This window comes from Equus quagga, chromosome 19 (genome assembly GCF_021613505.1).
Source record: "Equus quagga isolate Etosha38 chromosome 19, UCLA_HA_Equagga_1.0, whole genome shotgun sequence".
In the NCBI taxonomy this organism is placed as follows: Eukaryota; Metazoa; Chordata; class Mammalia; order Perissodactyla; family Equidae; genus Equus; species Equus quagga.
The window spans coordinates 13263122-13334722 of NC_060285.1; the positions used below are offsets into that span (position 1 = coordinate 13263122).

The window sequence follows — 71601 nt, forward strand, 5'->3', positions numbered from 1 at the left end:
CTCCTGCCACCTGCAGCCACGGGACCCCTGATGCCCCTTGTTGTGCAGCGAGTCACACCGCCCCGGCTTCCCCAGGGGACTGTGGTGCTGTGGGGCTGGAGCTACCCTGGGCTTCACTGGAGCACGGTGGGCAGGATGCTGGGGGAAGACCTGGCCCACGTGTTGTCCCCACTTCCTCCCCCCACCAGCGCAGGCCTCTGCCCGTGCCCCACCGGGCCCGCTTCAGGTTTCTGTGCTTGTGAGCACGCCGTCCTCCTTCCAGGAATGTGCTCCTCCCCGCTCCCCATGGTAATTCGTGCTCCTGAGCCCAGCTCAAGGTCAGATCTCCACGAAGCCTGCCCTGACCCCTGGGCACCTGCTCCTTCACTCCGTGGGCCAACAGCATTTTTGCACAGACCACAATTATAAGCATAACTACTAGTGGGGTCGTTAAAATAACTCTATAGAATTGATTTCTTTGTTTCTGTCTGTCTCTCCCACTAGGCTGTGAACTCAACGGTGGAGATTATATAGCTCATGAATCACCGAATTCTCTACACGAGACAGCACTGGGCCCAGGATAAATGTGCAGTACATGTTGATGAATGACTGAATGAAGTATGAGGCCAAATTCACCAGGACAATAAACCTTTATAACACTAATTTCAATGAAATACTCCCACACGTTGGCCCTCAGTGACACCTTAGTAGCTGTTTAGAAATCCTCATCTATCTTCCAGTCGGCATCTGATGAAGATTTTTAAAAGCCCACATCCCTCCTTAATGTGTCCTCCACACCAACACCCTCAGTCCCTGTGACCACTCCACGGTGGACATGACCTCCAGGGCCTTCACCATTCTGAACCATCCCCTCGGGACACCGGTCAGCTGTGAGGTCCTTCTGGAAACGTGGTGTGGGAGCTCACTCACCTGCCCACGTTGGATAAGCTATTTGTATAAATGCACCCTGTTTAATGTTTATTAATGCTCCTGCATGGAGCTGACTCCAACAGACTTTGTTGCTGTGACATACTTTCCACTGGCTCATGGTTTGTAGGTTTTCTAGTCTCCCTTGCAGCCAGAAGTGGCCCTGCGATCCAGTTCTCGCCACTGAGACAGAAGTGGAAATCTCTCGGGCGGTTCCTGGGGAAGGCTCTGCTTTCCTGATAACATAGGCAGCGGCAGTGGGTGCCTTCACCTGTGCCTCCTGCTATGTGAGGACAAGCATGAGGATGAAATGAATATGCTAAAGGTCGGGGGGGGGAAGGATATAGAAAGGAACAATGAGAACAAATTCATTCTAGACGCACCCAGACATTTTCACTCAAGAGGAAACCTGGCAGGTCCCTTGTAATCTAAGGGAAAGCAATGAGGGGGGAAAAGTTAGGAGCAGGGGATCTGGACACAGAGAAGTCCCAGTTCAAGTCCTGACTTGAGCACTCACTAGCTGTGTGACCCTGAGTGAATTCCTTAACCTCTCTGTGCCACAGGTCCTCCTCTGCAGAACAGGGATAACTAAAGCACTCCCCTTCCAGAGCCGCTTGAGGAGGAAATGAGAGGAAGCATCTCAAGCGCCTTGCATCCTACCGTGCACACAGCAAGCACCAAAACAAACGTTATCAACTACAAAAAAACAAGCAGAAAGTCACTGTCTGAAAATTTCAAGCACTCACACAAAATGGATTTTTAAATCACATACGTGCAGATGTCATTTTTTTTTCAGCTAGCAAACTATCTTGGAGCCTAATTTCCAAATGAACAACTCTCTCCAGACCCATCGTGGAAAGTTCCATTGGTTTCCTAAATTGTTGAGCCGTCCTTCCTCAAAACCCTGGCTGCCTCTCCCCTGCCACTCTGTAACCACAGGCCACAGAGGAACCCTAAAATACCTTACAGAAGGCATAACTTCTGCAACCCACACTTTTAAAGTAGAGGTAATTAGCTACAGTATCTAACTGAAGAAAATCTCAGAGACGCAGGAGGGTTTTTAAAAACCATCCGGTAAGAGGGAGCAAGGCTGTGAAAGCAGAGGCTTGAGGTGGTGGCCAAGGCATATATGACATTCTCTTCTCCTCCCCCCACTTGTGAACATGAAAGATGTTATTGACAACTCACACACTGTGTCGAGAGATTTATCTGATTGCCGAGACTTGGCAAGTCCAAAATCCACAGCGGAGGCCAGCAGGCTGGAGACCCAGAGGACAGACGCAGCTCGAGGGCAGAGGTCGTCTGCCAGCACAATTCCCGCTTCCGGGGAGGCCAGTCTTTCTTTGAGTCAGGCCTTCAACTGACTGGATGAAGCCTACCCACTTTACGGAGGGTAATCTCTACTCAAAGATGTTCATCTCATCTAAAAAATACCTTCACAGAAACATCTAGAATCATGTCTGACCAAATACCTGGGGCCATGGCCCAGCCAAGTTGACACATGAAGTTATCCACTCCCCAGCGTTTATACTGCCTCAGTGCAAACAAGTTCCAGTAGAACAGGGACCCCTCTGTCTGCCCCGAAATTCGGCTGGCTCAGCCTCCTGTGGTCTAGCCGGCTCCTGGTCCCTCCCTCTCCTGGACTCCTTCCTGCCCTTCTCCACCCTCCCATCAGGAGCAAAGCTTGTCCCTCCCCGAGGGTCTGGCACACAGTCTGGCGCTCCATGGCACTTTTCAGTGCTCCGTTAATTGCTACGTCTCCCTTGTCTGGCACGGCATGAGTCCCTTGGAGGTTTTCTCATCTGCCTGGGGGACACAGCTGAAAAGGGGCAGAGCTGGCCCTTGAACCCAGGTCTTCTGATGCAGGGTCCAAGCTCTGACCCTATTCAGACTGCTGACATGCGTGTGACCAAAATGCGCCACCTAGGATCACAGGAGGTGGGCTCATGGGCCAACTTTAAGACGTTTTTAGAGCTGCATGTTTCTTTAACGCAGACTAGAGAAACAGCCATGAACTAGCGCCTCGGAGTCATGGTTTCAGGGACATAATTACACAGGATGAGGTCAAATTAAAAAAGGTGAGCCCAGGGAAGGAAAACACCATGAAAATAACACTAAAGGTGGCACAGGGCAGATACAAATCATAAAGGCGGTGCATGAAGGACGGAAGTGGGGAGTGTAGCCTAGACGGGCACCTCCTCGGAAGGACGTAAAGAGTTAACTTGTCCTGAATCCCCCTGCTTCTCATGGGCTGAGGGCCCCAGGCTACTTAGAAGACACTGAGGGCTTTTTTCCTGAAACTAGAGGAGCGGAAATCCGGGACTTTACTCTTACTTCTTTGAGCTCAGTGAGGGAACAAAACCTATTCACCGGCTCCATCTGCAGGGTCAGGCAAAGGGTTTAATCCCCAAGTGAGAGTCGGCTCCACCCCACGGCCTACAACCCAACCTGTCTGTGAATGTGGCTGCCACCCAGCCAGTGCCTGCGCATTCCCAGGACAGCAAGGCCAACTAGACACTGCCCTGGAGCCAGAGCCCTGGGCGGGCACCTTGGCGCTGCCACTGACTTGGACTATGCCCCAGCAACAACAGTAACACCTGTGACAAACCACAGTGGCTCACAAGTATGGACACTTACTGTCTGACAGGCACCGGGCCAAGGTCTTCACAACATGAAAACATGCGACCCCAACTGACATGTGCTATCATTATCCTTATTTTACAGACAGGAAACTGAAGAACAGACAGGGTAAGTCACTTGCCCTGGGTAACAGAGCCAGTGAAGGCCGAACCAGGACTCAGACCATCTGGTCTGACTCAGGAGCTCATCCTGGATGCCTTACTATGTGCACCCTGAGGGCAGCTGACACAGCCCTCTCTGGACATCGTTCCGTTATCCTGAGGACAGAGACTTGGGCTCAACCTGGCTCCAGCACTTGCAGATCAGGGGGCTGGAGCTTCAAGACGTGAGGGCTCCCCCGGGCACATGTGGGAAGTGGCAGAGGTTCCGACTCAGGGGGCCCAGGGCTGGAGCATCCTCAAGCATCTCTGATGTGGGTGTTCTGGGATCCACTCTGAAGAGCACCGCCCTCCATCACTCTGCCTCTGGCCAGTGGCTCTGACCCAGAGGTCACAAACTATGAACCCACCTGCTCAACTCAGTCTGGTTTTGTTTATACAGCTTGAGAGCTAAGAATGGTCTTTACATTTTTAAATGGCTGGAAAAAAATCCAAAGAAGAATAATATTTCATGACATTTGAAAATCACATGAAATTCAAATTTCAGTGTCCATGAATAAAGTTTGATGGGAACACAGTTGCACGCATGCGTGTCTGCTTTTGTGCTAGAAGGGCAGAGCTGAGCAGCTGCAACAGGCACCGGCCCACAAAGCTGGAAATGTTCACTCTCTGCCCTTTACAGGAGGAACAGTCGGCAGAGCCTGATCTAGTCCACCCCAACAGCAGGACCCTTCTTTACAGCCTCTCCCTCCCGCCTCTGCCTCACACCTCCAGTGGTGGGGAGCTCACTACCAAACAAGGCAGCCCGGTCATCTTTGAAAGGGGCTGGGCACAGCTCTTTATGCTGGCACTGAGCTCCTTCCCCTGTAACATCATACTCCACCCTTGAGCCTTGTGGAATCGGCTCTATTATTCCTCCCCAGTGGCCAGCAGGCTCCTTCTTCCCTCTAGTATCAGTTCTTCCCTGTCCTTGTCTGTCCCCTCAGTTGTTCCTCATCAGTCCTCTGGGAAATGGAGGGAAAACGGTAGCACTTCTCCATTACAGATAAGGGGATGGGCGATGGAGAGGGAGGGTGACACAGTTAGGAGCTGAACTGGAGCTGGACCCAGGCCTCCTGCCTCCCAGCCTGCGGTCTCCTCGACAACAGTGCGTGAGTGTCCAGCCTCGTGTCCAGCTCATCACACCCAAAATGGCGCCCAGAAGGCCCGAGGTGTGCTCCCTGGCGTGGCCTTCATGGATCCAAGGACAGTTCTCCCCGACTTTTCCCTTTCTCCCGTCCACCTCAGGGCTCAGCCGTATGCTCTGAGCTCTTCTCCCATTAGACCCAGCTACCCCCACCCCACTACTGGGGGCTGGTCCCCAAGGACCGCCCATATTTACAGTGTGTGCTGTTTGCAGCTTGCTTTCGTGAGTCAGCTGGGTCTCTGGCTCAAAGTGCCTGAGCTGACAGCCAGAAAGGGAAAATGGGATTCTGAGGTTGCCTTTTGACGTCTGTCTACAAGCTGTAGCCAGGAAGATCTGTCCTCGGAGGGTACTGGAAAGGGTTTTGAAATCCTTGGAAGAAGAGAGCTGTGTCAACACCCCCTAGGACTAATTATCTGGGGTCCTTTCTGCCACAGGCTGCTGCACTTGGGAAGCTCTCCTACTAAAAGATAAGGGTGAGTGATCTGGAAGTGCGCACGGACCCATGTGTGCGTCATAACCAGAAAAGCTCGCCTGTGGCTAGAACAGGAACTGTGGATCTTGGAGGGTTGCACTAAGGCGAATTCCAAGTAAGAACCGATCAGCCAGAGGCAATGTGTCGAGGGTGCAGGGGGGACCTGGGCTCCGAACCAGAGAAACCTGGGTCTGGATTCCCACCCTGATTAGCTGTGAAAACCTGGGAAGTGACACCTTCTCACAGATTTACTTTTGGTAAAATGAGAAAAAATAGCGAATCCTTGCGGGGTCACCATGAAGATTAATGTCTAGGATGTTAGCATGGTGCCCGGCACATGGTATTTGCCCACGAACTATCACTTTCCTTGTCTCCTTTTCTCCCTCCTCTTATGTGCCAGGGGCCATCCCAGGTGCCAAGGGTCCTGATAAATAAGGTACAGTCCCTGCTCTCAAGGAGACACGCATGCACAACTACGGGAATGGGACAGTGCTCTCCTAGTGTGACGATGACAGCAAGAGCCGATGTTCCCGCACACTCTCAAGGTGCCGGGCACCCTGCAGGGAGTGTCTCACTTCATCCTCACAGCCACCCTGAGAGGGGGTGCTGTCATTCCACCATTCCATCAGGAGGAGGGGGAGGTCCAGAGCCCAAAGGCAGGCAGTGAGGAAGGCTGCACAGCTGGGCGGGCGCTGGAGAACACAGAATCGATGGTTGGATGGGCAGGGGTCAGGGGCCTCAGGGGGGAGGGGGAGGTGGTGACTGCTTGGAGCTTTGAAGGAAGCACACGGAGCAGCATTCCAGGCAGAGGGCGCAGCAAGCACAAAGGGGAGTGTGTGTGTACTTTGTGAGGGGAGTGACACTCACCCCCGATGAGCACCATTGGAACCCACTGTGCTCAGGGATGCCAACTCCACAGGGCTCACATCCCAACAACGGGATGGAGCCGGCAGGCCTGAGAAGAGATTATTTCACTCCTGCAGTTTACAGAAATACAAGCAGCTAATGCGGGGTCATCAGCAATCACAGCCAATCAGCAGGACTTCCGCCTCTTTATCCAAAAGAAAAACAGGGACTAATGAGGGCATTAACACAAATGGCAGCTACCCTTCATTTAATTCTACTTTTACAGCCTCTTCAACTTTGGGTCAAATTTCACTGGTTCTGCGGAGGTCATCTCGCTTCCCTATCAATTCACTGGGGTCTTGGGTGGGGCACAGGCTCCACCTTCCCCTCCCTGGGCCTCAGTCTTCTGCGTAAAAAGAAGGGGATGGGCTGGAACAGAGGTTTTCACTATGTGGTCTCCAATCCAGTAGCATTAGCATCACCTGGGAATTTGCTAGAAATGCAAATTCTAGGGCCCCACCCCAGACCTAAGAGAGCCAGAAACTCTGGGGGTGGGGTCCAGCCATCTGTGCTCTAACCAGGTTCGAAGGTCCCCAGGGGAAGGCCCCTTCCAGCAGTAACAGGTGGTTTGTGCTCTGAGGTGTTATAATTTAGTAGTATTCTCTCTGGACAGAGTGTTTCTTGCCCAAGACAGGGTAAGAGAAGCTGTCTTCTTTGATCAGCTTTTAAAGCCCAGAGTCCAAGTGAGCTGCTCTAGAAACCCTGAGGAATATGTGGCTGACTTTGAAGGCCAGATTTTTTCTTTTTAAAGTAGGGAGTCTCAACCTTGGCAGGTGATGAAAGCAGTGGTATCTGTTGTTAGAGAAATAAAGACGAGGGGCCAGCCCAGTGGCACAGTGGTTAAGCTCGCACATTCCGTTTCGGCGGCCTGGGGTTTACTGGTTCGGATCCCAGGTACAGACCCACGCACTGTCAAGTCATGCTGTGGCAGGCGTCCCACATATAAAGTAGAGGAAGATGGGCACAGATGTTAGCTCAGGGCCTGTCTTCCTCAGCAAAAAGAGGAGGAGTGGCGACAGATGTTAGCTCAGGGCTAATCTTCCTCAAAAAAAAAGAAAAAGAAAAAGAAATACAAGCAGAGAGCTGCTTTCTGTTTTCAGCTCCAAAACAATGACTCACTAGAATGTGTGTGTGTGCGTGTCTGTGTAGTGCCTTGTGGGGCAGGTCCCGCAACGGTGGTCCTGAGAGGGCAGCTTCCCTTCTCTGGTCCAGGCGCTTCCTGGTGTGTAAATCCTTGCCTGCCACCCCCTCTTGGACAGAGATGATTACCAAACCTCAGAAGAGCCACAAACAGCCACGGTGGTGATTACAACACAGAGCTGGGTCGGCCGACTTTAGCAAGGTTTGGCTTCTAAGACCGTCAGAATGGAAAGGATATCTTGTCTAAAAGATACAATTTTCCCAGTCTGGATTTAAGGCTAAAAAACCATCAAAAAGATGGAGAGAATTTCACAGCGCTGCCCGTGGTTTCCTCATGCGAGAAGGAGGCGGCACACCCAGCTGTCCCTGGAGAAGGGTTAGCTGTCTGGGCCACGGCCTGCGGGTCCTCCCCGTGTTGCTGGGCAGGAACGCGCACCCATGAGACCGACGGCCCGGCCATTTCCAGGCATTCCCGACCCTCGCTTGGTGGTGTCTCAGAAACAACGATAACAGATACCGCGACTTTCTTTTATGTTGCACTGGCCACGTGCCAGGCACTGTTCTAAGTACCTTACATCTATTAACGCGTTTAATCTTCACAACAACCCCACGGAGGCAGGGACCATTATCATCCCCCAATTACGAGTGAGGAAGCCGCCGCACAGAGAGGCAACATCACAGGACTAGTGCGTCTCCCGTCAGCAGGAGGAGAGCGAGTCAGGAGACGGCGGCTCTGAGTGAGCCGGGCTCTCCCGCCAGCGCGCCTGGCCGAGCCACGGACTGGGAGCGGAGGGAGGCCGCAGCAGGTGGCTCCTCCGATCGCCCAGTCTGCGACCCCAGGCGGAGGGTCTGATGCTGGGAGGCGAGGGCTGCCCGGGCAGGCACGTCCTGAGAGCCGGGTCTCGGAGGCTCGGCAGCCTGATCAACGGGCTCCCCAGCGTCCAGCGCGCGCCCGGAGGCAGGGCTGACCCGCCAGCTCCCCGCACGGCGGCCGCGCCGACGCCAAGCCCCGGTCTCCCGGTCCTGAGAGACGGACGTTCAGCCCCGCTCAGGTAGCCGTGTCCGGGGAGCCTGGCGAGCAGGAAGGAGACGGCAAGAGCCCAGGCGGCGCGCCCCGGGCCGGGAGAGCGAGGCGGGGAGCAGAGAAGGAGCACAGGGACTGCAGCACCCCGCAGACCCTTCAACCCCCCAACTTTCTCCCTGGATTCGGGACCCCAGCAGCCGCACATTGGCTGAGCCGCGGCCTCCCGGGCCCGCCCTTCCTCTTTACCTATTGGCTGACGTAAGCATCCATCACAAGCCGAGGCTTCCTAATGGACCGCAGCGTTTGTCAATCAAGGTGGGCGGGAGACTGGGCGGGTCCCGGCCCGGGGGAGACACGCCGGCCTCATTGCCCTCTCTGCCTCCCTCCGGTGTGGGACTGGGGACCTGGAGGCGCCCCCGGGGGGCCGGGGCCGGGCGCAGCGCCCCACGGCGGGGCTGGGCGGGACCCCGGAGACTCACCGATGCGCTGTCCCACGGGAGAGCTGAACGGGTTCCCCAGGAGAAAGTCCATCGCCACGGCTGCCGCTGCCACCAACCGGGGAATCAGCTGACAGCAACCGCCAGCGCCGCCGACCCGTCACGTGACGCGCCGGACGGCCCGCGAGGAGGCGCCCGAGGGGGCGGGGCAAGAGAGTCTGGAGCGTGGCCTCAGGCCCCGCCCCTAACGCGAGGGGTTGGGCTTCCTGAGGCGGAGGGCGATGACGTCACTGCGGCTTACTCGGCGTCGGGGGGGTCACGTACCATGTAGGGCGGTGGCGGGCCTGGGGGCGGGAACCTCCCTAAGCCACGCCCTCGACGTTTATTTAAGAATTTAGGGGCGTGGCCAAGCGATCTCCGTGTGCATCTGGAAAACTGGGTCTCAGCAGGGAAGTGACTTGGGTGAGGTTACACGGCAAGCTCAGAGGACAGCTCTCGCTCAGTGCCTTAGCCCTTCGGACCTCACTGTGACCACACACCCACCGCGGGGGTCGACAGCCTCCGTGGCCTGTTGTCTCCCTGCCCGTGATGTCGAGGTCTCCCTGAGGCAGGATGCGCCCTGCTTGCAGCCCAGATTCGCTTACCTCCAATTGGAGGCCAGGGCCGGGGGTTTGCGATCCCTTGCCACTGAGAGGCAACCCCGTGAATTATGGCTAGGGACGGACTAGAGCTCAGGGTGGCGGCCAGCACACCGCTGTAGTCACTGCTGGGGCCTGGGACCCATCTCTGCTGGAATTAGATCAAGGACTCAAAAGAACTTTCTTTTTTTAGGTAACAGTCTCCTCTGAGAATGTGAAGAAAGCCGTGAGCCTTTGTGAAGATAAAAGTCAGAGATACAAAAACTTCGGGGAGTTTCTGGGTCCCTGATGTACAGCAGTGGACCCTAAGTGAAGAATTGAGAATCTCAACGGCCTTTCCCAGCTTTGTAATTCTAATATCTTCTTCAGCCTTGCTGTGTACCATGTTTCAGATACGTCGCCTACACATTAGATATCTGATCTATTGGCTATGTTTTTTTCTTCTAATGACATGCATTCCAAAAGATGTGATAACCACTGCTTTGGTAGTTTGGGTTATTGCAGACTGCGTTAGTATTCACTGATCATGATGCTTGTGACTTTTAAATTTGGAAGGCTAGTAAATTGGCTCTGCACAAAATTAGGATGGAAAACGTACATTAGAACTTAATCACTTCTGTATGTTAACCTGTTTGAGCAGCCATAGGGGCTGACAACCTTACTGAACAATATAAAACTTTATGGAAATCATGTACTCCTGTGCTTTTGTTTTAGTAATGTTCATGAGACCTATTAATAAATGCCTTCTGGGGCAGCCCCCTGGCCTAGTGATTAAGTTCGGTGCGCTCTGCTTCAGCGGCCTGGGTTTGGTTCCCAGATGTGAACCTGCACCACTCATTGGTGGCCAGGCTGTGGTGGTGACCCACATACAAAATAGAAAAAGATTGGCACAGATGGTAGCTCAAGGCAAATCTTCCTCAAGCGGGGTGGGGGGGGGGCAACAGGAAGATTGGCAACAGATGTTAGCTCATGGTGAATCTTCCACGACCCCCTCCCCACCCCTTAAAAAAAAAGCCTTCCCTCACTAGTCTGGATGCTCCATGAGGGCTGGGATACCATGCCTGTTTTGCTCACCACTGTCGTCTAGCACAGTGGCTAACATAAAACTTTAAATCAATCTACCTTTCAGTAATGGTATTTGGACTATAAAGGGGGTCGTATATTTAAGATGACTTTCATGTGAGGTACCCTCCATGTTTTTCTTCATTTAAGCATCTTGCTTGGTTGTATGGAGTATATTTAGCATGAATTTCTTTTGGATTCTTCCACTGACAATCTTTAACCTCCTCATGCTGGGTGGTGATTTACCAGAAGTTCTTGCCTTCCTACATCACTGTGGTTTAAAGTGATTATGGGCAGAAGATCTTGGCTTTACTGCCAAGAATAAGACAGCCATAAGTTTTATCCTTCAGGGTAAAAAAAAAGAAACAACCCACATATCCCCAACCAGGGAGTGCAGCCATATTAACTCCATACAAACAATATTATATAACTATTCAATTAGAAATGGAAGAGTGGGGATTTTGTCAACATGATAGGAATGTAAATGGCAAATATTAAGTGTAGTACAAAACTGATTAAAACTATGTTTTAAAAGTGTTTGCAAACAAGGAACAAGCTCATTTAGTAAAAAGTCTGTCTTAATTTAATTTTTCCATTTAAGTGTTTTAGCAATATTAATATCAAATGTCTTCCCGAGGGTAAAAATGTTTAAGTCCCTTAAGATTGACATATTGCATAAATGCAATGTAATCTATTATATCCTTAAAGTAGTTTTAGACAAAAATTAAGATACTTTGCCTCCAAAGTTTAAAGACACTAGGATGAGAAGAAAAATGAGGCCTGTATCATAAAACCCAGCTAGGACAGGACAGTTTAACAAGGAAAAGGTCTCAGATTGTCTCCCTACAATCAGGTTTGCTCAGGACTGTAGTGAATGGAGGATTCTGATGAGCACACAAGATTTAACTTTACAATGGCTGAGGGTAGGAGAGGCCTAGGCTTTGGGGTCAGCTGTCCCAGTGTGCTTATTCTGGTTTTCCCATTGACTAGCTGTCTAAACTTCGGAAAAGTACTTCTCCGCCTCGGCCTCCTCATTTGTAAAGGGGGATAATACTCATAAGGTTTCTGGGGAGATAAAGTGAGATGAAATATGCACGTCACTCTATAATAGTCGTTCAGTAACATGGTGGTCTCTTTCTTGCTGCCTCTCCATAAGAAGTTCCCCTTTCAATCAATCATAAAGAGTCTCACTATTTATGAATATTAACATACTGTGTTTGCACTGAATTTTTTACCTTGAAAGGTCAAATCTCCCTATATGAAATGTTCACAATACTATTAAATACTCAGCCAGACTGGCGGGCTGCGGGCTTGAAGACAGGGAAGCGACATCAACACGATTTTACAAATGGGACTTTGGATGCCTACAAAGATTAAGTGACTTAACCAACGTCATTCACTGAGTCAGGACGGTACTGAAACAGCATGAAATATGTCACCTTTAAGCACATGATTCAGATGGAACCCTTGTATGAGACTGACAGACATTTTCTTGAGTTAGGCCAACACTGTAATGTACATACAATTTCATCTGCCAGAGAATAGAGCCATATTTATCAGAGCCACTGGGTTTACAATTTGCAGAAGAGAGAACATGAGAGACTCCACAACGCACAAGTTAATAGAAACAGAGTAAGATGTGTATTAGGAAAACGGCTAAGATCAGAAACTTGCTCTCTATTCCAGATGGATTTTTCTTTTTGAGAAAATTATGGTAGGATATAGTGTGAACAGACAGGTTTTATAATTTCACAGCATCTTTGGTTAGCAGCAGGGAAAAGATAGCTGAGACTGGACTACAAATATTAAAAATGTGATTTTTAATAATATAAGTACAAAATTTTATTTCTTTATACAACTGTAATGGGATTTGGATCAAACTGCTAGAATTTATTTAAAAAACAAAATAAAACAATGATATAAAAACTGCAAGAAGGTCTGAATCCAAAGTTTTTCCTCTAATAGTACCAAATACCACAAGATACAGATTATTATACAAATGTGTACAAACCTTAAATACAAATACAATAGGGTTTGATTTTAAAGGAAAACAAACAAAAAGCAGGTCCTCGTCGGGATTTCATTAATGTGTACAAATGACAATGGTAGGACTGACTTCCTTCTGTACTAATCCATGTCTTCAAGGCCCCTCCTTGATGCCTGTGTCAAACAGGAAACTTCCATGGGTACAGATGAGGGGTGGTACAGGTTCTAACACGAAATCAGACCAAGATTTCTGCTCTTCTTGGTTTTGGTTCCCAAACATTCCTGTTTCTTTCTGTTTCCCCAATTAAATCTCAAACTGCTCTGAGCTGAGAAAGGCATTCATTCAGCAGTCAGAATACATTTAAGAAACACAGCCCCGTGATCACACTGGTGGGAAGCGGGAAGGAATTAAACAGGAGGCAGGCTGGCCGCACTGTCCTCAGGGATCTACTTTGATGCACAGTGGTGTCTAGGCCAGGGGAAGAAGGCGGTTGGCCCAGGGCTTGGTTCAGGCAGGGCGTCTCACAGCAAATTTACAAACAAGCCTGAAGTCTTCTTCGGAACTGGGAAGCAAAAGTCTGGTTCTTTGGAAATAAGGGCGACTGGGAATGGTAGCATTCCTTTTTATTTTACTTTCTTGACATTATTGAATTATAAAGATTTAGAATCCTGACATAATGATTCCTTTTTGAGGCACGATACCTTAAAATGTAGATGATTTGGAGTTTTCAGAGGAGACCAGAGGAGGCAAGGAAAGAAGGAAGGAATGACAAATCTGTATCTTCCACACGCTGTTGCTGGTGGAGGCTTTTGTTATTAAATTATATATACAGAAATTTACAGGATAAATTAAAATCTAAGAGATTTTAAAGAGTTAAATACACATAATTAAAACACATTCACACGCGCACATAAATAAACTTACATGAGAATTGAGTACTTTTTTGCAATTCACTTATGTGTGGAATGCAGAACACTGTGTATTTGCCCACCAGGAGAGCCAAAAAGATGAACCCAAGAATCAACCGGGCAAAGTTCATCTTCCACAACACCAAGCAGCTAAGCAGCAGAAGCTGCAAGGGCTCGGTGGCTAACTAGCACTGCCCATGGAAGACACCAGCTCTCAGCTCTGCAGAGCCGATACTCTAGGTCAGCTCACCAGAGACGCAGTTCAGCTGGTGGCACTGACAGCTTTACCTCTCCAAGGTGTTTACGCTGCCAGGGCTCATGTAACTCCTTGGCCCCTACTGAGGCCGCCAATGGTACCAATGATTACAATAAATTTTGAGACATGGACACCTGTATAGCAGGAATTGGAATGAACCCCCTATTAAGTTCACCGAAGCCATTGCACTAACTGTAAGATGGGAACGATTCTGTCACTTCCCACCTAGGTCACTTCAAGTTCAAAGGCTTTGTACTTTCAGTCAACTGGCCATCTTCCCATAATCTTTCCTATTACATTTCAGACTGTAAGACAGGTAAGGCAAATGGTCAGTGATGGGTCTGGAGGTACAACTGAGTTTGGAAAAAAATTACATTTTAGCTGTCCTAAAGAGATGCCCTTGGCACCCAGAACAAGCCTCCAGCCCCCAAGTTACACTGATTTTTAAGGCAGATTTATCCACCACAGGAGAAAAGAGAATCCCAAGCCCATATTCATGCCAAGGTTTCCTCTTGGCTAAACCTTTGCCATTTCATAAAATTATTAAAAGCAAAGTAGTTACAGTCCTATGTATATATTATACATTATATATATATATATATGTATATATATATAAAAATTTAAAACCTACACCCAGAGGCCAGTGAAGGATCTGGAACAGTCATATATATATATACACGAACCAGCAATGGGTCAGTAAGTTTTCTATCCCACGATTCTTTGCTGTCACAGTCCAGGCATGATGTAAGCAATGTTGTCTAATGTGTTTGACTGCAAAACAAGGGAAAAAGGTTCAATTGAAGAGCACTTTACCTTAGTTCTTTGAGACATATTTCTTTACTCAGGGCAGAGAGATGAGAAAGAAAAAACCAGAGTTAGAGCAAAGGGGGCAGAATGTAGATGGCATCCTGCTGTCCGTTATGCCAGGAGCTTCTCTACTGACCTCCCCCATTAATCCTAGCAGCAAAGAGGTGAAGGCCCCTGCGCTCTCTCTCTGTATGGAGGAGCAGACAGGAACACAGGAGGCCTCGCAGCCCTCAAGGACAGCCACGCTCCTCTTCAAAGGACTGTTCTGGGACATGGCACGTTTTCTAGTTTCACCGAAAGCACGGCATGCATTCGACAATACAGTATCACGTTGCATGGGCCGATATATGCAGGGAGCACTACACGCCAGGAAGCCTTATGCGCTTGTGCCTGATAGAGTTCATTAAGGCAGAGTCTCTCTGGCTCCCAAGGGGTTTGGCCCAAAAAATCCAAGGAAAACTCACCAAGACTTGTTTGGGACAGCCATTCAATTCAGGTAGTTGTGTGGTCAGACACGCCAAGGGGCCAAGCGCACAGATAATGGAATCCAGAAGCACGGACAAACTGCCCGACACAGCCACCATGCCCTGAAAGGGAGGGTGGGAAAGGAGGGAACCTGTCAGTGGAATCATACTCTCGCGCTCTCTCTGCGGGCCGGCTGATTTCCTCACGGGGCTCTTTAAGTCTTAGGCAGCTCTACGAAACTCGCAGCAAAAATGGAAGGTATCTGCTTTGATAACCCTGTAAGCTGTTTAAAGAGAAAACTTCTTACAATACATTCCCAGGTCTCCTTTCTATCTTCCTAAGCCATCTTTCCCTCTATGAGACCTCGGGTTAGTCCCTTAGGACTAGTATGAAAAGGCCCAGGCTTAGGAACAGTAGAAAATGCCTTACTGACTCCAGGGAGCTGCTGGGAGGCTTTGTGGAGATCGCGTATGCAAAAGCAGTTTTCTTATGAAGTCCACAAACGCAGCTCAAATGTGCTAACTACGAGAACTCCACAGCCCTATACATTACCATTCAATGTAAACATACACATACTTCTGCATATATCTCCATATAGGTGGCTTTTGATAGCTGATATCACTTTTCTGGGTTCACTCTCAAAAAGAAGTGAATTTGGTTCATTTCAAATTTTAATATCTTGTACAATTCATATTGTCTCTATCTCTGTGACTCAAAGCCATAAGAAATGAGATTGCTTGCTGCAAATGCTGCTGCCCGGCTCTCGTATAATCTGCTTCCACCAGGAGCAGTGTGCGAATGCATCACCTAGGGAGGCAGCGGAGCGCGTGGTGCAGAGAACGAGCTCCGGGTTCTCTGCCGGGTCCAGAACCCGACTCTCCCACTCACTGTTTTTCTACTGGGCCAGCTGCTTACTATGCTGTGCCTGTCAAACAGAGCACTAATAGCATATGTGGCACGTAGGGGATTAAGTGAGATAATAGATATAAAGTGCAGTCATGCGTCACCTAACAGCGGGGATATGCTCTGAGAAATTCGTTGTTAGGCCCTTTCAGCGTTGTGCGAATATCAGGGTGTATTTACACGAATCTCGATGGTGTAGCCTACCACACACCTAGGCTAAATGGTACAAGCCTATGGGACCACAGTTGTACATGCAGTCTGCTGTTGACCAAAATGTCATTACACAGTGCATGACTGTACTCGGGATGGTGCCTGGTACATGGTAAGTGCTCACAAAGCATCAGTAATTGTTACCCTTATCGCCAGCATCTGCATCTCCGAAACTGCATTTCCGGCTGCCTGCTAGGTCTCTCCCTTTGGCCGTTTCTCAATCTCAACACGCTGGAATGAGAAATACCCTCCCCCTCCTCCTAGTGCTCCTTTCTCTGCTAAAGTCACCACCATTCCCACAACTGCCCAGTCTCCAGGCCTTGCCATGGTTGACTCCTCCTCCCCTCATCCTCCTCGTCCAATGTCTGCCCCTGTTCCCTTTCAAGGGAAGCAGTACGTCTAGGGCTTAAGAGCATGGACCTTGAGCTCACACCACCACATTCAAGCCTCTGTTTCGGCACTTAGGGGCTGAACCCCAGAGCAAATTACTTAACCTCTCTAAGTCTGTTTTTCCTTCTATAAAACAGAGGGAACAAAAACTCTGCCTTACAAAGGCTGCAGTGTGAATTAAATGAAATCCGTATGAAGCACTCTGAACCAAAGCTGCTTGAGTAAGCATTGAATGAAAGTTAGCAATTAGTGATGTCATTTCATTGCTTTTGCCCTACAGTTAATAATAGCTAATATTTTATGTCTCACTCTCCTAATGGATTACAAAAACTTGAAGGCAGGAACTATGTTCTATTCCTTGTGTGTCTGGTTTTTTTTTTTTTTTTTTGGTGAGGAAGATTGGCCGTGAGCTAACATCTGTTGTCAACCTTCCTCTTTTTGCTTGAGGAAGACTGTCACTGAGCTAACATCTGTGCCAATCTTCCTCTATTTTGTATGTGGGTCGCCACCAGAACGTGGCTTGAGGAGCAGTGTGTAGGTCTATGCCTGGGATCCAAACCCGCAAACCCCGGGCCACTGATGCAGAGTGTGCAGACTTAACCACTATGCCACTGGGCCAGCCCATCTGTTCCTTTTTATATCCTCCCAGTAACTACTGGTGGAGCCCTCAATAAACATCCGTTGAATTAATTCAAATCTTTGTCATATCTAGACTATTGTTATAACTTCTTCCCAATTCTGGTCTCTTTTCACTCCCAATCTAAAATAGAAGCTATTCTCAGAGAAAACCAAATGAGCCTTCTGATCACATCCCTCCCTACTCAAAAAACCCCTGCAGTTCCTGAGCAGCAAAGCACAGCAGGACACTTCAGAACGCCCAGGAAGGTGCCCTGTGACTTGGGCTACAGCTTTAACATTCAGCTTGCCTCTGCCTTATGCACTGGATGTGCCAGTGTTTCATCACATTAGCAGTAAAACCCCAGTTCAAATAAAACTGAACCCCAGAACCCCAATATATAAAAGAGGTAAAAGATCTGGTTCAAGTGGGCATGGGGTCTAGAGCCCCGCCAAGTCTCCTTCCCCCTCTCTGCAGCAGACCCCCGAGGAGAAAGAGATGTAGCTGGTTCCTTCGTTTGGAACGTCTCTCCAACATCTCCACGAGACAGTCCTCCCGACCCTTTCCGGTCCAGCTGGAATACCACCTTCCTTTCACACAGCTCCTCCCAACTCCCCCTGGCTCTCTGTTCTCTCATGCTATTCTACCTGCTTCACCTCGCACGGGACAGCAGCATGAGAACAGGGCGAGAAGTGAGGCAAGCTGGGCTCTGTCACAAACAGTTGTGTAAACCTCCAACAGTCAGTGAATTTCATGAGGCTTCAGGTATTCAATCTTTCAATGCGTGAATTGTATAAATCAAAGTTCCTTAAAGTAGAAAATGTGATTTCAGGTGGCATATAGGTGAACACCAATTATTTTGATATACATCCATTTTGATGTATATTAGAAAAAAGTTAGAATATCCCAAGTGATATCGAGGATATCATTGGATAGATTCATTGAAATAAAAATATTAAGTAAATAATAGTGTAAGTCGTAGGTGGAAGTTGCGAAAGTGTGAGGATACATGCAAATGACTTAAGGCTGGGGAAAAGCGGAGAGGAGGGGGAATGAGGAATGACTGCTAATGAGTATGGGGTTTCTTTCGGGGGAGATGAAGGTGTTCTGGAATTAGCAGTAATGGGTCCACAAGTCTGCGAATATACTAAACCCCACTAAATTCCACATTTTAAAAGGGTGAGCTTTATGGCATGTGTATAACATCTCAAAAAGACTGTTACATAAACAAAAAACTGGACTAGAGATCCTGCAAAATTCTTCCCCTTTTCTGGTCACTACATCTGTGTAACTCTCTCACAGCAACTGCTCAAAGGAACTGGCTTGTTTTAATTTGCTAATTATGTATTTATTCTATCTTTCCAATTAGACTGTAAGTTTCTTGATGTCAGGAAATCATCAGGGAGCTCCTCAGATTTTCTGCTCCCCCAAGTTTTTGGAATAATGCCTAGATACTCAACAATATTTGCTAAAGGAAATGGAAATAGGGAAAATCTGGAATATGCAAGATGAGAACATTTTTAATTCTTTCTAGGAAATATAAGAATGTCTAAATATGAAAAATAAATAAAGATTCCAGAATATTTTATTCTGGAAATATCTATATCCATTCAAATAGCTGAGCCTACATAAAAGTACTCTAGCTGTTTTGACACCTGCTAAATTTTTAGAAACTAGCCAAACTAGCCAAAGAACTCAGATATAGCTTCAGCTCTTGTGGCCTTTGGCATTTTACTTGTTGAATAATAATTCAACTCCCACATAGAAGCAAGTGGATAGTTCTATATTTCTACAGTGATTTCTTAGCTTAAAAATGGCTTTAGTAGCTCAGACTGACTTTTTTGCTGAAATGTCCTATCAGGACCCAGTGGAAAACTAAAATACTATACCACTGAGTTAGCCAAGGGGATAATATGATTAGAAATTGAATATGGTAACAGAAATGGAACATGACAGCCTTGCAGGTTAAGTGGTTTTGAAATTGAAGCTTAAAAGGACAAAGATCTCCCCAGGGCACAGAGCACTGTGAAATTCAAGTGCTGAATAATGAGGGGCTGGAGAACCTCCATTTCCCTTTTTTGCTACCTATTTTCAAAAAAGTAGGAGGACCCCACACAGTGTAATCTGTCTATTCAAAACCTTACTGGAAATGCACAAAAAAATTCAAACTCTCTTACAAGCATGAGTGATCAAAACTTTCATGGGATCTGTACTCATTTTTTCCATTGCATTTTCTCTCTCTCTTTTTCTTTTTGGGTGAGAAAGATTAACCCTGAGCTAACATCTGTTGCCAATCCTCCCCTTTTTCCTGAGGAAGATTGGCCGTGAACTAACATCCGTGCCCATCTTCCTCTATTTTATACGTGGGACGCCTGCCACAGCGTGGCTTGATGAGCAGTGCGTGCATCTGCGCCTGGGATCCGAACCTGCAAGCCCAGAGCCACTGAAGTGGAGCGTGTGAACTTAACTGCTATGCCACCAGGCTGGCCCCTCCATTGCATTTTTAAAAAAATAAAAATAAGTAACAGGGTCATATGTCAATTATATCTCAATAAAACTGGGGGAAAAAAGTTATAAGGTATTCTAATTTCTTTTTGTGCAGTTGTTTCAACAGGATGGTATTAATGTAAACTTTGAGAGCTAGTAGACAGATTCCAAATTTCTGAATGCTTCTATTACCACATGTGTCCTTTATCACTGCGTCCTGAACACCTGGCATAATCTAGCATACAGTAGCTGCTCAATGAATATATGTGGGATGAGTGAACAGAGTCAAACGCTATCAGCAACTGGAGTCATGGTGCTGACAGTTGTGTTCACCTCAGTTTCCTGCAGGCGGTGTCCAATGAGGCTTAGCGACTCTCCCAACAGCTGCAGATGAGCAGCAACATCAATGGGCTCTGTCTCAGGCGATTTGGCTGGCGAGGCTGGTAACAGCATGGTGGTGGGCGGGGACTTCTTTTGGGGTGACAGTACTCCTGCAGAGGAAGCTGTGAACAGAGACAAAATAGAGAGATAAAGCTTGCTTATGGCCTTGAACACCACAAAACTGTCCTTCCTGAGTTTCCTTTAATGAGCTATACCAGGGATTAGCAAATCTATGGACTGTGGGCCAAATGTGACCTGTTTTTATATGGCCTGCGAGCTAAGAATAGTTTTACATCTTTAAATGGTTGTAGAAGAAACAAGGAAGAATATATGACAGAAAATGCACATGGCCTGCAAGGCCTAGGTATTTACTCTCCGGCCATTTACAGAAAAATTTTGCTAACTTCTGATTTATGTTTTCCAGATTTTTTTTGCAACCTATAATATTCAGTAGTAATAGTTGGATATCGATCTGCTCCTAACATAGGCTGCTCTCCCAGTTTCCTAGCAAGGAAGCAAAAATGAACAGTGCTCTAGGGGAAAGAATCCAAAGCAGGAGAGGGATGTGCTCATCACCTTTCACTTTCACGGCCCCTTCTGAGCTGGAGGCTTTTCTCTTCACTGTGGTAGCTTCTGCTTTGTTCTGTTTGTGTTGCAGATACTGAGCTTTCTGCTTCCAAATCTGCAATCAGATCAGAGCAAAATAAAATAAAATAAAAAGGCCACAAAAGGGAAAGCAGTCACGAAGAGGAGAATGAAGAAAGGGCACCGTGGAGGGGCAGGCAGAGGGCTAATGTAACTTTCAAGCTGAGGGTCAGTGAACAGGCCTCAGACGGGGGTTACAGCCGGATCTCAGTGAGGCCCACAAACATTCCGCAGTGCTAATGGTCAGACCTCAGCACTGATTTGTAGATCACTCTACGGTTGAAATGTAAAATCATGGAGTAAACACCTGGCTCAGTATAATGTCCATGCGGTTTAAATATTTATTCTAATGTGCTGGTGGGCAATACCAATAGCAGGATAACACTGACACAGAAAACAGAAACTAAAGATAATCTACCTGAGTGGAAAATATTTTAGTTATTTCACCCAGAAGAGCTGTGCCTTAAAGCAAGATGGTAATTCTAATTCCTAGACCACATTCACACCACCCAACTGGAAAGCGACTATAAGTGATTCAGACATGACTATTTATCATTGTCTTCTTAGCTTCCTGACAGTAGGGTACACTCCTTGGTAGTGGTTGATGAGGATGCTGACCTGGAACCTGGTTACCTAGTACACGTAGTCTCATGTTTTTATTATTTGCAGTAACTACGAAGTGGATGACTTCCATCAGTTCACAGACCAAGGCTGATGAGGAGGTGTTTGCAGCAAAGGGCTCTGACTTCAGATTCTCCGTTAACACTTTAATCACCGCCCAAGTTAGGTCATCTTGGCTCAAATGTAATGTTGTTGCAAAAAAACTAGATGAGGTTAGAAACACAGCCTCTTGCAGCTAAATCCTCATCTAGAGTAAACTGACACCAACCAGTGTTAACGCCCTCTGTTAAACCACTTCCCACTGATTTGTAATTTTTTTCCACTGTTTTCAGTGTTTGCCTGGGTGGTCTATAGGAAAACTGCACATTTTATAAGCAATGAAAAATGTGTTTGTAAGAAAGTATACTTACTAGTTTGTCCTTTTCTGGCAATTGCTTCCACACCTCAGCCAGTTTTTTACTAAGTTCCCCAAAATCTGGCATAAAAAGAGTAAAAAATCCAATACAGTAAAGGTTTAACTATCAACAAAACAGAAGATTGATGAGAGCAAAAACTGGAAAAACGGTTTTGAAAATCAGATTTAGATAGCACAAGGTTCTTCCAGAAAACCAAGCCCCATCACTCTTCCGGGTTCTTCTGTAGGGGAGGGGCTGTTCTGGTGGTCAGGGGACAGGCGCCAATTCTCACACATCTACTCGCCAGGGATTTCTTGCTTCAGCATCATTCTGCTGTCTTTGAATTTGGTCCCACGATAGGGCTCATCAACTCAGGTTAAAGACAATACGTTACGGAAAGTTTGATGAAAGTTGTTAGATTTTTACCGAATTTCTGAGACCTCAGAACCAAAGACAGATTTCTCTAGTGCAACTCAGAAGCTGCTCCCCAGAGTGTAACGCTGCCCTCCCATTTGTAAAGCAAGGACAGGCTTTACAGAGCACGCCCATGTCTTCTGTGGTACTTCCCGTGTGCCTCACACCTGCCGCGAGGAGAAGTTCAGGAAGCTGTTCTCCACCTCAGGAAAGGCGGTCTGCAGAGTTCAGTGCTTGTCCAAGGTCTGTGGACCCTCACTGACGTCTCAGATAGAGACAAATATGAACACAAGTCATCTCACTATAGCTCCACACCCAGGCGCAGTTTAAGGAAAAGGTCCACTATAGGATCTTGAAAATAAACAGCCGCATATTTATGTACTGTGCTTTGTAATATGTACTTTTACTGTTTCCCACTTTACCAATTTAAGAGATATAAATAAAAAGCATATCTCTTTTATGGATGGGGTGAACTAAGACAAAATCTAAAGTGATTTGAAAAAGCAAGGAAAGAAATTAGGTTTGTGTTCCTTTAATACTACGGGAAGAAGTTGCCTGCTGACTGGATTAACTGCACTGCTTCAGAGATACAAGCAGAAAGTAAAAACACTAAAGATCAGAAATGTTCTTACCGATACCCGGATGGTCAGCCACAATGGTCACACGATACTCTTTACAGAACACCTGGTAGGCCGACATGTTCTTCTTTTTTGGCTAGTGCCACATAAAAATAGAACAGGGTAAGACTTAATTAGAACACAAGTTGAGTAACCCTGAACCTATGGTAAGAAAATAGAAAAGGCTTCTATACTTTTTCATCAAGGAGAGAGTTCTAAACTACTAACCAGTTTCCCTAAACAGGATAATTAATTTTTAATCCATTGTACTTATCACTCAGAGATGTATATTTTATCAGTTTTACTTTTAGAACGTAAAATCCACATGCTCAATTATGTTTATATGTTTCAGGGTGTTCCAGCTACATGATAATTATTTGTAAAACTCTTCATTTTTCCTACATACAATCCCATGTTATATATTCTTTCAGAACAAGGTGATAAGAAAATCTTAACCTCTCCTGGGATGTCATTTTCCTCATCTTTGAAGAGAACCACATAACTTCCCTTTAAACTTGGGGCAGAAAGCCAGAGTCAAATCTATGTTCTTTTTGTTCCTCTGGTTTTGATTTCTAATCTTCTAATTTCCCTGATCCTGCTTTTACTGTCACTTGTAGCTTATCATTATTTTATTATTCCCAATCTCGTGGTCCAAGGTGAGAAGTAAATAAATAACTGAAGACAATTCTTTGGTAGTCAGCGTGAGGTGAACCTCTTCCACTCCAACAAACTGCTGTGTACTACTTGAAGCACGTTATTCTTCACTGTGTTATAACAATTCTAAAAGCAATGCACGATTTTTGAGAAGCAAAATCAAATATGCTTTTAAAGCCAGTTCAATGAGGGATATAAAAACCAAAAGACTATTACTATGCATTCCACATTGCAACTATCCATAGACTGGGGAAAAATTTAAGTATGTCTACCTGAAAAGATGCATTAGCTATAGCATCCGTCCAAACTTCTCATTTTGAGGATGGGGAAAAGGAAACTCAGAACAGTGACTTGCTTGGGTCCGACAACTAAGCGAGTTCTAACACCAGAATGACTACAACCCAGGCCTGACTTCCAGGGGCATGTGTTATGGGCCAAAGAAGTAAAATATGTTGCTTCCTTACAGAAAAAGTTACTATTTAAAAAGAAAAGATTATCCCTTTATAATCTTTTTCCAATAAACTGAGAAGTTTTCAGTATGGCTTTCCTTTAAAACATCCTCTGTAAGTGTCACAATATGAATGATCAGCTCTCCATCCCCTCCAAGACAGTCCTTTCTGCCCCACGGTAATTTAATGACAGAAATGTCTGGGGCTCCAAAAGCTACTGGGAACTTCTGTTTGCTTCAAGAGTCAGATTTTATGACCAAAAACAACCCAACAAACAACACAGTTGTGTCTCAAGACGTCAGAGCTGCATCTCATTTTAAACTAAGCCTGATCAAACACTTCGTTCACCTGACAGTTCTTAATATAGCTTTCATAAAATAACTACTCTCACAGGCCAAAGACTGGCTGAGACTCATGGCAATAACAAAGCTTGTTTAGAATTCCTTTTGCAATTTTGAGGAATGGAAACATTCCTGGAACACCTTCCAAAGGAACTGCTTTGAATGAGAGAGCTCTTCTTCAGATATAAAAATTGCAGTATGTTTGTTATAAATTTAGCTTCAAAATTTTAAACTAATCTTTTAAAACAGCTTATCCATAGGCCTGACATTTACTAGAGTATATGGTGAAAGAACAATTTGTGGAAGTCTGTGCAGAGCCAAATCTTTCTCAAGTATAGAATCAATCTCACCGCTAAATATCGAGAACATTAGAAAGACTGTGTGCTTGAGGGATTTCCCAGCTCCTTTGGCCATATTATAAAACGTACAAGGAGTCTGAACAACGTTTTCTCAAACATGAGATAATACTGTAAAAGGTTAATGCACCCTATTCCACGAGGCTATCTATAGCTGTCACACCAAATCAAAACTGCCTTTATGAAATGAATCACAGCTCTTGGCCAATATACCAGATCCAAATCCACACACTGAAGCAAGGGGTTCCTCTTATAAAGGACTTTATTCATGCTTGTAGAAAATAAACTAGCAATCATGGAGTACATGGAGCAGGCATAGCGAGTAGCTAAGAGAATGCGCTCAAAGCCCAGATCTTATGCTAAGGTAATTATGCAGCACAAAATAGTGGAAAGCATACAAAATTTAAAGCTTAAAGACCCATCATCTTTTCCCAGCTTCATCTTATACTAATTATTTGATCCTGAATAAAACATGTGAGAAGTGGATAGCTCTTCTGATATGTGATATTAAAAGTATTTCAATGGCAAAGAAGGAGAAGCAGAGAATAAAAATGAAAGGTTTCAAAGGCAACACAAAAAAGTAACCTATCAAAGCACTCTGCCATTTATTTATTAATAAATATTTATTAGAGTGTCCACTTCAAGCCAGACATTGGGACACAGCCAAAATCAGTCAGTCTGACAGACAGGACAGAGTAATACGTCATCACAATGAAATGTGCTGATACTATAGGCAAAGTATTGGACGCCACAAGAAGCCGTAATAGGAGCACCTCACCTAATTAGAGTCAGAGAAAGGCTCTGGAGGAAGTGACATTCAATCCAGACCTGAAAGCTGGGCAGAATTAGCCAGATGAAGAGTGGTCAGGAGTGTTCTTGGCAGAGGAAACAACACGTGGTAACACTCATCAAAGAGAGGGGAGAGATCATGTTAGAGAAGCAGGCAGAGCTCAGACTGACGCTTCGTAACCTCTAATAACCAGCATGGACCCTACGGGAAAGAAGTGATTCAAGTACTCTAAGCAGGATGTTACACGGTCAGGTTCCCTTTGGGACTGTGGAGAAGGGACTGGTGAAGAAGACCAATCAGGGGCCACAGCAGTGCAGGCACGGATGAGGACGGCCAACAGCCATGACGGGGGGGGGCTGGAGAGAAGCAAATAAATGGGAAAGGAGGGGAAGTGACAGCATTTAACAGAGAAAGTGTGACAAAATGGAAAGAGCCTACCTGGGCTTAGGAGGCCAACAGATCTAGGTGAGAATCCTGACCATACCATTTACTAGTTACACGATTAATTCATTTCCGAGCTCTAGTTTCCCTGTAACACTTGGATAACACCATTTTACTCAAAGGTGGGAATTAATCCAACAGTGTTCAGCATTTCAGTAGGTACTCAATAATAATATTTCTGTGGTGGGCAGAATTCCAAGACAGCTTCCAAGATTTCTGGCCCCTGGTTTACAAGCCCTTTCTAATTCCCTCCCCTTGAGTGTGAATACGATGGGCTAGAACTCCCATGAGTAGGCTATGCTATGTGGCAAAACGGATTTTGCAGATGTAATTAAGGTCCCCAGTGAGTTGAATCTGAGTTAATCAAAAAGGAGACTACCCTGAATAGGCCTGGCCTTATCAGGTGAGCCCTTAAAAGAGACAAGATGCAACAGCAGACACTCTCCTCCTGACCTTGAACTTGAAGAAAACAAGTTGCCAGGAACTCTACAACGGCAAGGAACTGAATGCTGCCACCAACCTGGAAGAAGACCTCTGGCCTCAGACGAGAACCCGGGAGAGGACCTCTGGCCTCAGACGAGAACCCGGGAGAGGGCCTCTGGCCTCAGACGAGAACCCGGGAGAGGACCTCTGGCCTCAGAGGAGAACCCAGGAGAGGGCCTCTGGCCTCAGACGAGAACCCGGCAGAGGACCTCTGGCCTCAGATGAGAACCGGGCAGAGGACCTCTGGCCTCAGATGAGAACCCAGGAGAGGGCCTCTGGCGAAGGCCATGATTCAGTCGTGCGAGAGCCTGAGCAGAAACCCACTGAGCCTACCTGGACTTCTATCTCCAGAACTGCGAGATAAATGGGTGTTGCTTTAAACTGCTAAATTTGTGATAACTGGTTATGCTACAATAGAAAACTACTATGAGTTCTTTTCTATTCCCTCTGTTTTCTTCAAAATAGAAGTTGTGGTATCTGGGGCTGGCCCCATGGCTGATTGGTTGGGTTCGTGCACTCCGCTTTGGGGTCCCAGGGTTTGCCGGTTTGGATCCTGAATGTGGACATGGCACTGCTCATCAGGCCACGCTGTGACAGCGTCCCACATGCCACAACTAGAAGGACCCACAACTAAAATATACAACTATGTACTGGGGGGCTTTGGGGAGGAAACAAAAAAAAGAGGAAGATTGGCAACAGATGTTAGCTCAGGGCCAATCTTCTTCACCAAAAAATAAAACTTAAAAAAAAAAGAAGTTGTGGTACTCAAAAAGCCAATACAAGCTTTTTTTAGAATAGAAATTTTCGTGAAGGAGGAAAGGGTGAAATCATTTGACCTAAACCAGACAAGGAAAACAGCAGCATGGTCTGTACTTGAGCATTTCATTTAAATAGGAAAGGTCCTATACTATTCTTCCGGTGCAGCCAGTCCTGTGTAGAGGTGTCACAGGGAGCTCTGGGTGCAGCATCTCCTTTATCAATTTAGTAGCAGCCTCACATCCCACAATGCTTAGGTGTTCCAACCAAGCCGCCCTCCTTTCAAATCTCCTTTATTTGGCCAAGATGCAATGGAGTGGCACCACACACACACCAGTTTACTTAAGTTCTATGTTCGGCCATTTGAGTGACGGGGCGAGAGAGAAAATGAGTGCGTGCGCGAGAGCGAGCACACACGATGGATTGATTATTCTGGGTGATCCCACTTTAAGAATCTATTCCTCGGGGGGCTGGCCCTGTGGCCGAGTGGTTAGGTTCGCGAGCTCCGCTGCAGGCGACCCAGTGTTTCGTTGGTTTGAATCCTGGGCATGGACGTGGCACTGCTCATTAGACCACGCTGAGGCAGCGTCCCACATGCCACAACCAGAAGGACCCACAACGAAGAATATAGAACTATGTACCGGGGGGCTTTGGGGAGAAAAAGGAAAAATAAAATCTCAAAAAAAAAAAAAGAATCTATTCCTCGGAGCAAGTGCGACAGAGAGCATAAATCTGTTTTCTCCAGACAGTTCCTGTATGTCTCTCTCAGTGTGTGCAACTCACTACCCAAGTGTGAGGCCAATGTTTGTTGCTAACATAATTAAAAATAATAAAATCGTGGCTCATGAACATATTCCAATGACTTCATCTGGTGTCGAAGAGAGAAAAATCTAGCTGCATTGTGCTGATGTTCTGTTGGACTCAGAATCTGTCAGCCTTCACCATGGAGCCTTCCTAAGGAATTTTCAAGGGAAACTCTGACTACTTAGAGTTTTCACCCATGTGCTGACCTTAGAACCTAACCATTGTGCAAGATGCAACTCCAGTCTTGTGGACCTAAAGTTTGAAATTCAAAGTTAAGGGTTAAATTTTTTCCAGGGCTGGACAACTAATCTTTGACAAAGGAGCTGAGGGCCTACAATGGAGAAAAGAAAGTCTCTTCAACAAATGGTGCTGGGAAAACTGGAAAGCCACATGTAAAAGAATGAAAATTGACCATTCTTTTTCACCATTCACAAAAATAAACTCAAAATGGATCAAAGACCTAAAGATTAGACCTGAAATAATAAGTCTTCTAGAAGAGAATATAGGCAGTATGCTCTTTGACATCAGTATCAAAAGGATGTTTTCAGACACCATAACCCCTCAGATGAGGGAAACAATAGAAAGAATAAACAAATGGGACTTCATCAGACTAAAGAGCTTCTTCAAGGCAAGGGAAAACAGGATTGAAACAAAAAAACAACCCACTAGTTGGGAAAAAATATTTACAAGTTATTTATCCGACAAAGGGTTAATCTCCATAATATATAAAGAACTCACACAGCTCAACAACAAAAAATCAAACAACCTGATCAAAAAATGGGCAGGGGACATGAACAGACATTTCTCCAAAGAAGACATACGGATGGCCAATAGACACATGAAAAGATGCTCATCATCACTAATCACCAGGGAAATGCAAATCAAAACTACACTAAGATAGCACCTTACACCTGTTAGAATGGCAAAAATAACCAAAACAAAAAGTGACGAATGTTGGAGAGGTTGTGGAGAAAAAAGAACCCTCATACACTGTTGGTGGGAATGCAAACTGGTGCAGTCACTCTGGAAAACAGTATGGAGATTTCTCAAAAAATTAAAAATAGAAATATCTTACGACCCAGCCATCCCACTACTGGGTATCTATCCAAAGAACTTGAAATCAGCAATTCCAAAAGTCCCGTGCACCCCTATGTTCATCGCAGCATTATTTACAATAGCCAAGACGTGGAAGCAACCTAAATGCCCATCAACTGATGATTGGACAAAGAAGATATGGTGTATATATATACAATGGAATACTACTCAGCCATAAAAAAGATAAAATCGTCCCATTCACAACAACATGGATGGACCTTGAAGGTATTATGTTAAGTGAAATAAGCCAGATATTTCTCTGTATGACTCCACTCATAGGTGGAAATTAAACATAGAGACAAAGAGAACTGATTGGTGGTTACCAGGGGAAAGGAGGGGTGGAGGGAGGGCACAAAGGGTGAAGTGGTGCACCTACAACATGACTAACAATAATGTACAACTGAAATTTCACAAGGTTGTAAACTATCATAATCTTAATAAAAAATAAAAATAAATAAATAAATTTTTCCAGAGCACAGACACTTCTAAATTTGTAGTTAGAAATACACAAATAGGGGCCCGCCTGGTGGCCCAGAAGTTAAGTTCGCATGTTCCACTTCTCTGCAGCCCTGGGTTCACAGGTTTAGATACTGGGTGTGGACATGGCACTGCTTGGCAAAAAGCCATGCTGTGGTAGGTATCCCACATATAAAATAGAGGAAGATGGGCAGAGATGTTAGCTCAGGGCCAGCCTTCCTCAGCAAAAAGAGGAGGATTGGCAGTAGTTAGCTCAGAGCTAATCTTCCTCAAAAAAAAAAAAAAAGAAAAAGAAATACACAAATAATGGGTGATGTCTATACAGCCAAGAATTACTTAACAACAGGGATACATTCTGAGAAATGTGTCATTAGGCGATTCTGTTGTTGTGCGAACATCGTAGAGTGTACTACACAAACCTAAATGGTATATCCTCCTATACTCCTAGGCTACATGGGACCACCATCGTATACGCGGTCCATCCTTGATGGAGACATCGTTATGTAGCACATGACTGTGTATACAAACCATTTCCATGTGATTCTAAATGCAAGGCCAGTATTTCCACTCTAGACTCTTTCTTGAAAGAAAACATACAGTATTGCAAGTGAATCACAGTGGTTACATCTGGAATAACATGGACTTCCTTTTAATAAAATGTTGATATTTTGAAAACTTGGATACTTATTAGTAGCAAGAGACTTGCAACAAGTCCACTTACTAAGTGTAACTCATAACATTGTAATTTTACAGCCAGAACCTCCTTGTAAATGTTTGATCACATATGTTACAGTTTCAAGACCTTTCAAAGAACAACTTGTTGATGCTCTTTTTTTTTTTTTTTTGGAAGATCAGCCCTGAGCTAACTGCTGCCGATCCTCCTCTTTTTGCTGAGGAAGGCTGGCCCTGATGCTCTCTATAAAGCAGTCATGCTTAAGTCTTTTGGGTCATAGAACTCTTTGAGAATCTGATGAAAAGCCCTCTTCAAGTCCATCCCTGACTCCAGTTTAAGAACATTTTTAAAAAGGTAAAACATCTGGGGGTTAAGGCAAAACAACTTATGAAGCTTAAAAATAAAACATGGCTTTCTTTTGCTGATGACAGGAACCCAATGTCTCCATTGCTATTAATATTGTGTAGGAGACAGCGTTATAAAAGCTTCACCTGCAGAAACCACTTAAACCTCCGAACAACCCTAGGAGGTAAGCTCCCTCCTTACTGCCATTTGAAAGATGAGGAAACTGAGGTCAACTCATGTACCTAGGGAGTGGCAGGGCCAGCTTCTGAACTCGGTCTGCCTTTGGAGTCCGTACTCGTGAGCACTATACCATCTGATGCTCTTCTGAGCGAACTTAACTGAGATCCCTAAATCTGCTGGCTAAAGGAAAGGGTGCCAGAGAAGTAAGGTTTTCACACCAGAGCTTTTATGTTCACTAATCTGAACGGAAATCTTTCTAAAATGTATTCTAAACTTCTGCTATCTCTTATAATACATCACTGACTATAATTTAAACATCTTCCGGTATCGTGGAAAGAGCGCGGATTCCGCAATCAGAAAAACCTGGGATCCAATTCCTGTTTTGCCACCAAGCAGGTGCATGTCCCAGGGCAGGCTACTTCACTTCTTTCAGCTTATTTCTGTGAAATGGAGATGAAAATACCTACACCTCATTGGGTTCTTCGAAAAATTCACTGATAAACTAGAGATAAAAAATTTACTGCAGTGCTTAGAACTTATTAAAAACTCTGTAAATATAGCTATTAATGACTGTAATTTGCCAGTTCCTACTCAGCTCTACTGCCCCTCCCTAGAAGGCGGGCCCTGCCTTCTCCATGGTTACTCTTAACCTCCTGGCTTCACGTCAGTCACACGGACTCCTGGTGGTTTCTGAAAATCCTAGACCCTCTCGGACCTGTGCCTTCACACGTGTTTTTCATTCCTGACTGAATGCCAACCCCTCATTTCCACTCGATAATTCCTATTTGGCCTTAAGATTTGGTTCAGATGACACCTCCCAGATGCTACACGCTCTCTGAGAGCTGACACTGTCTTATTCGTCTTTGTGTCCACAGCACCTGGCAAGTACCTGGCACAACATAAGTGCAGAATGTGCACTGAATGAATGACAGTCTCAGAACTGAGTGTGGAAAGGGCACAGTGTGCACCCATTTGCATCACCTCATCTGACTGTCACAGCACCCTTGCAGGGGAAGTAGGCTGGGTACTAGTTCGCTGTTCTAGGAAGAAAAGAAGAGGGTCACAGAGGTCACGTGCCTGTCTCCAGCCAATGTTCCTTCCCCCAGGGCCTGCGGAGTGCTCCAATGAGCTGTAGGAAACTTGCTTTAGAACATCTGCTTTTGCTCCCTAGCGACTCTGTCTTCTTTCCGGTTCTTAACTGTTTTCCAAATAAGTGCGAGAATTGCGAAGTTTGCTTCCTATAAAGGTGGTTGTTATACTAAAAACCAAAACAAAACCACAAAAACCTAGTCTCCTTGCCTAGTCTAATATGTGAAATGAGTGGTTGAAAAACCAGTTTTAAAAAGATGTTTTCAAGTCTATTTATACTTTTGAAGAACTCAGGATGAAAGCAACAGTAATTGTAACAGCAGCTGTTTCTTCAGCCATGCCCTGTGCTAAGTGTGTTACACGTATCACCCAATTTAGTCTAAATAACCCCACTTTACAAACGGGCAGAGAGGTGAGGACACAATCTCAAGAGAAGAAAGCTGGTAAGCAGCAGACGGGAACAAGAATCCAAGCCTGCTGAACTCGAGTCCAGGCTTTCAGCTACTTCATCACACTCTGCCCCTTCCACTTAAAAACAACATCTAGGGGCCGGCCCCACGGCCGAGTGGTTAAGTTTGTGTGCTCCGCTTCAGCAGCCCAGGGTTTGCTGGTTTGGATCCTGGGCGTGGAACTACACAGTGCTCATCAGGCCATGCTGGGGCAGTGTGCCACACAGAAGAACTAGAATGACCTACGACTAGGATATACAACTATGTGCTGGGGTTTTGGGGAGAAAAAGAGGAAAAAAAAGAGAAAGACTGGCAACAGATGTTAGCTCAGGGCCAATCTTCCTTACCAAAAAGCATACCTAAAAAAACAAACAAAACAAAACCCCAACAACATCTTTATGGCTCAATAGGACAAACCTCAGATACCCGCACACTATATTGGTTTCCTTTAGCCTAGAACCTTCTTTTAGCTTTGTCAAAGGTGTGTTATAACACTGGGTGATCATCTCTCAAGGTTTTAGAAAGGCATGTGGTATATGCTTGGGTTAAAGAAAGCTGTATTAAAATTTGGGCTTCATGTCTTTTCTTCTCAGCTTCTTCCTCTCTCAAAAGGGGCTCACGATACCTACCAATGAAGACCGGTATGTATGTAAAATGCCTAGGAGAGCCTGGCACGCAGTAGGCGTTCAATGGACGGTAGCTACTGTCACCACCTACTGCCATTGTCATTCAACTTCAATTTACCCGAGAGAGAATTTATGTAATCCCACCAGGAATCTATTTCTATCTCAGAATTCAGTTTATTAGAAGATCAACAACAATGCCTGAGTGTGCCCAGCACTAGGCTACCTGGCCCAGCCTTAGGTTGCTTAGAAGAGATGTGAATATTCTGGAAACATACAGATAATGGAAGGCATGCCTCTGAAGCGGCATCACAGATATTATTTTGAGTGGTAGCGAATGGGCTTTTATTGATTGAGTAAAACCAAAAGTAAGGCATGTTACCGTATCCCGCTCCTCTAATGTAAAGAGAGCTTCCACTCCAAGGGATGCTCTTTAGGGGCAGATCATCAAGATATCACCATACGATTCTCTATCCCCCCTTAGGAAGCAGGATTCAACAACAAACAAAAAAGCAAAGAAATTCAAAAAACCAAAAAAACCACTCCCAAAACAAAACTCAACACTGAAAATATTACATATTGGTCAAAATTCTCCAGGAAGAGTTCCACCCTGCTGCCTTTGCTTCTCACTCTTCCGTGACTCCACCCATGGGCTTCCATTCCTCTCCACCACACTTGAATCCTTGGCCTCTCCAGCAGGAGACCAGTCTGTTCTTGAAACTGTCCCCTCATCTCTGGGACACTGGCCCTCTCTGGTTTCTCCAACAACACAATTGCCCTCCCTCCTTCTTCAGTGCCCTGACGTCACTGTTCTACAAGATTCTGCTCTGGGCTCATTCCCTCTCATCCATTCACTTTTTTCATTTATTGCACATGAACGCCCGATTTGCAACCCGTTTCAACTATTCTACTGAATTCTAGTTCCTGCATTTCCACGACTCTCTGGAAATTCCCCCGAGATGATGATTATAAACTAACATTTACTGAATGCTCACTAATGTGCTGAGCATTGTGCAAAGCTCAAACTCCCAAACTTTCTTGGTTCATGGTGTCAACGTGGGTTTCATACAGTACTTGCTTTTTATCACAGCAATCACAGAAAAGTTAGCTTCAAAAAGATACGGCATTATTAAAAGGAACGTAACATGATTAAGATGTTGAAACTGTGAATTACTTTGAGCTAGCAGTTCATAAGGTATCTGACAGATGTCAAGTACTGCTGTTTCTCTTGAAAGTGTCGTCTATTTAGAATATCCAGTGGTGCCCGTGTGTTTGCTGTGGCACCCCAGAGGTCCCTGGCACATGGAGGCCCTGAGCACGTTTACGTTTATTACCTCATTTTACACTAACAATCCCATTGAATAGATCTATTAATGTCCCTAACTTACAGATGGAGAAGTTATGCAACTTGTCCAACATCACATAGCTTGTAAGCGGTAGAACCAGGATTTGAAGCCAAGTGGTCTGGCTCCATAGCCCACTCTTTTAACCACTTAGATATGCTGAATCTCTTGATGCTTACTTATACCTTAAAATCTTAACTTTTCTTCTTCTCCCAAACCAGCCATTCTTCTTGCTTCTCTATTTTCATTACCATCCCACAGCAGAGCACGCGAACTTAACCACTCGGCCCCGAGGCCAGCCCCTTCATTACCATCCTGGTCACAGACTCTAAAGTAGAAGGAGCGCACAGAGGCCTTCAGCACTCCACCAGCTGCCTCTCGAGTCTCTGCTTACCACTGGATGAGGGAACACCATTCCTGAAGCATTCCTTTCTTCCTCTAGGCACATGGTTAGAGAGTTCTTTTTTATACCGAAATAAAATCCAGGAAAGGCCATTTCTTACAGCTCACAGGTGAGGTTTAAAAAACAAGGTATAAAACTCAAAATGGATCAAAGACCTAAAGGTAAGACCTGAAACCATAAGGCTTCTAGAAGAAAATATAGGCAGTACACTCTTTGACATCAGTATTAAAAGGATCTTTTTGGACACCATGTCTTCTCAGACAAGGGAAACAACAGAAAGAATAAACAAATGGGACTTCATCAGACTAAAGAGCTTCTTCAAGGCAAGGGAAAACAGGATTGAAACAAAAAAACAACCCACTAATTGGGAAAAAATATTTGCAAGTCATATATCCAACCAAGGGTTAATCTCCGTAATATATAAAGAACTCACACAACTCAACAACAAAAACTCAAACCGCCCAATCAAAAAATGGGCAGGGGACATGAACAGACATTTCTCCAAAGAAAATATACGGATGGCCAATAGGCACATGAAAAGATGTTCATCATCACTGATCATCAGGGAAATGCAAATCAAAACTACACTAAGATATTACCTTACACCCATTAGAATGGCAAAAATAACCAAAACAAAAAGTAACAAATGTTGGAGAGGTTGTGGAGAAAAAGGATCCCTCATACACTGTTGGTGGGAATGCAAACTGGTGCAGCCGCTCTGGAAAATGGTATGGAGATTTCTCAAAAAATTAAAAATAGAACTACCATATGACCCAGCCATCCCACTACTGGGTATCTATCCAAAGAGCGTGAAGTCAGCAATTCCAAAAGTCCCATGTACCCCAATGTTCATTGCAGCATTATTTACAATAGCCAAGACGTGGAAGCAACCTAAGTGCCCATCAACTGATGACTGGATAAAGAAGATACGGTATATATACACAATGGAATACTACTCAGCCACAAAAAAGGATAAAATCATTCCATCCACAACAACATGGATGGACCTGGAGGGAATTATGTTAAGTGAAATAAGCCAGATAGAAAAGGACAATCTCTGTATGACTCCACTCATATGAGGAATTTAAACATGTAGACAAAGAGAACAGATTAGTGGCTACCAGGGGAAAGGGGGGGTAGGGGGTGGGCACAAAGGGTGAAGAGGTGCACCTACAACATGACTAACAAACAGTAATGTACAACTGAAATTTCACAAGATTGTAAACTATCATAAACTCAATAAAAATTAACTAAAACAAAAAAAACAAAAAACAAAAAACAAACAAACAAAAAACCCAAGGTATATGTCCCATAAATATTTGTTGGATAAATAAATGATTAAATTCAGAATATGACTACTTCAGGTTTTTTGGAAAATCACAATCAAATACTGATTCATAATAAGGTTTTTGCCATAAACTAAAACTCACTTTTCACTAGCAATTGCTAGCCACATGGGGGGATTATAAATAAGTCCCTACCCTTAAGGAGATTATAATTTTACTTTCCAAGGCACCCAGGTTCAACACCCTAAGGGACGTCTTCATACTCATTTATGTTTCTGGCTCCCCAGATCCAGCCCAGTTGCCAGATCTCGTCAGTTTTTCCTTCAGTCTCTCCTGAATCTGTCTCTTCAACTTTCTCTCTCTCAGGCATTACTGGCCTCGGACTACAATAACCTCCTGAGTGGTCTGTCACAACGCTCTCCTTAGTCTAATCCACCTGGGGATAGCTCTTATCATTTTTCCCTTAAATTATCATTTAGAGCACATCTAAACCCTGCTCATAACCCCAAAGTGCCTACTGCCAAATCCTTTATTTTGGCATTGAGAATTCTCTACAATTTGCTCCCAATCTACCTTTTCAAAACTGTTTTCATCCAGTCATTCATTCATTTGACATACAACATAAAATGCTTACCAAGGACACTGAGGAGTTGAAGGCAATATTAAGGTGACTAAAACAGTCCCTAAGGAGCTAAAACACCGAGAAGGAGCTTATACTCTTTACTAGGGGGAGAGAATATGTACAAAGAGAACTCCAACATAAGGAAGAAAATCAGTGCAGTCAGAGAGTGCGAGCAAGGTGTTGTGGGAGTTCAGAAGTGAGATCTGACTGGAGGGTCAGATGTCTCAGAAGAGGTGGCATTTGATCAGGTCTTGAAGGGAGGGCAGAGCTTCCGTCTGTGCGAAGGGAAAGCAGGTCGCTGCAAAGAATGAGCGGAGGAATGGAGGCGAGGATGTGCGGGAAACAAGTTTAGGTTCCTCACAGTGTGCGTAAAGCAGACTAAGAAGAGGCAGAGCTGAAAAGGGAGGTTTAGGGCTAAATCAGACAATTATGAAGCCTTGGCCAAGGGTTTGGACTTGTGACACTTATTCATTCAACAAGTATTACTGACCATCCACAGCAGGCCAGACTGTGGGATAGGTACCAGGGGTAGAGTGGAGAACGAGACAGACAGGATCCTGGGCCTCCAGAAGCGTACAGGCTAACACAGAGGCAGTGAGGACCCAGTGAAGATGCTGAACAGAGGACTGTCCTCATTGACGTGCAACTTCAGATCATTCTGGCATCAACCCGTAAGATTGATTGCATGGGGGAAGAAAGGGAGAGGAGGCCGTTTATTACAGTAAGCGCAGGAGGGATGCGGTCCAAGACAGCGGCAGCAACAATGGAGGGCACAAAGGGGTGGAAGCTATTGAGGAGGAGGACTATCAGCCTTAACACTTGAGTGGAAATAGTCAGAAGGGAGCAGGGAAGAGGCAAACGTGAGAGTGAACCATAAAAAAGCGAACCATGAGGTTGGAAGAAAATCAGAAGAGTGGTTGTCTCTGGAGATGGGGACTGGGAATGGCTGTGCGGGCTCTGTGGGATGATGGTAACGTCTCTATCTTGATAGACGTTTAGTCACACAGGGGTGAGCATTTATCAAATCTCATCAGACGGTAAGCTTAAAATTTGTGCATTTTATTATATGTAAATTTTACCTTAAAAAAGCCCTGAAAATGAATATTGAGCTTAAGTTAATGACATGCAAGCTGAAGAGTATAGGAGTGAAGTGTATAATATCCACAGCTTACTTTGAAATACATTAAAAAAGATAAGATGGATTGATGGATGGATAGATCTATGATAAAGCAAATAGCAAAATATTGACTGTAGAATCTCAGTGGGTGGCATATGGTGTTCACTGTACAATTCTTTGAACGCTTTTTGTTTGAAAAATTTCATAATAAAATGTAGAGAAAAACAATAAGCACACAGTCTTGAGCTTGGGTTGGTGGGACATGGGGAATACAGGAGACGCAGGAGGAGATGCAGGTCTGGGGTCTGGAGGATGAGCTCAGTGAGTGACACGTGGGTCTCAGGTGCCCAACGCATCAGGCAGAAATACTGATCAGGCAGTTGGAAATGCAGGACAGGATTTAGTTGTCTGGCTACGCTTCTTCCTAAACCTCTCTCTGCCTCCCTTCCTGCATCCCCTCCCACTGAAATCCTTTTTCTTTTTCAAGCTTTCTCTGACCACCCTGGCCTCCCACATTCAGCATGTAATATTAGTTTATGGCACTGTCATATATCACGAGAATGGAAATTCTTAGGATGAACAGAATCTTGCACAGAATATATGCTATTTCGCGAAGCAATTTTCAAATAAACAAACAAATAAAACCGGACCTAGTATTTGACTATACAGTTCTTTCTCCTCCCATTGATTCTTGACTCAGAAGGTAGTTTTATTTTTTCTTTCTGAGACACACATACTTTGTTAAAAGGTACTCTTTACACTGGGGAAAACAACTTGCACCTCAATTACTGACTGAAATGAAACTGCAATTTCCAAATTCTTAATATATTTGATTTTCTCTTTCTTAGTAGTTTTTCTTTCAGATTTTATCTGACATTTCATTTTGCAGAACTATAAACAAAGGAAGAAAACGGTTGTCCTTAGGTGGCAAAACTATGATTGATTTTTTCTTCCTACTATTTTGAATTTCTAAATTTCTAGAAAAATAATATATTACTGTGACAACGGGAAAAAATGTTTATTTTTTAAAGGAAACCTTTAATGATATCATCATCAACCTCTAAAGTACAACTGCTGGAAAATTTCTCGAGTTGTGAGAAGGAAAGCAAACCAAGGCAGCTGATTTCTCATTTCTATCTCAACAGTGAGCTCCCCGAGGTCAAGAGCTATGTCCTGCCCAGCTTTTCACCTCTTGGCATGTATTATAGCATTGGGCTCGGCAAACAGTAAGCTCTCAAATGGTGAAAGAATACACATTTGACATTAAAAAGAATACCAGAAAGCAGCCAACACCAGTTGGAGGAAAGCTATTAACTTCTTCCGTTAACTTGGTCATTATTCTCTATTCTCCCAATTTTAAAAATCTTTTTCAGCCAAAATGAATTCATAGAATACATTTTCCCAACTCTCAACTGCCCTGGGTAGACAGTGGGGCCGAGTGAATGAAGCTGGGGTTGGCTCCTTCTATGAAGTCTAAGTACCCGTCAGAAGGAGCCACGGTACTCCTACACCCAGGCTTGGCACAACGGAAGAACAACTCTATTAAGAGAACCCATGAATAATTAAGATCGCTCCTATTTGTAGACCAGACAGACTCAGCCACTGGTAGTAATACTTTCTACCACTCCAAAACTGCCCTCACCTTGCTCCACTCCCGGTGGTTGGCCTCAGCCGCTTCATTCCAAGCCCACTTACGACTACCAAGGGAAAACCTGCTTCACCCCTATCCCCGCCCCACTTATAAAGCGGTTTACCTTTTCTCCTCTCTCTCTCTCTCTGTCCTTCTCCTCCTTTTTCTTTTTTTTCTCACTGTGCCCATCTGCGTGGAGGCCAGGAAGTGGTGGAGGAGGGGCAGCTGCTCCAGCGTAGGGGATGCTGGGAGGAGGGCCAGGTGTCATTGTGAGCTCCCCCACTGCTGCAGCAGAAAGGCCCGAACTTCTCTTGGACTTGGAGTGCCGCCTCTCTTTATGCTTCTCCTTGTCCTTCTTCTTCTTGCTCTTCTTTGACTTCTTCTTCTTCTTGATTTCCCGGTAAGAATCATCGATCACTAACTCCCCAGCCTCCAGCTCCCCACCAGAGGATGAGTCTGACTCCACGAGAATAGGTTCAAGGCCTGCAAGGTCCAGGTTAGCACTGTGGGACTCTGGGAACTGGGAGGCGTCAGACCCACAGCCTTCAGGGCCAGGAGATGAGTGTGGGTCTGAGGACGACTTGTGCTTCTTCCGGGCTGTTTTCAGGAAGCTCTGGAGCTCGTGTCCTAGGAGTAAAGCACCTTGCTCGTCCCGAGCTGACTTCTTAGAGGATTTTTTCACAGCCGTTTGTTGAGAGGGGTACTGAAAAGGCTCCTCGTCAACGGAGCTGCTCCCCTTCTCCTTTGGTGAGAGAATGAGTTTCATCTTTAAACCGTCAGGCTCGCGGAGGGTCAGTGTCTCTGTGTTCACGTAGAGCGGTTTCATCTTTTTGGATTTGTGGGAACTACCATCCTCCAGAGACAGCTCCCCACTGCTTCCACTCACTTTCTTCCTGTGGTGTTCCTTTTTACTCTCTGAATGGCTTGAAGAACTGGAGGACTTTTCCCCTGTCTTTTTGGAGGGCTTGGAGCCTGTCGCCAGTGGGGAAGTGATAGCTTTCAACAGGTCCATAGCTGTATCAGCAGGTTGAGGGCTGGACTTTTTCTTTTTCTTCTGTGACGATTCCAAAGACGAAATATCTAGAAATAATCAAGAGAAGTAACGTCCTCATGACAAAGCAACGTCAATCAGTTTCCTCTCTCACCAAAATACCCAACTAACATGAGGAAAAGACTAACAGGAATGATTTGAGGGGAGGCCCTTCAACTGAGTCCTAACGCTCGGAGATGATGCTCATGAGCTTCTTGGCTTGGTAGATTTTGCCTCTGACCCTGGAGACAGTTCTTGCCACTAAGTTGTTTTTCTTCACTGAGTCTTCACAAGCAACCAAAGAGAGTATACCCAGAAGAATGGACTATAGCTGTGGGATTGCAAGTAGTTACAATTTAGATTACACTGCAGAGTATCATCTGTTTCTGTGTTCAGGACAAATCCATTCTAGTAAAGAGTTAGTCTCATCAGCTATGTGCAGAATATAGCTAAGAAAAACTGGTCTTGTGAGTGGATATGCATTGGACTGAGAAGTAACCCACAGGTGCAGGCCAGAGGGCCCAGGACGACACATGGCAAAAGGGATGCTAGATAACAATGGGCATAAGATAAGTGGATGATTGGGGGGAGAAGGAACCTGGTACCTGGTGTATCACAAATGAAGACTGTTCTTCTATGCTGAATCCTCCAAAATACCAGCCCTCCACCTCTCTCCTCCTTCACACTGGTTTACCGGCACTCAGAACAAGAACCACTGTCCTGTTAAATAGGCCACTGAGTCAGCAACATCTGGATCCCTTCCCCTACCCCGACTCCAAGAACCAGTGATGTGTTTATCCCACCTGCTGCCCTTTCCCATCCTTACCTCCATAGTAGTAATCATCAGAGGAGTGCTTCCTCTTCTTCTTGTGCGTGTCCGTCCCCAAGAAGTAAAATTCACTATCCTAGAATTAAAGAGAAAGAAGAATTGATCAAAGAGTAAGATGATGAGGCAAAAGCAGTTTGGAACCAATCTTGTTTTTTGATCATGTCTGACTCCAGAAAACAAAGTAAAACACAGAAAATAATGAAAACAGATGTGAATGATGTTCATTTTTCTACTGAGAAGTTTTTAAAAGAAACTTTTCTTTAAATATTAAGAAATATGATGTGAAATAGTTTAAAACTTTCCTAATCCAAACGTTTAGAATTTACCTTTAACTTCTTCTTGGAAGAATTCCTGACCTGAGCGGCAATTTCTTCCTCTTCCCTTAAAAAATCTTTGTAAGAACGTTTCTTTTCTCGTTGGCTGCGGCCAGCTGCTAGTCCTATGTCCTCAAAGCTGTGATCACCATCAAAGCAATCTGAGCAGCACAGGTCCATTTGGGAGAGGAAACGAGAAAGTCAAGTAAGTAACAACCAGATCACCACGCATGTAATGCAACAGTCCCTCCATTTCCAAATTAAAATAATGTTTCAGTAAGTCCACCGGAATACAGGGCTAGATCCAAGGGGACAAGAATATTTCTTGATGATTTGGCTGCAAATACAAGAATCAAACCTGAAGAACCAATGTTTCCACGCTACGCAAAGGCCCAATGTGCATCCTCAGCCATGGTTTCTTAGTTGTGATTTGGCAGGTGGACACAGACTTGCAGAGGTAAGGCTGAAAAGAATAAGGATTCACGTGTTGTGTTGCTCTGTGGGAGTCCAACATGTGACTCCTATCCCCAGACTCCTGCACACTGGAGCTGGCAAGGACCACGAGTGCTGCAGGGGATCACCCCAATAGACTACAAAGACTTATAGTTCACACTGTTGTGTTGGAACCCTGTCCTGGTTTTCGTTTCCACGGGCCCAGTCTGGGGATGACGTGGAGGCTTAACCGTGCTCTGGATCATCACTTGGGAGTCCAGGCTGTGACGGCCAGTCCTGGTCTCTATGTCCATGGGCTGCAAGGATTGAAGAGGACACCCCCTTTGGAATGCTTCTCAGATTAAGGGGTCATACCTTCTTTCTTCACGGAGTCATCATAAGCCATGGCGGTCCTGCAGGCCCTTTGAGAATGTGTCACTGTGTCCAGGCTCCTTCCCGTCTACAGGACCAGGTCTGAGAAACAAAGAAGGAAAACTCTCCTGTAATGCGAAATCATTGTGGAGAGGCAAGCTTCCCGGTGGAAGTGCGCAGGGATCCAAGGGCAGACTGGCAGGGCGGCAGGAATAAAGGAGTGTCTTGTCCCCTCCTCATCCTGTTTGTAAATACATTGGGGTTGAGACTGTAGGCACTGCACTAGGCTTAATTTGATTTGATTCATGAATTAAAGTTGTTGTTTGGGGAAGTATATAAATTAATACTTCCCATATAAAAAATACTTCAAAATGAATGTGAATTTCTGAAATGCTAACAGGACTGACAACATCGAGACAGAGTAAAAACCGACATAAAGTCAGAGGGATAGGTTCAGTCACGGTGACAAAATGCACAGATAAAGTAGGACGCAAAGGAAGAGAGATTACACCACACATTGGAGACCACAAAATCCTACCATCTGGATTGACGACAGGCTAAAATCTATTGTACTTTTATTTAAACAGGAATGATGACAACATTACAGGGACGGTAAAGATCTTTAGAGCATAATTTTTTTGTAGGCATTTTGTTGGGCTGTATGAATTTGATCAAAATCATAGCAGTGTAAAAGTAGGGACACTCACATTAGTTGGCCATATGACAGCTTTCAGCACTATCAAGCCTTTCTAAAGGCAAACAAGGAAGGATGATCACTTGTCCACTGGTGATGAAATTTTTGATTAAGATTTTCACTAATTTAAAGAATTGCTATAACCTAAATGTTCTAAATATTGTCTTGAATTTTTCTAAAATTATTTTTTTGGCATTCAAGTTTACATGTCCATTTTGATTTTGAAGATGACAAGCCATAAACTGTCCTCTAAGGTAAAGTTTTTCAAATATGTTAAGGACAGGCAATGTCACAATCCCTGCAGGAAATTTAAAAATTATACACTAAACATACTGAAAATGTTCTCATCCAGTTAGTGAAGTACTTAAAAGTTGGTCTGATTGGTCACTTATTTAAATTTTATTTTACCTTTATTACTATAATGGGATTTAGAAACGCTGAGGGACATTTCAATGAGACATTGCCAATCCCTTCAGGTAGTTATGGATAATACTGAAGTACATAACTTTGGTGAAAGAAAAAATGAATTTGATTAACAGGGAAACTTTCATAAGAGTTGCATTTAAAATCAACGAAAAAAGACTGAAGTGTGCAAGTCAGATAAAATACAACGCACAGATGTGCCCGAGTTGAAAACAGAAAAAGAAGTATTACCAAGAAGGATTTATACGTCAGATTAAGAAAAGAAACACAGACAAGCATTTGTCCTCTTTCTGAAGAAGGAGAATGAAGAATGGACTTGGTCAAGGTGAGAGAAGCTAGAGTAAAGAAACTGACTGAACTGGATTATTGTGAAGATACACTGGAGAACTGCCTGCTCTGAGGGCTTTTCATAGGATACGGAGCGGGTATAAGGTCAGGTCTCATGTAGAAATATGAGGAGGCAAGATACAGAATGCAGCCAGTTTTTCATGTTCCAGCATTAAGCATTAAACTTTCTCCAGTAGAAATTATTGTCCTCCCCTTTCCACCCAAAAGGGCGCTAACCCCAAAAGGGGTGAGGAGAGGGAGAAAGTCACAGCAAATCACATCCAGTCGTTTCAGAAAGGTACATCCTCTCATTGGCATTAAAATACTGAGTTTATTAGAAAAATATATAGATCTCATTAGTTTTCATAGGCTGATAATGCCAGGAAACACCACAACTTGAGACCTCGAGTTAACGCTTTTCCATGCCAAATGAATTTTGGCAAAGAATGTTTGAAAAATAATAGAGGAAAAATCTTAAATATTCAACATCATCAATATGGCCACCAACGTGTTGCCAACAACAAAATGCACTTCTATACAAAGCAAAGGCAGGTCCTGAGACTGATAACCAGGCCTTCCCTTTGATAACATCAAAACTAACGTAAAACAGAGTTGAACACCTAGCAGTCAGAGTAGGATTAAGTACCTCTGAAGACAGTACGGGAAAGAAAACAATGTCACTTGCTGGACTAGGAAAAAGCACTCATGGCTCATAACTGACTGCTGTGAAAAACAACCAGTGGATTTAACAAGTTGTGAAAGGGGACAGAAAATTAGGAGCTGATCCTCCAAGGCACAGACCAACACAGTAAACACGTGCTGGCGTCAGCATTATGTATTAGGATTAGGCCTGCTGCTATTTAAACTTTCATAAAAACGCTGAAGAGCATTTTATAAATTACAGGATTAAATAACCTATAGGAAAAAATGAGTGGGGCCTGAAGGCAAGTCCAACTCACTAGAGAATTGGGACAGCGAAGAGCTTAAATAACGAAAATTCAACACAACGGACTATGTCACTCACAGCTTGGGCGACTGACGGTCCCTGAATTTCCAGGTTCTTTAAAATCAGGATATTATTGCAGATCAGGGGTTAGTTTTGGTTGCTGACTCATAGAAGAAAGATGAAACCAGATAAAGAAGCCTTAAGCAATAGTGTGGAAGAAAGGCAGAGTTAGGGCAACATTTATATAAGATCAGATGACTCCCCTGGTAACTCTTCCAGGTGTTGAATATTATCCACAATAAATTCAGAGTTCAGAGTTGGGCAGCAGATTGCGAAGATTAACGAAAATGAAAAATATTAGCTTTGAATTTCACATTAGAAAACAGAGGCCATAATTACATTAAATGTTGGCCAATGTAAAACAGGTGTTAGAACCCAATCTCCTGATTCCATAATTTTGGAGTTTATAGAATTCAATGTTGTCAACTTCAAGAGGGAGGATGATTTTACAATTATGTTCCTCTCAGTATGCTAAGAAATGACAACATAAGTAAAAGCTTATTTAATATTTTTTATGGAAGAAAGCCATGATAAAAAAAATGTGTACGTATGAAATGTGCAAATTGTTAAATGGTTCTTTTGGGACTTTTCTTCAAGAGATGAAAAAGAAGAAGCAGAGCTGATCTTCCACTGGTCGATAAGCATATGTGTTATGTTCAGGCATAATTTTCAGGATTACCAAAGTAATTAGGGAAAACCCGAAAATCATCGGATACGGTACTTTGTTATTTTGAAAGTCCAAATTATCAGCACTGGAAAAAAGTTTCAGAAGGTGATTTTTTGAGGCCATCTGAGGCTCAGGAATCACTAACAAGCTTCTTGATCCCAGAATGTAAAGGAGTATTGAAAAAGTGGGACGGGCCAAAGTAAGGCCTGGACACCGGGCAGTGAGCGAAATCCTGAAATCCTGACATCCAGGGCTATCAGGACGAGAGCCTTGTTGCAGAGTCCCTGTTCTCTTCTTCCAGCACTCCTTTCGGGAACTCAGACTGCCAGTCCGCGCAGGAAAAGATGCTCATCCAGCTGTTGCGTTTCTGAATTGCTGTTGTCGTGACTTCTGGGAGAGGAGGAGGTGATGTCTTCTCCTATCTCGTCGAGCTTTCCTCCAATCTTAGAACGCAGCGACTCCGAATTCCGGCCACTCCCTTCTCCAAGAACCTACCTATGCAGCACTCACAGCCCCTGCCAGCTCTGCAAACTGCAGAGATCCCGACAGCCTGGGATGGGGATCGAATCCTCTCACGGCAACGCAACTAAGCGGAACCACGGACCACCGCACAGATCGGCTGACAACACACATTTCCCAAAAAAAAAAAAAAAATAAAAAGCAGCAATACAAATTTTGACAAGCCTCGTCCAATCAACAGGCTCTCCTTTGGATTCAGTTTTTTATTTATGCTGCTCTAAGGGAACAGAATCAGCCATCCGCTGAGCCCACCGGGAAGAAGGGAGATGCTTCTCCTCTTCTGCGTGATACGAAATAAAGTGGATCTACGAGTAATAGTGGTGGGGGAAATGGGCCCGTGGGGACGATCCCGCGAAGAAGGCAACCTTCAAACTGGGTGGCACGCCCCGAGTCCACAGGACACCAAGTTATGGGGACAGCGAGCCCCCAGGACCCCCGTTTCTGCGGTCCCCCTGGCAGACCAATGGGATGCTCCCGGCAGTCTGGCAGCAACAGCTAGTTCAATAAAGCTGCGCGACCGCGAAAGGAAGGCGGCTCCTCGCATCGGCCGCCCCGGCGCCCCCTCCGCCCGGCCGGGCCCTCGCCCCCTGACAGCCCGGGGACCCCGCCGCCCGGGCCCGCGCCGGCTCCCCGCGGCCGCGCCGCCTCCCCGCGCCCCCGAGGGCGGAGACGCGGCGCAGGGGGAGGGGCGCCCGGCCCGAGGCCCCCCGGGCGGCCGCACGCCCCCTCCCGGCCCCGCCGCTTTCCCGCCTTCCCCATTTGAACAGCTCCCGCCCTCCTTCCTGCTCCGGCCCGCTCCAGCCCCGGCCCGGCGCCGGCCTGAGGCCGCTACTCCAGTCCCCGGCTCGGCGCCCGGGCTAGGCCGCGGCGGGCCTGGGGCGCCCCAGGGGCGGTGTCGCGGGCCCCCGGCGGCGGGGGGCGGCGGGCCGGGGCCGCGGCCACCTCGGGGAGGGGTCCCCGCGCTGCCTCGCGGGGGCTCCGCTCGCCGCTACCTTCACTCGGCTCGCTCGGATCCCGCCTCAGCGCCGCCGACCGCCGCCATCTTGGAGGGGAGGAAAGCGCGAGCGGCCAGGCAGCCTCAGTCGAGCCCAGAGCGCAGACTCCGGCTCGCGGACGGGCATCTCGCTCGTGCACGAGCGCCGAGCGCATCGAATGGAACCGCGAGCTGGCCGAGGTCGGCAACGAGTAGTGATTGAGGGTTTGCTCCGTGCCGGGCTTGGGCTAGAAGCTTTACGAACACTGTATCGTTTAATCCTCGCTGCATCCCTGGGAGTAGGTTTTGTCACATTTTACAGATGAGAAACAGGCTCAGAGACGTTAAGTGACTTGCCCAACCATACACAGGTAGTTGGGGTGAGAGGCAGGGTGCTACTCCACGTCTTCTGATTCTTAACTCAGTGCTCTTTCCAACAGACTATGCTATTTCCTTCAAGATATTTTTATACGATAATTCTCTTTGCAAAACCTAGACCATGCAGATTAATAGCGGCGGTGCTTATTTGGAATTTAATATTTGCATTTGGGTGTTTGGTGTATTTCGGATGAGGTGGAAGAACATATCTTTATAACAAGGCACTGTGGAATAATTGGCCTGACGAATCATCTGCAGTTCTCCCAATAAATTACTGCCCTTAAAAGTTAGAAACAGTCTTCAGAGAAATGAAGAGGAGAGAGGCGGGTTTTTCTGATTTGCTCTCGAGAGCTAGGATCAATGGGTAGAAATTACAGCATGCAGATCTTGGTTCAATATGGAGACAAACTTACTTTTCTAGAGCAGTTCAATGGTCTTTGGCTACCTTGTAAGGCGGTGAGCTCCCTGTTACCAGAGGAATCCAAGCAGAAGCTAGTGTCCTAGTAACGGTAGAGCAGACAGGTTAGAGATATAGATTGGCTTCTAGAGTTATGAACCCCAGGAAACTATGCAAAATTGTGCACATGAATATTTTTGGGGGCTTTAGATCACATCAAAGATTAGTGGGCTTTCCATTCCAGAACTGAACAGGTGCTTAAAGCTGAGGTAGTCATCATGCTGTCTTTACAGATGTAGAAATGGAGACCCAGAGAAGCAAGATGGTTTGCCTCAGACCACACTGCCAATTAGCGATCAGATAAGGATTGGAAGCCAGATTATTGGGCCCTTGCTTCAGGGCTCTTTCTGCCATCTCATGCTCTTTCTCCTGCCCTGTGTAGAATATTGGATTCTGTTTAATCACTGCTGTTACAACTGTGAGACGCTGAGATGGTAAAACACCTGAGACGAAGTTGTTGAATTCATTCCCAAAATGTAAATGCAATTAATAAATAAAACTAGCATCGTTGCCTCCTTCTTCTCAACCCCCATCCTCCTTGCCAAAAAGATAGGCAATGAGTTTCACCAAAAGGTATGGGATTGCATTTCTGCGACACCTTGCCTGACATTAGGCTTCCCTGTGAGGTATTTAAGAGCCTTGAAAATGTATCTCTCTCTTATTCTTCAATATTGGTCAGGATATTTTCAGTTGTAAGTGTCAGAAAGCAAATTCGAAATAGTTAATTGGAAAAGGAGAATTTATTGGTTGACATTATTGAAATGTCCAGCACCTTCAGCTGCTGGATCCAGCAGGAGACTCAGGTCTCTTGAGATTTCTCTGTGATGCTTTCCTCTGAGTTGGCTGTATTCTCAGGCTCCAGGTAGTAACTCCAACAGCTCCAGTCTTTGTCATCTTTACTACTAGCGGTGTCCCTGGAGAGGAAGTTTTTTTTTTTCTTCTCGTTTGTTGTGGCAGATTTTTATTGCCTGAATTGGCTTGTGTGTCCAAACAAAAAGCAATCAGTAGTAACAAAGTGGTGGGGTATGCTGATTGGCTAAATCAGGTCACATGCTCACCCTACCTAAAGTAGGGCAAACTCAAGGAAAATCAGGGGTTATTGTCAGAATAAATGGCTGCTAAGTAGACAAAAACAATAGCTGTGCCCTTAACTATACCACTAACTTGGACCGAGGTGCCGCATGAGTCTCATTTGTCCCATTCTGTGTTGTACCCCACCTGAGCATGGGCATATCAAGTTATCACTCATCTTAACCTCCTGTAGACCCGAAGTTGGCTCGCTCCTCAGTCTGCTCTCTCTATTAACTGGCTCCCAGTCTTGAATCACTGCACGTGCATTCATTCATTCATTTAACAAATATCTATTGAAAACACACCATGTGTCAGTTCTGTCCTAGATGTTGGGCACAGAACAGTGAACAAGATCGACAGTCTTTGACCCACTGAAGCTTACATTCTAGTGGGGTTGGGGGCAGAAAATAGATAAATAGATGCCATGTTAGGTTATGATCAAAGGTGGAGACAGTGATGGGTAGGTAAGAGATACCGGGGTGGGGGCATGGGAAGGACTGTTATTTAAAGTAGCGATCAGGGGAGTCTTCTCTCATAGGATGTCCCCTGGAGGCTCACTCAGCCAGAAGTGGGTTGGTGGTGGGAGCCAGGAGGTCATAGCTCCTGGAATGGGTGCAAGGCCTTCTCTGAGCCTCGATGGAAAAATATTCTCTATTGAATATCCTATCGTGGTTCTTTTGTTTCTGAATCTTGGAAAGAGAGAAGGGAGGACCTCTTGGTGGCCTGAGATGGAGAGAGACTTGGTCACAGTGGGCTTTGTGAGTAAGAATGCCTTGTCCCGTGATGAGGGGAGGATGGCATCTGAGATATGTGAAGATTGGGTGCTCCCTGGGGTGGGGGCTGCTCTCTGGTCCACCTGACCCAAGTGAATCTGCGCAGTCCATGGCAGTGGCACGTCATGGCCCAAGTTGTGCTCGACTTGGACGTTTTCCTCAGACCATTTTCTCAGGCTTTCTCCTCTCCAGCTGTGTTTTGAGCAGCTGCTTTGTGCTAGACCTGATGGGTGATGCGGCGATGGATATGCACATTAGTTAGGACCCTTTGGAGTGGCAGTGATGGGACCTAATTAAAACTGCCTTAGAAATTGATGGCTCATGTCAAAAAAAACAAAAAAAACAAAAAAAACACTAAAAACCAGAGAGCAGCTGACCCTCTAGACACCTGGGCCCAGAGATTCAAACCCTTCCCTCTTAGCTCTCTTCTCTCAGGCTGGCAGTTCCCAAGGGCCTGGAATCACGGCCACAGGTAGCCCAGGGTTACTTCCTTACAGTCTCCTGACTGGAGAGGAAAGAGAGCTTTCCCACACCAGCTCTGTGGGAAAAAAAATCCCAGGGAAGAACTCTGATTGGTTGTCTTGGGGTCATGTGATCATTTAATATTGCGATAAACCATTCCTGGCAGAAGCATGATGTGGGAATGGGGCAGGAGTCATTCCTCAAGAGAACAGAGAAATCTATTCTGGCAAGACAAAATGTAAACCCTCTATAGTGAGGCAGTGATCATCTGTGTGTCTGTGTGTGCACGCATGCGCATGTGCACACATGTGTGTGCATTTTGTGGGAAACATAAAACAAGTCCGTAAATAACCGTGATACAGTTTAAAAAGAAAGATGTCCCACGATAGATGACCTCATCCCTCACTGGACTATTACAACGGCTTCCCGACTGATTCTCGTCCTTTGGGGTTCCCTCTCTGCTTCTAAGTCCCTCTCCCCTGTAGCCATCAGGATAAAGCACAGCTAAGAGGAGGTTATACTCCAGCTCATGAAATTTTAACAGCTCCATCTTGCCTGCATCATAAAGAGCAACCCCTTTGATGAGGATTTTTAGGCTGCTTAATTTTAAAATGGCTTATGATGAGGATTTTTAGGCTGGTTAGTTTTAAAACTACAGATGAGATTCAGGCTCCAAGGAGTGGAATTTGTTTGCCTCTTTGTTGGGAAACATTTACATTTCTAAGGGAAATCTCTATCTGTGAAGATGCCTCCCTCTCTGTGCCAGGAAGAAGGGGGGATGGTCTTATCTCTGGAAGCTCTTAATCAATGCCAGAGGCAAGAACTTAAGTTGGTTGCTGTCTGGCAATCTCATGTAACTGATTTAGGGTGGTGGCTTCTGACCTTTACTTAATTCGATTTGATTCTTGTCTAAAAGTCATGGGATCACCCAACAACCAGACCCCACCTGCACTGATACCATTTTAACTTTTTTTTGTTCTTTCCTTTGTCTTCGTAAAGAGATGACTCACATACCTATGCCTTAAATTTAGCCCTAACCCTCAACTCGGGGCAGCAGCAGGAGCTCTGACTGCCCGTGGGTCCTGTCCCCACGCACCAGCTCTGCCTGCCCATGGGTACTGTCCCCATGCCAGCGGGGGCAGCAGCAGCGGCTCTGCCTGCCCATGGGCTCTGTCCCCATGCCAGCGGAGGCAGCAGAAGAGGCGGCAGCAGAAGCTCTGACTGCCCATGGGTCCTGTCCCCATGCTATTCCACACTATTCTCTAAATAAAAGAGCACTACTGCCAGATCTTGAGAGTCTAAGAAATCTTTCTTTCGACTCCTCGGCTCACCGACCCCGCATCACCTTCACTGTGGAAGCCAAGAACTCTCTTAATCTGCCTCAAATTTGACAAATAAAAATGGCAAGCAATAGGATATATTGGAGAATATGAGGAAGCCATTTGGTATAAACCTAATTCGGCCTGACCTTGTCTTTCCAAAAGGGCCTGACTGTGGCCGTTGAGCGTGCATTGTATATCTGCTTTAGAGATTCTGTATGGCAAGAACAAAGGCCCTTGAGATAAAGGTGCAACTTCCCTGCCCCTCCCAACGTTGGCATTTCTTTAAGGATTAAGCATCTTTCCTTAGGCTAGAAACTGACTGCTGCGCTCACCTGTGACCACCCAGCTTGAGACAATAGACTTGCCTCCTGCTACGCCCTCTGAGAGAGCAGACCCACTACCTGCTGTGTCCATCAAGCGCTGTGCCGACAGGGCAATCTTGTGACTATTGTGGGAGGGACATTTCAATCATATGTGAAACACCCTGTTTGGGGGTGTATAACCACTCTGTGCACCCCACTTCTTTGGTGCCCTTTCTTCCTTTGGGAAGAAGGGCCCCGGGCCATGGTCCTCAGATTTCAGCTCAGAATAAACTCACCCAAATTTTCATTTACAGATTGGTTATAGATTATTTTCGTCGACAAATTCCTCTCCAGCCTCGATTCTTCCCACCCCTTGATTCCGGCCCAGCCACGCTGACCTTCCCACCCTGCCCCAAGCACACAGTGCCCCATCATGCATCTGTGCAATGGTGCACACGTTTCCTTGTCTGTTGTATGTCCCCTACACTCCACTACTTTTGCCAACTCTGCATCCAGAAAGCTCCTATTTATTCTTCAAGATGTAGCTGGAATGCCCCCTCTCCAAGTCCTGCTGTCATCTTCCCACACTCTTGATAACATGCTTCTATCGCTGCACTTCCCACAGTGCACTGCAATAATTCTTTTACACACTTTGTTTCCCTATTCCTCAAGGATAGGATCTAAGTCATCTTTGTCCCTCTGGGCATGTGGCAGGTATTCAATGCATCCTTTTGATTAGCTGTTGTTGAATGAAGAGTGGGACAAGCCATTTTTCTTGGGACTCAAGGAGACAGTGATGAAAACTGCTTGGGTGAGTTATAGAAGGTGTAGCAGGGATGGGGTTGGTTTGCCTGGTCCATCTCTCATCTTCTGTATCAGGCCCACCACTGCCCGGACTTCAGGAGTGGGTGTAAAACTCCAGCCGTGGTAACCAGAGTACCTCTGCTTGAGCTTTCCTGGGGCTGATTTAAAACTTCAGATGGAGGCAAGAGGTCCTTTGTGTCTTTCCTCCAAGCTGCAAGGGTATCAACCTGGGGCTGCCCACAGCCTTGTCTCCAGCCATGGGGAGGAGCTTGTCTGAGAAAATGGGAAAGACACTGAGAGAGGCTCGAAGATGCTCAGTGCCTGGATCAAGCCGTCCCCTGCCCCTTTCATGCTTCATTACAGAGCCAAGAATCTCCGCTTCTCCTTTGTGTCATCTATCTGGTTGCTCTTGCGCTGTTTGGAACTCAGAGGAGCTGCCCTGTCCCCAGGCTACAGGAAGGAGGAAGCCTTCCAGCTGGGCCTTGCCTGTGGGGTGGGGTGTGGGAGGAGAGAGTGAGAGGGCGTTCCTGGTGGAAGAAACCAGGTCAGAGGAGGCAAGGAGGCTCAGGGCTGTGTCATACCCTCAGAATGACTAACAGAGACACATCCCAGCCTGTGGAGTCAGGTCCTGGGGTGCTGTGGCAGGTTGGGGCCACATGGAGAGTTTGAACTTAGTCTGGCGGGGCTGGGGCCAGCGCCTGCCTTCTCCTGGCCTGCCTGCCTCTCTCTCCCGTTCTGCATTTCTAGCCCATGGCAGTGACTCTATTTGTTCTTTCCTTTTTTTCCCACAGGAAAATATTTAAAAGTTATAAGATATTTCGAAGTACAAATATCCGTGGACCCACCTCCCAGATCAACAAATGTTAACATTATTCTACCGATAATGGCTTCAGTTTTTAAATTTTATTTATTTATTTATTTTTTATTTATTTATTTTTTTAAAGATTTTATTTTTTCCTTTTTCTCCCCAAAGCCCCCCGGTACATAGTTGTGTATTCTTCATTGTGGGTTCCTCTAGTTGTGGCATGTGGGACGCTGCCTCAGCGTGGTCTGACGAGCAATGCCATGTCCGCGCCCAGGATTCGAACCGACGAAACACTGGGCCGCCTGCAGCGGAGCGCGCGAACGTAACTACTCGGCCACGGGGCCAGCCCCTTTATTTTTTTTTTTAAGGAATGAAAACGGTTTAAGCCCCATCCTTATCCCTAGCACCAATAGGTCATTCCCTTCCCTCTCATCTCAGAGGAATTGAATTGGCTTGTGTCCTTGTCCTTGCTCTGATCATGTACAGTCATGCCCCGCATAACAATGTTTGGGTCAATGATGGACTGCATATACAACAGCGGTCCCATAAGATCAGTACCATAGAGCCTAGGTGTGTAGCAGGCTGTACCATCTAGGTTTATGTAAGTGCACTCTGTGATGTGTGCACAATGATGAAATTGCCTGAGGGCGCATTTCTCAGGATGCATGCCTGTTAAGTGACGCACATCTGTATATGCGTGAGAGGCAGAGAAGCCTAATGGTTAAGAGCGATAACTCAGGAGCCAGACTTTCTAGATTAAAGTCTAACTGTTACTTTCTAGCTGTGTGACCTTGAGCAAGTTGCTAGACATCTCTGGGCCCTAATGCCTCTCTTCTCAAAATGGAAAAAAGGTAAGCAAATCACTTATTAGACACAGCAGTGCCTGATAGAGGAAGGTGCTATGTGTGAGAGCTATTATTATGCATGAATAATATATGCTGTTATGTTGTACTACTCTGCACTAGTACCATTTTACAAAGCTAGATAACAGCATAGAAGTGTATGTATCCTTTGGTAACAACTTGGTTTTTCACTCAAAATTACATCCTTGGGAGACTTTGCTTCTAGACAAGTTGGAATAACAGGGACCAGATTTATCTTGCTGCCTGAAACAATTAAAAAAAAAACCCAGACAAAATATACAAAAGAAGGAATTTCAGACTTTGGACGTCAGGCAGCACAGGGCAGTGGTCTCTGAGACAGGGGAGGTTAACAGGGGGAGCCCCACGATTGCCTCGGTTTACTGCCTGGCGTTTCCAGACTTCAGTGTGGGGAGGGGTAACCCGCTGGAGGCCGGTGGTCTCCTGAATCAGGGAGATGGAGCTGGGAGCTGGGCGAGGTCATGGTGGCTGGAGTTCTCTGGCAGAGTGCAGAAGGGGAGAGCACTGCCCAGAGGGAGCCCCGGGGAGTCTGCAGAGAGTTGCCCTTGAGTCTTCAGCTGAGGAATGATCGGTGCATGTGATGGGTGCAAAGAAACTACCTAAGGCCGGGGAAGGAACAGCTCAAAAGGATTGGAGGGAACAATTTCTGTCGCTCTTGCAGCACTGGGAATAGTGCGGGTTCCCATCAGCCGGGATGGAAAAGCCTCATAGTTCATGGGATCTCCTGTAGGGCACTCAGTGGTGGGGAACATTAGCCCCAGGATAAAGGCTGCTCCGACCCCACCTAACAAAGCTTAAACACAAGCCCTGAAAGGATCAGACTGTTTCCAGGGAGCTTAACTGTATGACAGAACCAAGTGCAAGACTATCTATAGGAATACAAAATATCCGGTGCCCTACAGTGTAAAATTCACAATATTTGGCATTCAATAAAAATCACCAGGCATGCAAAGAGGTAAGAAAATATGACCCGGAATGGGGAGAAAAATTAATCAATATAAACAGATCCAGAAAAGCCCCAGAGGACAGAATTAGTAGACAAGGACATTAAAAACAGTAATTATAACTATATTCCATATGTTCAAGAAGGCAGAGGAAAGATTAAGCATGCTAAGCAGAGACATGAAAGATGTAAAAGGGACTCAAGAAGTCATCTGGTTCTGGGAAGATGGAGTAGATATACTTTTCCCTATTCCTCCCACTAAGTATAGCTAAAAACTCTGGATCTTGTATGAAAAAGAAGTGTAAGAAGACATTGAAAAGTGGGGAGAAGAAGGCAGATCTTGGCACCCAAAGAATGTATCTTTTCCTTTTCTTAACACCCTACACAAAAATCAGCTCAAAATGGACTAAAGACTTGAACGTAAGACCTGAAACCATAAAACTCCTAGAAGAAAACGTAGGTGGTGAGCTCCTTGACGCTGGTCTTGGCGATGACTTTTTGGATATGACACCAAAAGCACAGGCAATAAAAGCAAAAATAAACAAGTGGGACTACATCAAACTAAAAAGCTTCTTGCGGCAAAGGAAACTGTCAACAACATGAAAAGGCAACCTATAGAACGGAAGAAAATACTTGCAAACCATATATCTGTTAAGGGGTTAATACTCAGAATATATTAAGAACTCATACAACTCAATAGCAAAAAAACCAAATAAGCTGATAAAAAAGTGGGCAAAGGATCTCAATAGATACTTTTTCCAAAGAAGACATACAAATGGCCAAGAAGTACAGGAAAAGTTGCTCAATATCACTAATCATCAGGGAAATGCAAATCAAAACCACAGTGAAATATCACCTGACATCTGTTAGAATGGCTATCATAAAAGAGTCAAAGATGACAAGTGGTGAGGATGTGGAGAAAGGGAACCCTTGTGCACTGTTGGTGGGATTGTAAAGTGGTGTAGCCACTATGGAAAACATAATGGAGGTTTCTCAAAAAATTAAAAATAGAACTATCATGTGATCCAGCCATTCCTCTTCTGGGTATATATGCAAAGAAAATAAAATCACTATCTCAGAGAGGTATCTGAACTTCCATGTTCTTTGCAGCATTATTCATAATAGTCAAGATATGGAAATAACCTAAGTGTCTTTTTGTTGTTGTTTTTGGTGAGGAAGATTGGCCCTGAGCTAACACCTGTGCCAATATTCCTCTATTTTGTATGTGGGACACTGCCACAGTATGGCTTGACGAACAGTGTATAGGTCCACACCCAGGATCTGAACCCATGAACCCTGGGCTGCCAAAGAGGAGTGTGTGAACTTAACCACTATAGCACTGGGCTGGCCCCCTATGTGTCTTTTGAAAGATGAATGGATAAAGAAAATGTGATGTCTGTACACATTGGACTATCACTCAGTCATAAAAAAGCAGGAAATCCTGCCATTTATGTCAATGTGATGAACTTAGAGTTCATTATGATAAGTGAAATAAATCAGACATAGAAAGACAAATACTGTGTGATCTCACTTATCCATGGAATCTAAAAAAACCCACAAAAGCAAAAAAAATCCCTCAAACTTGTAGTAACAGAGAGTAGAATAGTGCTTACCAGAGGTTGGTGGGGGAGGGGGAGGTGTAGGAAAAGGGAAGATATTGAGGAAAGGGTACAAACTTTCAGTTATAACATGAGTAGGTTCTGGAGACCTAATGCACAGGACGGTGACCATGGTTAATAATAATGTGTTGTGTTCCTGAAATTTGCTATGAGAGTAGATCTCAAGTGCACTCACCACACACAACAAATGATAACTATGGGAGGTGATGGATATATTAATTAGTTTGATCATTTTACAGTGTGTACGTATATCAAAACATCATGTACGCCTTAAACATATACAATTTTTTATTTGTCAAAAAAGGAGTCATAAACCTAAAGTTGTGTATAGAGTTGTTCATAGTATTCCCATATTATTCTTTTGGTGTCTGTAGGGTCTATAGTGATTTTCCCTGTTCCATTCGTGATAATGGTGATTTGTGTTCTCTGTCAATTTATTGATCTTTTTTCCATTGATTTTCTCTATTGTTTTTCTGTTTTCAATTTCATTGATTTCTGCTCTTATCTTTTTTATTTTCTTCTTTCTGCTTGCTTTGGGTTTAATTTTCTCTTCTTTTCTGAGATCTTGAGGTGGAAACTTCAATCATTGGTTTGAGACATTCCTCTTTTCTAATGTATGCATTTAGTGCTATAAATTTCCCTCTTATCTCTGCTTTTGCTGTGGCCCAGGAATTTTGATATGTTGTATTTTCATTCAGTTCAGCATAGTTGTTTATTTCTTTTTAAACTTCCTCTTGGACTCAAGGATTATTTAGAAGTCTGTTGCTTAGTTTCGAAGTGTGTGGAGATTTTTCTGTCATCTTCCTGTTATTGATTTCTAGTTTGATTCCATGTGGTCTGTGAGCACACTATGTGTTATTTCATTAGTGATTGTGGTGATTGTTTCATTGGTGTTTACTGGTGTCAAAACTCCCTCAAATATCACACTTTAAATATGTGCAGTTTAATATATGTCAATTATACTTCAATAAAGGTGTCAAAAATAAAGAGACTCAAATCAAATTTCTAGAGATGAAATCTACAATTTCTGAGATGAAAAATATACTAGATAGGATTAACAGCCAAATGGACACTGAAGAATAAAAGGTTAATGAACTTTAATATATACTGATGGAAACTTTCCAAAATGAAACAGAGAGAAAAAAGACACCCCTCCCCAGATGAAGAGTGTCAGTGAGCTGTGGGAAAACTCTAAGCTTAATGTAAGTGTAATTTGAGTCTCTGAAAGAGGAGAAAGTGTGGCTACAAAAAAAAAAAACATATTTGAAGAAATGATACAAAAATTTTCCAAACTCACAAACATAAAGAAAACCACACCAAGGCACGTCATAATCTAATTGCTTAAAATCAGTAATAGGAAATCTTAAAAGCATCCATAGAAAAAGAAGCCATGTGCAAAAAAGACTTAACTTTGCAGACCTAAGACTACCAACCTTAGAAATGGCTATGTGAAAGTTTGGCCTGTGGCTGCTGTCTGGGAACTTGGATTTTGGGTAGGTTCCCACCCTTCCCTAACTGACAAGAATGGCTCACTGTGCCTGCTGTTTGTGCAAGCAGTGTGGTTTATGATGAGCACCACCTGCTTTCCTTTTGGAAGTCTGGAATTTTAGTACATACTAGGCAGAGTTGGCATGACCAACCCCCAATAAAAACTTTGAGTGTCCAACGGGCTTCCTTGGGCAGGAACATCGCACACATGTTGCTTCATTTTTATTGCAAGGGGAGTGTGTATTCTGTGTGACTACTTGTGGGAGAGAGAGAGAGCATAAGGAAGTCTGCAGGTGGCTTCCTCCAGACTCTCCCTGTGTTTCTTCCTTTTGTATATCCTTACTATGTATCCTTATTGTGTATCTTTACTATATTGTATCCTTACTGTGTGTCTTTACTATATTGTATCCTTAATGTGTATCCTTACTACATTGCTATAATAAATCTTATCCATGAGTACAGCTATATGGTGAATCCAGTGGTCCTTCTAGTGAATCTCTGAATTTGTGAGTGGTCTTGGGGACCACATATTACACAAAAAGAAGAATAGATACGAATGACATCAGACGTCTTGTTGGAAACCAGAAGACAGTAAAGCAACATCTTTAATGTACTAAAAAAAAAAAAGGTCAAGCTAGGATTCTATACCCAGCGAAATTATCTTTCAAATAAAGATATAACTGATATAAAAATATAAAAAGTAAACAAAGACTTTCTCAGATATATAGACACTGAAAGATTTCACGACCAGCAGACCTGCACAAGAATGTTGAAGAAATTCCTTCAGCTGGAAGGATTATGATCCCAGATGGAAATCTGGATCTACATAAAGGAACGGACAGCATTGCAAGTGGTAACCATCTGTGTAAATATGAAAGCCTTCTTGCCTTTTAAATCTCTTTAAATGATAATTGACTTTTTAAAGCAAAAATAGTCACAATGAATTGTGTGGGTTTTTTTTTTTTTTAATAAAACATATGTAGAATAAAATGTATGACAACAATATCACAAAGGCCAGGAGAGGTGAAAAAGGAAGTATAATGTTGAAAGGTCCTTATATTATACATGAAATAGTACAATGTCACTTGAAGATAGACTAGGATAAGTTAAAGATGTGTAGGATAAAGCCTGAAGCAATCACGAAAATAGCTCAACAAAGAGTTATAGCTAATAAGCCGAAAAAGGAGATAGAAGGAAATCATGGAATATTAATTAATCCAAAAGAAGTCAGAAATACAGGGGAAGGGGAACAAAGTAAAGACGACAGAAACAAAAAAGTGACAAGATGGTAGATTGGAACCAACCATATCAATAAGCACATTAAATGAAAATGGCCTAAACACCACAAATAAAAGACAGAAATTGTGAGATCGGAAAAAAAAACCCTCTGCTATATGCTGCCTATAAGAAGCCCACTCTAAATATAAAGGACTAATAAGTTAAAAGAGTAAATAGGTAAATAAATGGATGAGAGGAGACAAATATTCGTTGTAGAAGAATCCTAAATAGTTTATGCAGCATGGGCTTAATTCCCACCTCTCCATTTGAAGGTAGGGTAGACTTAGCAATTCGCCTGCAAAGAATATAGTATGGAAAGAGAAGATAGTGATTTTAGAGTGTTGAATCCTGACCAATACTACTTTAACCAAGTGATATCATGTGAATATCATCCAAAGGATATTTAGCCTTTGTGGTGTTCTTCTCCCAAACCCATCACCCCAGCCAAATCATGAGAAGATACATCAGAAAAATTGAGGGACATTCTACAGAATACCTGAGCGTGACTCCTCGAGACTGTCCAGGTCATTGCCACAAACCAGAAGAGGTTAACACAACTAAATGCGAAGTGGCGTTCTGAAGTGGATCCTGAAACAGAAAAAAAGACGTTAATAGAAAAAATGATGACATCCAAAGTCTACAGTTTAATGAACAGGAACGTACCAACGTTGGTTTCTTAGATTTGACAAATAGATGGTGATAATGTGAGATGAAAAACATGAGGGGGAACTGAAGCTGTGTCAGGGTATATGAGAACTTTCTGTACCATCTTTGTCAGTCTAAAATTACTCCAAATAGAAGGTTTAATTTAAGAAAGCCATCCTTGGAGAAGATAAAAAAAATTGATAAATCTCTAGTTGGACTGATCAGGAGAAAAAGAGAACACATAAAATACCAACATCAGAAATCAAGCTGTAAAGCATACACACACAGAATTGTGGCTCTGCTCTCTGTCTATGTTGACACATGTAGATCCAGGTAATTTATTTTCACAGTTGTATAGTATTCCATTGTGGCAAAGTACCAAATTTTATTTATTTGTTTTCATCACTATTGGCATTCAAATTGTATCCATTTTTTAAAATCATTATAAGCAGTAGCACACAATCTTCTTCAAGTCCTCTGAGCAATTGTGTGAGAATTTCCTTGAGAAGTCTCCTAGAAGTGGAAATGCTGTATCCCAGGGCATATCTTTACCTTTACCAGACATTGCTTTCCAAAGTGGTTGAACGGACTTCTGTAATTTTTCTACCCGTGGCTTCCTGAGTTCTGTTCTGTCTCTGGTTTTGGGGCTTCTGTCTCTCTTTCTCCTCTCCATACCTCCTATCTATGAGGTGGCTAATTAAGGTTGATCCTAAATGATGGAAACAACGCTGCCCCTTTCACCCAGACCTTCTCAAGTAACATTAGTAACCTCTTGAATTTTACTCTTCCAAAATATTCTCACAGCTGCATTCTCCTGGAAAAGTCCACTATAAGACAAAGCAACATGGTGTACATATTTGGCAGTTTACCCAGCAAACTGAAGGACATGTTCATGGATACCAGTTCATTTGTTTGGTAGTTTGAAGTACATGTTTTATTCTCATAAGAACTCCTTTTGGTACCTGGTTGGTCTCATCCTATTGGCTTTTCAGATGAGAGGAGTGAGATTCAGAAAGGTTAAGTGACATAGTCACTTAAAGGTCAAGGTCACACAGTAAACTGATGGCACTATAAATTTTTGGTATTCTTACCAAAGATGCATAACCTCAATCTCATCATGAAGAAACATCAGACAAACCCAAAATGAAGGACATTCGACAACATGACTTGTCCGTACTCTTAAAAAATGTCAACACCAGGGGATACATGGGAAATCTCTGTACCTCCCTCTCAGTTTTATTGTAAACCCAAAACTGCCATAAAGAAGGTCTTAAAAAATGTCGTGAAGGGTGCATGTGTACACATGCACATGCACACACACAAAACTGAGGAACTGTTGGCGGATTAACAGAGAATAAAAGACCTAACAATGGAATGCAACGCATGATCCTGGATTTTCTTTTGTATAGATGATATTATTAGGACAATTGGTGAAATATAAACAAGGTTCATGCAGGAGTTAACAGTGCTGCATTTCTGTTAATTGCCTGATTTTGATAACTGGACTGTGGTGACGTAAGAGAATGTCCTTGTTTTTAGGAAGTGTGCACTGAGGATTTGGGGGCAAAGGAGTGTCACACCAGAGCTTACTCCAGGTGGTTCAGAAGATGATGCAGACGCTCTCCCGTCTATAAAGCGGGAAGATAGAGAGAAGGACGACACACATGTGCACGTGCTCATGTGGGGAATTTGAGTGGACGGCACATGAGAATTCTTTGCACTATTCTTGCAACTTTTTTCGAAATATGAAATTATGTCAAAATATAGTTAGAAGAAAAAAGAGAAAGAAAATGCTCATTTCGTTCCATCCATCTCACATCTGTGTGGGGGCCGTCTCTGGTCATCCATGCAGTGACTTTTTCTAAGGCCTGTGATGGCCCATGAGACAGGGAAATGGTCGGGGGACTCCAGAGATGAATAAACTCCCACCTCACTCTTCTGGGGTTTGGAGAGTGGTGCACGAGGCAGACACCCCCCCCTCCACCCTGCGCTGTGTAGTTGGGGTCTTGGGTGGGCCTTTTTGAATGCGTAGTACAGGTGATGTCTTCAGAAGAGTTGATGCAGAAGCAGAAAAATGTGTCAACATCAATATATTTTCCTTAAAAAGTAACTTACATTCCAAACTGCCCTTTGTGTAAAGCACTCACATGTGAGTCATCTTATTTAATCCTTAGAACCACCCTCTGAAATAGACACTTATTTAATCTTATTAAGATGCAACTTATTTATACGAAAGAAACTGAAGCTCAGAAGGATGAAGTAACTTGCCTCAAATCACATTACAAGTAATTGTGCATCTAGATGCTGGTCTCTGAGCCTCTAATGATGAGTACACAACTCTGGGGTTAGGAGGGTGGGGCTACAGGCTGATGACAAATTTCTAGGAAGCTGATGGTGGTATTGACCCCTCTTTATGCTTTACGATGTGGGTGAGTGTGGGTTCTGGGCTCTTCGAAGCTTTCCCCCATGTACCCACTAGAGGATGCTGCTGGCCAAGTTTAGAAGTACTTTCCCCTGAACACGAGGCAGTCTGAACAGAGGCTGAAATATAATGATGTACACCTGAAATTTATATAATGTTATAAACCATTGTGACCTCAATAAAAAAAGGGGTATTTTCCCCTCCAACTTAAGTGTGATCAGAGGAGGAATGCTATAAAAGCCAAAAAAGCTTCAGCTTCAGGGTCTCTCACCTGCCCAAACCTCGTCTACTTTTGCACCCAATCTTGCATTCATAGTTTTGTTTCATTTTTCCATAAGAGGGTTCTCCAGAAGGTCCCCAAAATCTGTACTCACCCCACGTCATGCAAAACTGTGATAACTCAGGGTTGGGAGCCTGGGACACCTGATAACCTTGAGTAGCACAGAAAGTGGATTGGTACGGTCTCAGTTTCTCAGTTTAAAGGAGGAGGGATGTTGGACTAGCATTCATCTCGAAGGTCCTTCCAGCCAGATATTTTCTCTAGATCCTCTTCCTGTCCTCTCTCCCCTTTTCCACTCTGCCCCCTTTCATTCGATTTCTTTTTCTCTATTTCTGTCCCCTCTCCAGCTCATGCCTTAATGTGGCCAGAGCTCCCTTGGTTCTGCTGTCACGCTTAGGGGGAGGCCGTGAGTCCTAGATGGGGTGTGGTTTTCTGGGTCTCTGAGTCTGAGGAACCAGGGATAACGCTGGGTGAGTACAGTGGGCAGGGGGAGGGAGAGGGTCAGCCAGCCTCTCCTCCCGCTCAAGCACCAGGAAAGACTTGCTCCCTTCCTGCCTCATCCTCCTCTGCTGCCTCCATTAGCTGGCTCCCCCTCCCACTCTGCAACCCTGTGTCCAAGGCCACATCAGCCAGGGAAAAGTCAAGGACTTACAGACCAGCCCCGCGGTCTCTTCTTGGGCACCATTTCTGATTTTCCTTCCAGCTCTGATGGTCCTTTTGCAGTCTCCTTCTTGAGCTTGCTGGTACATTTTGGGGCCCTACTGAAGTGCTCACTGGCTGACTTCTGGGGCAGCTTGTGTACCTCTGTGCCCGAGGGCTTTCTCTAGTGGCCAGGGCCCCTCAGATGGGAGTGGCAGCTGGAAGCGACCTCCGAGATCGCCAGCCCAGCAGCAGCCCAGGACCGATGACTGAAGAGCGCTGGTGTGTAAATACCAGGTTCCCTTGCCCCTCCAGTGGGATGGCTCTGGGATCCCTGTTCTTCCCCGGCTCCCAGCATTCCTCAGCAGGATTAATCTGTTGCTCACAGCATCCCTTGCTCTGTAACCATACCCTTCTCCCTGCATTCCCTTCTCCAGCAATTTCTCCCTCCCCTCCTGGTTTGTCCTGGATCATCTCTCAAGGAAACCACTTGTCCCTGAATCCTTGTGTCAAGGTCTCCTTCTGGGGAAACCCAAACTGAGACAGAGCCGTCATCTTTGTTGCAGTTGGCTGGGGTGGGGGACTGTGTAGCAGGAAAGGAAAAGTCGCAACCCTGTCCCCCTAATTCAAAGGCCCCCTTCTCTGACAAGTCCCTGGAATTCCTCTAGCTCTCCGCTAATGGAGGCTGGAGGGGCTGGGGAGGGGTGACGATTGGGGAGCAGAGGGGCTTCTGTCCTCTCTTACCTCATCCTCCATGGCTATGTCACAGCTCTCCTTAGAACATGAGAGTATTTGGGGCCCATTGTCCTCCCTTTGGAGGTTTATGCACAATTTGGGGACAATAGGAGAAAAACCCCATTCATTAGCACAATACACAGCACTTACAGATTAGACTGCTGGGGCTTCCATAACAAAATATTCTAGACTGGGTGGCTTAAAAAACAGATATTTATTTCTCACGGTTCTGGAGGCTGGAATTTCAAGATCAAGGTGCTGGCTGACTCAGTTCCTGTTGACGGCTCTCTTCCTGGCTTGCTGATGGCCACCTTCTTGCTGGGCCTCACATGGTGGAGACAGAAGCTCTCTTCCTTTTATAAAGGCACTAACCCCATCATGAGGGCTCCACCCTCCTGACCTCATCTAAATCTAATTATCTCCCAAAGGCCCCACCTCCAAATACCATCACGTTGGGTATTTCAACATGTGAATTTTTGGAACAAAATTCAGTCCATAGCAACTTATTAAAACAATGATTATTTACTTCTGTCCACTAAATCTGATTCTTCTCCTCTATCCTTATCTTGGGAATGACATTCACTCTTTTCATTTCTGATTCTCTCCTTCTCTCATGGCCATTCAGGCATCAAGTCTTATTGGTTCTGTCTCCTATGTGTCACCCACATTCTCTCCTCTGTCCCTCCACAGCTGCTCTAGGTCAGGTCCTCATCATTCATGTCAGCTAGGATTGAGTACCAGAAAACTCTGCTAGAGTGGCTTAAAAAGGCAAAGGGTGTATTCTTCATGTGCAAAAAGAAGTTTGAGGCAAGGAGTCCAGAATTGGAACAGGAGCCCATGGATGTCATCAGGGACCCTGGCTCCTCCACTTTTTCTATTCCACCCATCCTTAGAGTTGGCATTAGTTCTTACGGTGACAAGATAGCTGCTGCTTCTCCAAGCATCACTTCGACATTCCAGGCCATATCTCTTTCTAATTGGGAGCCTTTGTCTTTTTGTTTGGGCAGACAACCCCTCTCTAGGGTCTTTGATCAGCATCTCTTTGTCCAGAACCATGTCACATGACTCCCACTGGCTGCAGGGCGTCTGGGTGGGTGAGTATTTCACTTTCCAGGCTCTATCGTAGAGGGAGGGAGGGGAAAGGGATGTGTGTGGCTTTGGGTAGGGAATCTTGCTGTTGGCTACAGCATCTCTTACCACGTCAGCCTCCTAACTGATCCTTTTGTCTCGATTCTCACCAGAGCATTCCTGTCCTAGGGGCATACGAAACCATTATATCTAGCAAATCAATTATGATACAATGGTAACAATACCAATGGCAAATGTTTACTACATGGGTAGCTTGTAGGTTGACCATTCATGACCTGTGAGGCATGGTCCTGAAAGCCACTTCATTAGTGTCTCCCCCTGTTCCTTTAGTCCTGGCTTGAGAAGAGCTGTCCCTTCCCTGGTCCCAGATCAAAACTCAGGTGGTCCCCATGGCTCCGCTGGTCGTCTGAGGCAAGAGAAAACCCTGTGGTCACTTTAAGGTGCAAAAGAACCTTGGTTCAGGGGCCGGCCTGGTGGCGCAGTGGTTAAGTACGCACGTTCCGCTTTGGCAGCCCGGGGTTTGCCAGTTTGGATCCCACATGCAGACATGGCACCGCTTGGCATGCCATGCTGTGGTAGGCATCCCACATATAAAGTAGAGGAAGATGGGCATGGATGTTAGCTGAGGGCCAGTCTTCCTCAACAAAAAGAGGAAGATTGGCGGCAGATGTTAGCTCAGGGCTAATCTTCCTCAAAAAAAAAAAAAAGAACCTTGGTTCAGAGATTGGAATGTACAATCCAGTCTATTAGTCGGCACTTCAGTGGCCTTCCAAGGTAAGATACTCCCCTCCCCTCCAGCTGGGGCCAACTGCGGATAGGGCGCTGGCTTTGGGAAGGGGGACTGTCCTTCTCTCTTTCCCCCTGATTGCTGCTATTTCTAACTCCTTGGGGTTGTAGAGCATTGGGTAGAGGGATGTGGAAGGAAGGAAGGAAGAAAAGGGGTCTGGAAAGTTCTTATCTGCCTGGTAAGCCATCACCTGTCTTCCTGATCTTTGGCCCGGGAGATCGGAGCTGACTTTCTCTGCCAGGTCCTGGGTGCATTTTCTGCAGGTCCCCCTGTGGCCTCAACTCCCATTCTACCCCCTGGACACTGCTGCCCCTTCAGCTCCTGGATTTCCCACAATGCATTCCCACCCACCCTCTCAGTGGGTAGAGGTCTCCTGCCCGCAGACCCTGTGTCCTTTCCCTGACCCCGAGACAAACATTTGTGTCCAAATGGCTTTTGAAGGAGGTGCTCCCAGGAGAAACCTGTAAACAAATTGGGAAAGGAGGACAGGGAAGGGAAAGAAGCCGAGAAGATGTGCAACATGAGGTGAAGAAGCCCCAGCGTCAGTCTGATGCCGCGCGAAGCTCCGGAGTACGTATATTAGACCTCAGAGTTCGTCCCCACTCTGCGCAAGTTCACTGGGCTTTCACGCTCTCACATGAGACAGTCACTGGCTAAGAGCTGCCCCGGGGGGCTGCAAAACTCAAAGCCACTCCAGTAGCCCAAGAGCAGAGACAGCCTTTAGATGCAAAATACCAAAGCATAGGACTGGTTGGAGTCATCTAAGGGAATGTGGGTGGGGCACCGACAATGGTCTCAATCCTATACTTACTGGGCTGGTTTGTTTTATTTCCCGATCTGATTTTCCCAGCCATTGGCTGCCTTGTTTATCTTCAGAGCTTTAATCTTCCTAGCGTTCCACCTCTAAAACTCCCTTCCGAGAGGCTGAACCCCGTTGCAGTGGAAGGAAAAGCATGCAGCGAGTGTGTCTCTGCCCGAGGCCACCCCCATCGCTCCCTCGTTCTCCCAACATCCATCACAACTCATCACCATTCGCATAAACTTGGACACACACTCTGTGTATTTCCATAATGTTGTCAGCTGCCTATATAGCACCAAGAATATATTTCCCCATTTTAGAGTGCTGGTAACTCCATTTATAGCAATTTATTCCACAAAAGCAGACAGTAACTCAACTGGCGAGAGGAAAAAAAATTTCTACCAACCCACCACTGTCTCTCCACACTGGAAATCAAAACGGTAATGCGTGGAATAGATTTCTGCAAGTAATAGGCTTGGTTGGCAGACGCGTGAGCTGAGTTAAATGCCTTTTAAGTAAATCTCAGTGTGAGTTATCTGTTCATTCAGACGTGCATGCACGGAGACAGAGGGAGCCTGCGTGGACAGACGGCACACACTGTAACTTTCATTATCCCACACTGAGATTCTTTGTTAATAACCACAGTCAAAGGGACTGCAGGTTTTCCAATCACTGGGACAGGTGGCTGCCAGTGTGAGGCTGAGGCGTGCGTGCATTCATTCATTCATTCGTTCCCCAAGCCTCTGTGAGGTCCAGGATGTAGCAGTTGTGCTAGGCACTGGAGGAATAGAGATGCAGAGAAGATCAGACGAGGTCCCAGCCCTGCAGAGCTCACGGTCTGATGGGGGAGACAGAGCGACAAAGAGGTCAGGTGATGAAGCCTTAATGTGCTAGGAGAGTGGGCAAGGTCGCGGGCTCTGCAGTCAGACGGCCAAGGTTGGAATCTGGGCCCTGCCACTGACTTGGAAAAGATGCTTAACCTCAGTTTCCTTATCTGTAAAGTGGGGATAGAAAGAGTGCCTACGTGGGAGTGGAGAGAGGATTAAGTGACAAATGCACAGCAAGGTGTCTGGTTATAGCAAGTGCTCAGTAAATGGCGTTGTTGCTGTCTGTCATTATTACTGGCGTCTGTACAGAGCCAACGTGAGGAGGGTCAGGAAAGTTTTGATGGAGGAGGTGATGCTGGTTGGGAGATTTGAGTGGTGCTGGTGCACCTCGGCCGGGAACGGGACCTAAGTGCGGAGGGAGTAGGATGAGCAACAGTTCCGAGCGAAGGGAGGGCAGAGCGAGGGGAGGGCTGCGGGCACAGCAGGGAGGGCCCTGGTTGGCTTGGCTTCTGCTTGGCTGCTGGGGCAAAGGACCCTAGACTGGTGGCTTCAACAACAGGCATTTATGTTCTCCCAGCTCTGGAAGCTGGGAGTCCATGATCGAGGTTCCCGCTAATTCAGGTCTGGTGAGAGCTCTCTTCCCGGCTTGCAGACGGCCACCTTGCTCTGTCCTAACATGGCCTTTTCTCGGTGCAGGTGCAGAGAAAGAGACAGACAGAGATCTCTGGTGTCTCTTCCTGTTCTTATAGGAACACCAATCCTCGGGGATTAGGACCCCACTCTTATGACCTCATTTAACCTTAATTACTTCCCTAAAGGCGCCACCTCCAAACACTGTCACCTTGGGGGTTAGAGGTTCAGCATATGAATTTTGGAGAACACACACTTTCACTCCATAACAGAGATGTTGGAAAACTGGATCAAAGGCTCATGTTTCTCTACTTACTAGCAGTGTGAGCTTGGGAACTATAAAATTAGGTCAATCATGGCTAACTCTTGGGACTTTTTTATGAGTTAATTCAGGTAATATTTTGCATTGGAGTGACAGGAAATGTTGAAGGCTATGGTTACTTAGTAAAATGATGGAGCAGGATGGCTCCTAGCAGCAAGAACAGAACAATGCAAGGGTGAGAGCATTTTCAGTGCCCATCAGTGGAGAGGTTGCCCAAACCAGTGGCCCACTGATCTTCTGGAGAAGTCAGTGCTCAGTGTATGCAGCAATTCTAACTTCTGTTGCAAATCTAAGACTGCCACTCCTCCTGCTTTGGACAACCTATGAGGGCCGTTTGTATCACAAGATGCTGACCTGCCAATCAAAACTACACAACATCTTCTCATTGGTCCTTTCTCAAGTCAGTTCATTCTGCCTCCTTCCTTAGCAATGGCAAGAGTGAAATACAAAAAGGAAAATTGGACAAGCTAACAACGTCAGACAAAAAGCTGACTGTAGACCAATGAACCTCAGAAATGACCTTTAGGTTTGCAGTACGGCAAGTTAATTCTACAAAATAATCATCTTGCGTAAGACTGGTTGCTGTGGCGAAGATATCGTTGCCAATTGACTAATGTGATGGTCTCCCACGATCATAACTCATGTAAATTGTAGGCTGCCTTGTGTCCATTCTCAACACAAATCTCATGCAAAGAATTCTCAGTACGGAATCCAAAAGGAATTGAAAAGCAATTTAATTTTTTATTGCAATCCTCTTGAGAAAATGACAAAGGGAGTCGACATTAAAAGGCATAGCAAAACTTCTTAAAACTCCTTCATCCTTAATTCTGGTTCTCTTCATATGTCTCCCATTCCTAACGCTCCCCTAACCTCAATCCTCCCAGCTGGTGGTGACTCTCTTGTTTTCGTCCCCTCCCACCCACTTCCAGTACTCATTTGTTTTTTTCTCATTTGTGTTGAGTCTCTCTTATGTGCCAAGCTCTCTGAATATAGCGGTGGACCAGAGACACACGATTCTTTCTTCCTCAAGGCTATATTATTTTTTTTCCCCAATTTTGTTGAGATATAATTAAGTTTACATTCTTTGGTAGTGAATGTCTAGTAATCTTCTCCACCTTCCCTAGAGGGTCCATAGAAGCTACTGGTCCTACATGAAGTTGCTAACTGGGAAAGGATCATCAGGACAAGAAAAACAGATCTCTAGTTGGAAGGAACTTAGAGGTCAGCTGGTCCAGTGTCTGGGGGTCCAGAGGGAGAGGACCTCTCTGCAATATTCTTGGAATTACCCAGACTTGACTTATCCATCATGGCACCTCCAAGGGGTAGTACGCTTCTATATTGTTGCCTATGGTAACCCAACACCTGGACCAGTAGGTGCTTGGCAAATCATCATTGACTTTTGGATGGATGGGGAACTCCTGGTTCTGTGAGGCAGCCTGTTCCACTGTTGGACAACTCTAACTTTTCTTGATATTGAGCCCAAATCCGCCTTCCTCTCATTTAGCCCTGCTGTTCTGAGTGCTATTAAGACAACGTCTGCAGTTCCTCTTTAGGCATTGTTTTCGGTGCTCATTTCTGAGCCACACAAGGGAATCACGCTTGGTGCTTTGTCTTCATTTCAGTGTCCTGGAGTCTTTTCTGTATTGGAATTTGCAATGATCCCCTGTTTAGAGCAAGAGAGACTAAGATGGCTGGGGAGGACTTGGTTGGGTTGCAGAAATCACTTAGTAAGCTGAAGCTCTTCCAGGACTCATCACTTTCCGATCAATAGATTGAAATTAGGTGTATAGATATTGTTGCTAGGTGCTAAATTTTTCATTCATTTATTTATTCATTCACCCATTCATTTATTTATTCAACAAACATTTATTTAGCACTTGCCATGTGCCAAGACCTATGTTAATCACTGTGGCTACTGAGATGAATGAGAAAACTTTTTTTCTCAAGAAGCTCTTAGCCTAGTGCAGGAAACAGACATGAAGATACATAATTGCAATATATGGTGATACATACTATAATATTCATCTGCAGAAGGCACCATGGGAGCTCCAGAGAAGGAGGGTCCATTCTGCTTATCGGATGGGGTCAGGGAAGTCCTTACTGAAGATTTGACACTTGAGCTGAATTTGGGGGTAGAGTAGATAGATACACAGCATTGAGGAAGGTGTTGGAAGAAATCCCCAGGTAAAGGTGCAGAGAACGCAAAAGCTTGCGGGAGGCAGGAAGGAGCATGGTCTGTCTGGGGAACTAGGCATGTTTTTGGATGGCAGGGTTAGAGCATGCGTGTAGGAGAGCAGAAGATGGATCGGGAGGCAGGGAGACCTTTGAGGGCAACCCCGTCATCAGCTCAGAGCCACTCTTGTGTTCTCAACACACTGTCACTCAATCCCCTATGTTTAATGTGGAGTTCTTGGCTTTATGAAGGTCAGAAAGGGATAGCCAGATTCAAAAAAATCATGAAAAATTTGAACATACTCAAACATTCAGATGTAGTATGAATTTTTGTATATTCATCACTCAGATTCAACAATTACTATGTTTTTTCCACATTCACTCTATCCATTCCTTTTTCTGTTTTTCCCACATGAAATGGTTGAAAGCAAACCTCAGACATTAAGGCATTTCATCCAACATACTTTATTATGTATTTTAAAAATGGTCATTTTCTTATATAATCACAATGCTATTAGCATACCTAACAAAATTCACACTTTTTCTTCATATCTAATATATAAGCTATATTCAAAATTTCCCAAGTGCCTCAAAAGTAGTTTTTTTTTTAAGATTTTACTTTTCCTTTTTCTCCCCAAAGCCCCTCAGTACATAGTCGTGTATTTTTAGTTGTGGGTCCTTCTAGTTGTGGCATGTGGGATGCCACCTCAGCATGGCCTGATGAGCTATGCCATGTCCACGCCCAGGATCCGAACTCGTGAAACCCTGGGCCACAGAAGTGGAGCGTGCGAACTTAACCACTCAGCCACGGGGCCGGCCCTCTCTTGATGGCTTTGATGAAGCCAGCTGCCCTGTGGAGAGGCCCACTTGGCTGGAAACGGAGGGCGTCTTCCAGCCAGCAGCCAGCAAGGAACCAAATCCTGTCACAAGCAGAATCCTTTCAGATGAGACCCCAGGCCCAGCAGACACCTTGACTGAAGAGATCCTGGAGTCTAACACCCAGCTCTGTTGTGCCCAGATTCCTGGCCACCAGAAACTGGAAGATAATAAGTATGTGTTGTTTTAAAT

General features: G+C 45.1%; 2 protein-coding genes across 9 annotated transcripts in view; both read right to left on the bottom strand.

The window, feature by feature from the left end:
* The window catches only part of TOM1 (target of myb1 membrane trafficking protein), a 40590-nt gene extending 31220 nt beyond the window's left edge, over positions 1-9370 (bottom strand). Inside the window, exon 1 of one of the 5 annotated variants that reach the window (XM_046646255.1) lies at positions 8852-9370. In XM_046646255.1, coding sequence (XP_046502211.1) covers positions 8852-8903 — 52 coding nt within the window. In that variant the 5' untranslated portion in view covers positions 8904-9370. The remainder of the gene's footprint in view (positions 1-8851) is intronic. The other 4 variants (XM_046646254.1, XM_046646256.1, XM_046646257.1 and 1 more) reach the window with 4 other exon arrangements.
* A 2942-nt stretch (positions 9371-12312) lies between these two features.
* Positions 12313-46696, bottom strand: HMGXB4 (HMG-box containing 4). Of its 4 annotated transcripts, XM_046646543.1 has the most exons (13): positions 46623-46661; positions 41998-42096; positions 41549-41653; positions 41203-41351; positions 40874-40952; positions 40653-40767; positions 39142-40097; positions 22627-22708; positions 21596-21660; positions 20496-20601; positions 19872-20041; positions 14932-15054; positions 12313-14431 (listed from the first exon to the last, which is right to left on the bottom strand). In XM_046646543.1, the coding sequence occupies exons 7-13, from the start codon at positions 40027-40029 to the stop codon at positions 14387-14389; spliced, it is 1479 nt and encodes a 492-aa protein (XP_046502499.1). In that variant the 5' UTR covers positions 40030-40097; positions 40653-40767; positions 40874-40952; positions 41203-41351; positions 41549-41653; positions 41998-42096; positions 46623-46661; the 3' UTR covers positions 12313-14386. The 4 variants fall into 4 exon arrangements, with proteins under 4 accessions (XP_046502499.1, XP_046502497.1, XP_046502500.1 ...); XM_046646541.1 differs by lacking the exons at positions 40653-40767; positions 41549-41653 and having other exon boundaries at positions 46623-46696; XM_046646544.1 differs by lacking the exons at positions 41549-41653; positions 41998-42096 and having other exon boundaries at positions 46623-46693.
* Positions 46697-71601: the final 24905 nt, after the last annotated feature.

What these genes read in the sequence shown, in the direction of transcription:
- HMGXB4 (XM_046646541.1), bottom strand. Translation starts at nt 42,028, where the DNA reads ATGGCTTATGATGACTCCGTGAAGAAAGAAG. An exon ending in AGAGAGAGAGAGGAGAAAAG is followed by an intron (nt 22,709 to 39,141) that starts GTAAACCGCTTT and finishes ATGTGGCACTAG; the next exon opens with CCAAAAAAGAAGAACATGTC. An exon ending in AGGGGCCGTGAAAGTGAAAG is followed by an intron (nt 20,042 to 20,495) that starts GTGATGAGCACA and finishes CTCTGTTCACAG; the next exon opens with CTTCCTCTGCAGGAGTACTG.